Here is a 54,745-nt window from a genome sequence, read left to right as displayed (position 1 = left end):
TTTCTCTCTCTCTCTTTCTCCCTCCCTTCCCTCTCTAAAAAATAAATAAATAAAATCTTAAAAAAAAGAAGAAGAAGAACACCCAGACTCCACCTCCAAATCCTGAAAAGATTTGAGTGGCTGAGGACTCAGAAATCAGTACTGCATCACGGAGAGGAGGGGTTAAGAGTTAAGACATGGTACCGTGAAGGGTCTGGCAGAAATCAGTCCATCTTGGAAAATGGCAACTCTTCTGGACAGAGTTGTACTTGACTCCTATCTTTCTCTCACACCCTATAGCTGATCTTATCGAGAAGTCCTGTTGGCTTTGCCTCTAAAAATATACTCAGAATCTCCTGCCACATCTGGTTCAAGCCACCAGCACCTCCAGGCTGGAACATGATAGTAGCCCACTCCCTGGCTTCCTAGCTTCTCTGCTGCCCTCCACCGTCAGTTCACTCAGCCAGAGGGGCCCTGTTAACACCTCAGTAAGATCAGCTCCCTTCCTTTGCCTAGAACCCTACCCTGGTGTCTGGTCAGACTTTTAGACTATAGTGAAAGTCCTCACATATGACCTACACAGTTGGGCCCCCTTTATACCCTCATCTTTGTAAAAACTGATAGAGGAAACCTTATTAAAAATGGAGTTGGGAAACCCTGAAGGAAGAGCTCTCATGCCCTTATTTGTTGCAGCATGCGTAACAAAAAAGGAAGGTAAGAATTATTTTAAAAAGATCTGTTTCTCAAGTTTTTGTCTGTGATGATAACAATGTTACTTTTCATCTGGTTCAAAGGAGGATATTTTTCACATGGGAATTTATCTCTTGTTTAAAAAAAGAGAGAGAGAAAAAAAGAAAAAGGAAGATCCCTCCCTGCCCTAGCACCAACACTCTGGGCCAACACTTGCAGCCAATGAGAACTCATTGCAACCTCAAACTCTTGTTCTTTTCTCATGGACTTGTGTTCAAAACACCCCTCTCTAATTTCCTCCTAAAACATAATAAAAGCTGACCTTCCCTTTGTCTCTCTGGATGTGCTTCGGGCTTGCCTGTAGCTTGCTATAGTTTGCCTGTCCTGAATTGCAGTTCTTCTGCTATTCCAGAATAAATTCATTTTTTGTTTAGCTTGCCTCAGTTTACCTCTTTATTTAAGTCAACATCTCCTACCCATCTTCTGACTCCCACTGTTCCAGCCTGGGAGCTGGCCTAAAAGGTCCTTTAACATGCAGGTTGGCTTCTCCCTAAGGGCCTTTGCACTTGTTCCCTTGTCCTGAAATGCTCTTCCTGCAGCTGGCTCCCTGACTCACCTCCTTCAGTTTTTTGCTCAAATGTCACCTTCTTGGTGAGCCCCTCTCAGTTCAGATATTTTAAGTTGCCATCTGTCAACCTCTATCTCCCTTCCCTACTTTACTTATCCATAGCACTTATCTTCTCAGATACGATATCTTTTCTTTTATTCTAATTACCTTCTTCTGTCTCCCTCAATATAATAGATTGTAGAGGAGCAATTTTTGTCTTATTCACTACTGTATCTCCAGAACCTGGCACATTGATGGAGTGAATTTCTTGTGTGAATAAAGTGCCTAACGGAGAGGGCAGCTTTCATCCTCCTCTCAGTCTTGGCCTCCAAAGCTTCCCATATGGTGCAATGCCCAGGCCTTATTGGGTCAGGGGCTCCTTAAATATTCCATGTTCATCAACATTATTACTATTTGTGGGACTACCTGTTTGCATGCCTTCTTTCACTCCCTTCAATGACATCTTAAAGTCCAAATCCTCTCCCTGCTTAACCCACCCATAGCTCCCTTGTGACCTCGGGACAAAGTCCAGGCTCCTTACTGTGACCCCAAACATTCTTTGTGAAATGCTCCATTGTCGCTTCTCCAGCCACACTAACATTTTAGTTCATTGGACAGTGTTGTGAGATCTACCTTCAGGCCTTTGCTCTTGCTGTTTCTTCTGCCTGGAATATTCTTTGCCTGACTTCTCCAGTAAGCTGTTTTTTCCTCCAGGAAGTCTTTCCTGGCCTCCCCTTCCTCAGGCTAGGTCAGGTCCCTCCTTTCAGGTCTCCCCAGTCCCCTGGAGTTTCCCCATCCCAGCCCTGACCAGTCTGGGCTGCCCCCATCTGGTAATGGGTCTGTAACCCCATTGAACTGTGAGCTCCTTAAGGGCAGGGCTGAGTTGTCTTGGTCACTGCTGAATCCCCAGCATTGTCAACAGGAAGACCACTGAGCTGGCTCTTTTTAGGAGCTCAGCAGTTCCCAGACTATGGTAGGCTCTGCTTGGGGTCTAGGTCTGAGTTCTATGTCCCCCAGTTTGGGTGGGGAAACAGTAGGTGGTTTTGAGGGGCTAAGCACTACATTTAATTCCTTGATAGTCCCTAGCACTGGGAGGGTACACAGTAAGCCCTTTTGGGAGCCTCAGTTCTTTTCTCAAGGGGGATAGAGTAGGTAAACTCACCAGTGATTGGGTCTGATTCTTTACAAGTCCCAGCACAGGGCAGGTACACAGTAGATCCTAGGGAGGTACTGAGTTAGATTCCTTAGTATGTCCCATCATACAATGAGCACACAGTAAGTCCCTTAAGGGTCTGCGTCTGTTTTGGTCTGGTGAGTCTTAGGATCACACAGGCGGTGGGTGGCGGGCGGGGGAGGTGTGGAGTGTTGCATGGGGGTGCACGCAGGCTCCCCAGAAGGTCTAAGGGTCGTTGGGATGGATGCAGGCAGCACACGAAGGAGGTTTGACCGGATATGTTTATTGGGTTGCTGCGCCCTGTCCGCCCCCGGAGCGGTCTGGATAAGCTAGGCCGGGCACCCGGCCCCCGAAGCAGTAGGTGTACTTGCTCCTACCGCTTTTGCGCACGATATCGCGGCGGTAGTAGTAGCGCAGGCCTCGGCTCAACTTCTCGTAATTCATGCCAGGTTTCCTCTTGCGCTCGCCCCACAGCCGCGCCACCTACGGCGAAGTCAGAGCTTAGCCGAGAAGGTAGGAGGGGGAGGGCTTGGCAATAGGTGGGCGGGGGGCGGGGTTCGAGTATAGTCGGGACACAGGCTAGGTGGCGCGGAGCTAGCTGGGTTCAGGTGAGGACGCGTCTGGGGAGGGACCAAAGACTAGGCAAAATGAATGGATGGACTAGGCTGAACAAGAGGAGACTGGGGCTGGACTTGGCGGGTCTGCGAGGCTGGCCCACCTCTTTGGGGTCACACAACTGAAATTCGAGGCTGTTGCCCGTCCAGCGGATGCAGCTGCTACGCGCCCCGTCTTGAAGCAGCTCCAGGAGGAACTGCCACAGCTGAATTTGACCTGCGGGGTGGAGGCAGGTGAACACTCAGGTTTTCTGGCCCCGGTCCAGGTCGCTTCGATGACTCAGGCGTCCGGGCTCCCTCCCCGGACCAGCGAGTCCAAATCCCTCTATATAAGGACCCAAGGATTGGCCTCCGGGGCTCAGGTTGCCCCACCTTGAAGACCCATTCATCCAGCCTCTCAAGTCTTTCCTTTTCACCTAATCCAGGAGCCTAGGTCCTTGTCCCTTGCTCCCTAGGTGACCAGGGTCACTTCCCCTTCTTCAGTACTCAGGAGTGAGGGCAACCGCGTCTCCACTCTCCAGAGCTAAGGCATCTAAGTTCCGCCCTCTCACGGTCCCGCCCCCTTAGGCGCGTAGGCTCCGCCTCAACAGCCTGCCGTTTAGCTTCCTGCGAAATCTTGCGGACCTCTCACCTCGGTGGTTAGTTTTGGGGTAACGAGCTGAAGTTGCGCGGTCCGACTGCTGGCTCGGTTCGGAGGAAGCGGGGAAATCTGAACTCTGGTACTCCTTCGAAGACTTGGTGCGATCTGTATGCAACCCCGTGTCCCAGGTGGTGGGATAGTACGAGCCCTCAGGCCCGCCCCAGAAGGTGTTGTGGTCGCAGCCAATTGAACAGTCCCAGGTGGTGGAGCTGGCTGCTGCCGGTGCTCGGGACCACGAGTTAGCACCTCCCGCGGGACTGGTGTTCTGGCGTGTGATCCCTAAAGACCCAGCGAAGGTGGCAGGGCCCATGCCGGGAGGGGTGGGGCCCAAGGCCGGCGAGGCTGGGCTCCAGGGGTCCCAGCCGGTGCACCCAAGCTGTGACCAGTCTCCTGACCACGGAAGAGCCTGACAGGAGTGCTCTGTGAGGGAGGAACGGACCCCAGTCAGTGGAGCCCCGGTGTCTCGTTCCCCGGCCTCCTCGGGAGTTCTAGAAGTCGAAGCTCTGTGTCTCCGGTTCCTGAGGGCCCTGGCTCCTGGATCTGGGCTAGGCCACCTGGAGGACACAGGCGCCCCCAGTCCTATTTCCGTTCTCTCTCAAAGATAAGGGAGGCTAGACTTCAACCACAGTGGAGGACTCCAGATTCCTCCTTCCCTGTCTCCGCACACTCACCCGCTTCCTGTGGAGTTTCTGGGTGTGGTGACGTGGAGCCCCAGTCCTGCTGTGGGAATCCTGCGAGGGATAAGGATGAAGCTGAATTTAGGGGAGGGTGTGAGCAATAACTACAGACCCTCCTCAACCACTCACCCAGTAGTTTTTATTTGTCTGGGACCGAGAGTCCTTATTACTCCCCACCCCCACCCCACTCACTCAGACCTAGGACTCGGGACTCCAGCCCCCTCTTCATCCTCAGGAGTTCAAGCCTGAAGCCCTCTCCCCATTAAACCCCGGAAGTCCAGGCATGGTCCCTTCCTCCCACAGATCTAACCTTCCCCAACATCCATGGGTTCCAACCCACAAACACCTTTCCAGCAAGGCTCCTCTGTCAGCATGTCCCCTTGGAGTGCCACTTCAGGGAAATAGAAGCTGAGTTCAGGGTCTTCTGCAGGCAATCAGGAGGTTAGGGTGCGTCAGGGTCAGTGGAAGGCTCCCACCTGGGCACCCCCCCCCCCACATACAAATATACATTGTTTCAGCCCCAGCAGCCTACCCAGCCTTGACAGCCTGTTCCCTGGGGGCCCTTCCTGGGGTGATGCTTCATCCCATTTCCACAAGTCCATGGATGCTCGTTGTGAATGTTCTGGGGTAGGGGCGATGGGATGGTGGGGAAGACAGGGTGAGCTGGTGACACTTAAGGGCCCTGCAGTCTGAGCCCCAGCCCTTGCTTCCCTCAGACCCAGGAGTCCAGGCCACCCGACCTCCAGTCCCCAGTTTATGGCTCACCTCTGGCGGGTTCCTCTGCCCCCAGTTGCGGGTCTCAGCCCCATTTCATACCATGCACCCCCTCCCTTGGGGACCTGGGCAGGGGGGAATTTTCCAAGACGTCAGAGCTGGGGGTTGAAGCTAGGGTCAAGTTGCAGGGGGCTGGGGCGGGGCTTAGCTACACTTCCCCAACCCAGGAATGGTCACGTGCCTCCTGGTAGCTGGGCTTTCTTGCTGGAATGGCTTGAGGAACAGTAGGCTGGGCTGCAGGGGGTGTTTATGGGGTGATGGCACTGGGGCAGGGGACTTGGTAGACAGGTTCTCCATCTGGGGGACTTGATCCTGCGACATGGAAGGGGGTTGGGGGAAGGAGGGCCTGGGTACAGCTGGGCTGCATCAGACTTATCTACTACAGGAAGGGGGGATTTCCGGCCAGACTGTTAGCCTACGTCAGTCACAGTCCACAGGGCGACTGAGGGAGATGGAGTGGGGGGAGGCTGATTGGGATCCCTGACCAGGCAGAGTCTCCCATTCCCAGGGATTTGAGGACATTCTAGAGGAGCATCAATCATGATAACGGTAGTATCAACAAAATAAACAACAGTAATACTAATAGCCAACATTTGTTGAGGGCTCATTGCATGCCCCCGACTGCCATGGGCCTTTTGTTTAATTTCCTTATGAGGTAGTTACTAGTCTTATTTCCATTTTATGACAGAGGAAATTGAAGCAGGCTTCCTCCCACTTTTCTTCATCTCCAGAGTCCATGCCCTTCCATGCTGTAATAGTTTGGGACAAATGGGAAATTTGAGTATAAATGGACTAAGAGATATAGAATTACTGATTTTTAGATGTGATAATGGTGTCATGATATGAAAGATGTCTCTGTAATGAACACTGAAATATTTATGGGTGACGGGCTATGTTTGTAACTTCCTTCAAAAGATTCATCAACCCTCTCCATGTCTCTTTTTTTTTTGAGTGTTTCTCTCTCCCTCTCTGGGTTTTCTGCCCGTTTCCAGTCTTACTGTACTGCTTCACAGTTCTCACCTCTCTTCATCCTTTTGCCTCCCTCCCCGCCCTTTCATCTCTGTCCATCTGAACCCATGACTGATTTTTTTCTCCCTGTCCTCAGGAAGACTTAAGCACCCTTTAAAAGCCTCCTTTCTGTCGCCATTCTCCTTCCCATCTCCTCCCTTGCCACCATGATTAGTGAGAAGCAGGGCAGGAGTAGGGAGGGCTAGTAGTGTGCAGGTGAGGGTCCCCCAGCTGGGTGGTCCAGCCAAGTGGTAGGGATCTGAAGGGCACTTCCTGCTGGGGGAGGAGGCCCTCATCCTCTGAACAGACTGGAAAATGTGACGTCAGAGAGGGGGCTGTAAAGCAGAAAGACGGAAACAGAGGAAAATTGAACACCTCTCTTGGGTTGCTAGCTTCCCTGACAGGCCTTGGCAGTTTCTCCCTTCCTCTCTTGCCCCCTACCAATCCAGGGTTCTCACCACTGTGCCCCTGGGAGACCCTCATCCCCTCCTGCTGGCAACATGCAATCTCCCTCTTCCTCAACCTCTTTCCAGACTTTAGCACACAGTAATTTCAGGGCTCTTTCTAAAGTGCAGATCTGTGACGCTGGTTCCCTGTTTGAACTGTCTCAGCTTCTTGGGGCTGGTTGCTGCCATTAGAGTAAAGTCTAAGCTCTTAGTCTGGTGTTCAAGTTCCTGTGTGGATCTTCTTTCAACAGGCAGAGACAAACTTGGAGCTGGGAGAGGAGACCTAGAGAGAATCGACTCAGATACAGATGCACAGAGACAAACCAGGGGCCACTCAACAGAGGAGATAAAGAAACATTCAGGGAGACCCCCCACAAAGACAGTCTAGGGTTCAGCAGAGTGAAAACAATGGGAAATAGACTCAGAGATCCAAAGGCTGAGAACTGCAGACTTGGAAAGAATGACAGAAGAGAATGAGGCAGTCTCAGAAACAGCCAGTTTCTTCAGAAAGCCCTCCTCAACTCCCAGCTTGCACCCTGGGTCCCCCTACTCTAACCCTGACCTCTCTGAGCTGTCACTGTCTGGCAATGGGCCTCTCTTCTGCCATTGGATCAGGAGCTCTGAGGAAACAGGGCCTGGGACTGTTACAGTCACCAATGTGTCTCCAAGCACTGTGTAGGCCCTAGGTGCACTTGCTGAAAGCCTAGAAGGCTGTGAGCTCCAGAAGGGCAGGGACCAGTAGACCCTCCCACCCCCTACCTTGGTGCTGAGAACACAGGCTAGAGTAAGAAGAGCATGGGTCTGAGCCTCAGCTTCCTCTTCCATGAAAAGGGGTGTACTCAGTGTGCACTTAAGAGGTTTCCAGAAGATGTAATGGGCACTCAGTAGGGACTGAAAAATGACCATTTGCATAAACTCATGGCTACCCTATTCCCAGGTGGGGAGATGCAAGGCCTTGTACCCCAAAGAGTGTTTCCAAGCTCAGCCAGGGATGGAAATGAACAAAAATTTATTGAAACTGGTTTTGAGGAAGATGGTGGGGTGGATAGTTACAGGTTTTCCAAAGAGAACACTGGGGAGGAACCAATGCCTGGCCAGGTGGGAGCAGGTGCCCAACCATAGACCCTATCTCAGGCCCAACTTCTTCTTCTCCTTTTGTTTCTTGCGTACCACATCCAGGTTCCGGTCCTTCCACATGCTCTTGCGCAGCTTGATGGGGCGTGAGCCCACATACTTCCCTATGGGAATGGAGGTTCAAGGTCAGGTTTGGGATTGGGTTTAGGCCAAATATCTGTCACACCCATTGTTCCCAGGGGAGGCCTCACCCACCATTCATCTCACGCATGGCGCGTACATAGTCGCTGGGGTCCTTAAAGCTGACGAAGCCATAGCCCTTGGTCTTGCCCGTGCGCTTGTCGCGGATCACCTTAGCCTTAAGGAAGGATGGGAAGCGGCTGAAGGCGCGTGCCAAGATGTCATCATTCACCTCATTGCCCAGATCTCCACAGAAGATCCGGAAGTCATCTGGGGTGGCGAAAGAGAGGTCAGAGGATGCAGATGCTTGCCCAGTGTCTGTCTTATTTAAAGGGCCTTCTCCGGAGGAGTCTCAACATCCCCCCCTTCCTCCGCCAAGCCCCTCTGCATCCCTAGCAGTCTCTGCCTGTGGCCCCCTTAGTGATAACTGCCAACACCTGTATGGTACTTACCCTGTGCTAGGCTCTCTGCTAAGCACTCATGAGTTTTTAGCATATCTGGCACTCTTAACAGCCCTTTTACACTGAGACGCAGAGAGGTCAAGTCACCTGCCCGAAATTACTCAACCAGTAGTAGTAGAGTTGGGATAGAATTCAGGCATCTGACTCCAACGTTCTTACTTTCAATTAGTTGCACTACCTTCTTCACCCTAGGATCATATCATCCATTCCCAGGATGAAGCCCCTAACTCTGTCCCAGCCCTGGCTTCTTCTCTCAGCCTCTGGCATCCCTTGGTCTCCTGGATACCTCCCCATGGACATACCCTAGGTACCTGACACCACTGGTTCCCATAATGGCACCCCACTACCACAGATTTCATCTTTCCTCAGCAAAGCCCTTTTTCTTTTTAAAGATTGTATTATTTATTTATTTTAGAGAGGAAAGCAGGGAGAAAGAGAGGGAGAGATTGAGAAACACTGATCAGTTGCCTCTTGCACACTCCCAACTGGGGACCTGGCCTACAACCCAGACATGAGCCCTGACTAGGAATCAAACCAGCAACCTTCTGGTTCACAGGCCAGTGCTCAATCCACTGAGCCAGTCCACTCTTAGTTCCCACATGAGTCCCCGAAACTTGAACACACTGCCCAATCTTTCTCCAAGGCTGATCTCAGTTGCCATTTCTGGGCATATCCCCTAGGGTGGGCCTGAGCCTCAACTGAACATGCTCACGTCCAAAGAATCCTTTCCTCATGAAGCACATACTATTATTATCCCCTTGTTAGAGATGGGGAAGATGAGACTATGTCACAAAACTAGGGTCTACCGCCTATACTGGCCTCATCTGGACCTATGCTGCCATGACCCCTGGCCTGGGGTAGTAGACTGTCCCAAGAGAAGAGGCAGAAGTCAAGGACTTGGATGGGAGGTAGGTCCCTTTCCTTGGCTACAACTGGAGTTGCCCATGGTTTCTGTGATGATTAAGGACACTGAGAACAAGATAGACTAGTTCAGGAGAAAATAATCTGAGAAACTCATAGGGTGATACCTTCTACAAGAAAACTAGCCTGGGCACTTCAAATTACTATACCCAAGACAAAGCAGTAGGAGAGAGATGATTCTCATTAAAAGGTCATTTGAGGCATAAAACTGCATGTATCCTGATTTGGGGAAAGAGAGTTATTAGTTTGGGGAGAACTGAGTAAATGTGAATATTAATGGAATATGAGAAACCATAGAATTATTGTTAATTTTCTTAGATGTGTTAATGATATTGGCATGGAAGAGATTTGTCACTTTTCTTAGGAGATAAATATTGAGGTATTTAGGAGTGAAGTGATAATTTATAACTTGCTTTAGATTGAGCAAAACCCCCCAAAACACACATACAAATAGAGAACTAAAGTAAATATGGCAAAATATTGATTGCTGAATCTAGGTGGTAGATATATGGCTGTTCATTGTGCAGTTTAGTGTTTAATATTCCGCCCCCCCCTTTTAAAAAGATTTTATTTCTTTTCAGAGAAAGAGAGGGAGAAAAAGGGGGAGAAAAAGATCAGTGTGTGATTGCCTCTCATGCGGCCCCAACTGGGGGCCTGGACAGCAACCCAGGCATGTGCCCCAGTTGGGAATCGAACGGGTGACCCTTTGGTTCGCAGGCTGGTGCTCAATCCACTGAGCCACACCAGCCAGGGTTATGTTTAATAGTTTTCATAAAAAGTTGGGGGAAAAGCCCTGGCTGGTGTGGCTCAGTGGACTGAATGCCAGCCTGGGAATGAAAAGGTCCCAGAGAGGCAAAAGGCACAGAGAGAATTCCCAGTCAGGGTACATGCCTGGGCTGCAGGACAGGTTCCCCAGTTGGGGGCATGTGAAAGGCAACCAATTGATGCATCTCTTGCACATCGATGTTTTTCTCCCTCCCTTCTCCTCTCTCTAAAAAATAAATTAAAAAAAAAGTTGAGGAAAAAAACAATGTTCTTTTACCTTTAGCAAGCCAGGCCCCTCATGAATAAGAAACAGCGGCTAGAAGGTCCCAGGTGCCGATCACCTCCACCAAATTCTGTTTGGCTGGGTGACAGCCTGCCTCTCTCAGAGCCACAGCCTAGTCCTCCATGAGGTGTGCTAACAGTGCCTTCCCTACAGAGAGGGGGCAGTTGTGTAGTTACCTGGTTCACCTTCCTTTCTTCTGCCCCAAGGAAGAGAATTTGGCCTAACTGGCTGAGCAATGCCTGAGCCTGGACATTGGCCCACATACCTGCATCCCACTCCAGCAGGCTGGGGTCTTCCCAGCTGCTACCAGCTGCCGTGCGAATGCAGCGTTTCAATTTCTCTGGCTTTCCTTTCTTCTTGTCCTCACCCAATGGCTCTGGGACCTGCAGAAGAAAGAGGAGCAGCCCTGACTTGGTGTGGCTCAGTAGGTTGGGCATCAACCCCAAAAGCAAAAGGTTGCTGGTTTGATTCCAGTCAGGGCACATGCCAGGTTACAGGCCAGGTCCTTGGCTGGGGGTGTGCAAGAGGCAACCGACTGATGTTTCTCCCTCACATCAATGTTTCTCTCCTTCTTTTTCTCCTTTCTCTAAAAATAAATAAAATCGTAAGGAAAAAAAGGGGAGCAAAGGCTTGGTGTTAAGAGTCTTTAGACTCCTCAGTCTTCCTCCCACCTTCCTTTGCTCCCCTTGTCACCCTCCTTGACTCCCTGGGCCTCCTGCCTCCAGAGTTAAAGGACTGAACGTACTCCTGAGTCTAGGGTTTATGTGTCTGCCACTCTCTCCCTGATGTCTTCCTAGCTCCTCCAACTTCTCGGGCCCCCGTACCTTCACTGATAGAGGACTACACGTGTTTCTGTGTATAGGAGCTCATGGGATCCTGTCTGCCCTCCCAGTCCTTTCTATCCCCTTACTGTGGTGCTCCTTGCTTACCTCAAGAGCCATGAGGCCAGGGGGTGGCTCAGGCCGTGGGGGCCGGGGTCGTGGTCGCAAGGACAGGAGCTCAGGAATTCGTAGTGGAGGCAGCAGGCCTCGCACAACTTCCAGAGGGAGGGGCAGGGGCTCGGGCTCAGGCAAAGGCATGGCTAGGGCCAGTGGTAGGCTGGGACCAATGACAGCAGGGCCAGTTGGGGCACCTCCAGCTCCCACAGCTACGGCTGCACTAGCGTCCTCCAGCCCAGCTGCCGCTGCCACTACTGCTTCCTCCTTCTCTTTCAGGCCCAACCCCAGGCCTAGGCCCAACTCTCGGGGTGTTGCTGGTTCTTCCTGTGGGCAAGGGGAAGAAATGAAAGGATCAGATCAAGGCTCAGACCTTACTCCCATTCCCATCCTGTACAACAAAACAAGGGCCTGGGGTCAGAAAGCAGGCAAAAGATATCAATCAAGACAGAGAAAGGAGTCTCTAGTCAGAGACAGACACAGGAATAGAGAAACACAGTTAGAGACATACACATGCGCATGCAAAAACACATGGACAAAGACATCAAGACAGAAAAACAGAGAGGGACAAAGGAAAAATGGAGATGAAGAGATAGAAATATATCCACAGCTCATGTTTCTCTATTTTTCTCAAAACAAAAACAAAAAAACCCACAAAAAAAAACCCCAACCAACCAAACAAACCAGAAATAGAAAGATTTGGCCACAGAAATACAAGGAGAGACAGAGACAGAGTGAGAAGGCAAACACACAAAACACTGGGGAAAAGACAACCTTAGACAAAGTCCATCAGTCCAGAATCAAGGATCTCCACATCTACTGCACACTGTTCACACTTACCAGAGGAGGCCTCAGAGCAGCCATGGAGCCCAAGGGAGGCCCCGGGGCCCGAGCCATCGGTGGTAACATCATAGGTGGTCCAGGGGGCCCAGGCAGAGGGGGGCCTACGAGGGCCTGGTGAGGGGGCCTCAGGGCCATAGGGCGAGGACCACCTGCTGCAGAAGAAAGAGCAGAATCTGTCAGGGTGTTAGTAAGGGAGTTAAGAGGGCTTGGGGTTATGTGGCAGGGATGATGATTCTGGCCCCTCACCTGCTCTCTGAAGCACATGGGGGACAAAGGCTGGACGCAGGATTGGGACCCTCTGGGGGCCCACAGCTGTGGGAGAGAGAGATGGGTGTGTGTGTCATGGGGGACCAGGGCACTTAGGACAAGTTGTGTGTGTGTGGGGGGGGGAGGGGGGGCGGGCGTTAATTAAGCATCTAAGAATCCTGGAGAAGAGTGTAGGGAGCCTTCTGGGAGATACAAGGGTCTTTTCATTTGTACATTTAGCAGAAATTTATCACTGAGGATCTCCTCTGTGCCTGTCCAGGGACACGCCAAAAGACCAAGGTTCTTAGGGAGCTCCTCACCCAGAGTAGGAGGGAATAAACCCATTACTAGGGAGTGACAGCCCAAGGTGTTTAGACCCAGGATGGGGGAAAGTCTAGGCATGGTGATTGGAGCTAAAGAGGGAAGCCCAGGGCGTAGTGGCAGCCCAGAGGAGCCCTCTGACCTATCCAGGGAGACTAGAGAAAGCTTCCTGAAGAAAGGGGCCTGGGAGCTGAAACCTAAAGGATAATAAAGACTCAGGCAAAACACAAGTGGAAAAAATAACGGCAATGAGAACATTTATAAACAAAATAATTTTCCCTTTTCAGTTTAGTATAGTTGTAATAGAGGTCAGGGTTGGAGAACATAAGAGAATGGTCAAGACATCAGCAGGCATCCAAACACAGCCTTATTGACTGACCCATGAATGTTCTTCCAAGGGCACCAAGGAGTCACAGAAGGGTTGGAAGCTGGGCAGGGGGACTAGGTCAGATTTGCATTTTGATCAAAACCATAAAGAGGAAGAGATGTTAGAATTTCTCAGATACCAGCCCTGGCTGGTGTGGCTCAGTGGATTGAGCAGCAGCCTGCGAATCAAAAGGTCGCTGGTTCAATTCCCGGTCAGGGCACATGCCCAGGTTGTGGGCCAGGTCCCTTTCGCTCTCTCTAAAAATAAATAAATAAAATCTTTAAAAAAATTTATCAGATATCAGATTAAAAAAATATAACAGGATTTAAGTAATGTTTAGTCTCATAGAGATTATACCAGAACTTTAGGTAACACTTAAGGAAGTACTATCTCAAAAACTATGTGTATAAAGTTTACCTCAACAACAAAAAAGTAAGAATGGTCTGTGGAAAGGACAGATTTTAGTTGACTTTGGTTAATTTGATTTTGGTTTAGTTGATAGGTTTTAGAAGGGTACAGTTGGGCGAGAGTGAGCAAGGGAGAGAATTTCAACATGAGCATTGCTGGCACATCCCAACAATATTTAAGGCTTTGGGAGGATGTGAGGATCTTTCTGCAAGGGGCTAGGTGATGTAGGGTCTTGACTGTCAGGTGAACAGCTTGGTTCTTGTTTGATGGTTCATCTCACCAACAGATAGCATGTAATGCTTACTATGTAGCAGACACCAGGACTTCTGCTCCTCATGGAGCTTATATTTTAGAGGAAGCAAAAGACAGTAAGTAAATTGTACAGCTTGTTATAAGGTATTAAGTGCTAGGAAAAACAGCAGGGTAGGGATTAGGGGTGACAGTAGGAGGCTGGTTTACAATGATCAAGTTAAGCCTTATTAAGGATAAAATGACTTGAAATATATAATCAGGTTTGTGCTTTAGGAAGATGACAACATCAGGGCAGGGATGAAATGGATAGTGTGAGTTAGAGCAAGAGGCTTAACTAGTTGAAATACGAGTGCTTGGTTAAATGTGGGTTTCCTGGCCCCAGAACTACCTGCTCGCCGCAAAAACATGGCTTCTCGAGCCTCTGGACTGTCCAGGTGACTCCGATCACCAGGGCCAAAGCCAACTGTTGGGAGAGGAGAGACAGAGAGGAGAGACCAGGATGGTGGGTGGAGAGCCCTGGTCATCCCTTCTTACCACCCTCCCTAATCCCCTGGCTCCCTCATCTCACCAATCCTTACTTACCTGGGCCCACAAAAGGAGGGCCACCCACCATGGGAGAAACCACTGTAGCTGCAGCAGCTGCTCGGGCCTCCAGAGTCTGCTGGACCTGTTGGGGAGGAAGTTGGGGTAAGGGACCTGACTCAGTGCTCCCAAAGTGCCCTTGATGGCTCACCTTGGGAGGTCAAGGGTTTCATTCTTTGCACTGTGCATTGGGCTGGTTATCTGTCAATCTTTAGGGTTTAGTTAAAATGGCACTTTTCAGGGAGGCTTTTGGGATCACACTAGCTAAAGCTGTTCTTAGTCCATCCTTAGCAGCAACTCTCACTATCCTACTCTTTCATCTGCCCCACACCATGTAGCACTATCTGAAATTATGTCCAGCCTTTCCTCCCCATCTCCCATGCCGCCACCATTGTCTCTTGCCTTGATCATTACAGTAGCCTCTTCCTCAGTCTCCTTGATTCTGCCCTTTCCCCTACAGTCTGTTCTCCAAACACAGCCAGAATGACCCTGTTAACATCTCAGTTGGACCACATCACCTATCTGCTCAAAATCCCTCAGTGGTTTCCCATCTCAGAGTGAAAACCTAGGTCCTTACCATGGCCCACAAAGCTCTACCAGACCTGGTGTCTATCACCTCTTTGTTCTCATGTCCTGCCACCCTTCCCCTTGCTCACTCCACTCCAGCTACACTACTTTCCTTGCTGTTCCTTGAACATCTCGGGTGCTTACCTGCCTCATGGCTCTCGCACTAGCAGTTCTTTCTACTGGAAATGCTCTTTCCCCAGATATCTACATGGTTTCCACCATCATGTCCTTTATTATTTTTGTTTAAATGTCACCTCCTCAAAAAGGCCTTCCCTGACAGTGCTTCTCTGTCCTTCTAACTGTACTTTGACCTGTCTCTCCCAAGTGAAATGTAAACTCCAAAAAGGTAGTAATTGTTGTTCTATGTTTTGTTCTCTGCTATATATGCCTAATTCCTAGAATAGTGCCTGGTGCATAGAAGGCACCCAATAATTATTTGTTGACATAATGAACAAGTTTTATTTAACTGTTTTCTTTTTAGTAGTCTTTCTCTCCACTAGTCATATATGTTTGAGCACTTGAAAGTGACTAAGGAGATTAAGGAACTATTTAACTCAAATATGTAACTTAAATAGAGGCATTTCCATCATTGCATACAGTTCTACTAAACAACATGCTTTAGAACATAAGCTCTCAAAGGGCAGAAATACTGTTTGCCTTAGTAATTACTGTGTCCTCAGTGCCTGGAACAAAAATATTTGCCATGCAAATTAATCAACAAGCCAACATGTAAGTAGTTCTCTATATATAAACACTGAGTTCCAGGCACTCTGCTCTTTGACTTACTTGCCACAGCCCAGACGTACCTGCTGGTATGTGTTGGTTGCGATAATTGGGCGTATCACAGGAGCTGCTGGGACCTGCATCGCTTCTACTGTGGGGACCGTAGGCACTGCAGATATAGCAGCTGGGATTCCGGAGACTGGAGCCCCCAAAACTTCCTGCTCAAACCTGAAGGACAGACACCACAGCTCAGGACCTTGCACCAATCCTGGAATGCTGGCTATCTCGAGACAGAGCCCTCACCCCTGCGAACCTCTTCTTACTCCCGCCCCCACAATCCAGAACGTCCCATTTCCTCATGATAGAGCCATATGGTGGGCCTATTGGGGCCTGGAGGCCCTAGGGTTCGGCAGCTCTGACTTTAGGCTGCTTTTATTCTGCCCTGTCGGGGGCCTTACAGGGCCATCTCCGCCTCCATCTCCTTTAGGCGTTCTTCGCCGCTCTTGCCCGGAATGCTGGCGCCAGGGCCCGGGACCACAGGTCCTCCTGCACCTGGGAGTCCCGGGGCCGGCCCCGCCCCAGCCATAGCTGCCGTCTTCCCTGTGTCCGCTACTACCGCCTGAGCTCCACCGGTTCCGCTGTCTACTCTCTGGGTACGTCAGTGTAGACGCTCGCGGATGACCTATAAGCGAAAGCGACCGGCGCTGGTACGTGACATCATACGCCAAACGGGATCGTCTTTAGAGCGAGGGCCAGTGAGAATCTGGCTCCGCCCAGAGAGCCCACCCAAGGAAAAGTATAGGCCAATCACAGTGCTTGAAAACGAGCCAATGGAAGAATCTGGGTCTGTGGGAGTGCATCCAAGAAGGAGGCGGGGCCCTCAAGGAAAAATGGGGGTGAATGAGGGCGCTCCGAAGTCGAAAGTCAGAGAGTCCGTCCTTAAAGTAGGAACTGGACCTTTGAGAGCTCGGGAAAGTTCGGAGGCCCTCCCGGAAGTGTTAAAACACACTTAAGCCCTGTCGGTGTAGTTTAGTTGGTTAGAGTTGTCCCCATACGCCAAGGTTGCGGTTCCATATCGGGTCATGGCACTTATAAGAAGCAACCAGTGAATGCAAAAAGTGTAACAACGAATCAATGTTTCTTTCTCCTAAATAATAGCAATTATAATGCTTTTAAAACACACTAAGTCTGCATCAGCCTAGGCCTGTGGGCTAGGCTGGAGATAGCTCAGGCGCGTGGGCTCCCAATCTGCTTTAGACATGGTGCCGGACAGTGACTCCCAGAAAGAATAGAGAAATGATGTAAGGAGCTCAGAGGAGGCGCTTCCTGGAGAGTATGATAGTTGGAGGTTTTTGCTAGATGAAATGGGATGAGATATTTTGGGTCGGAGGAATAGTTCATGTAAAGGCCAAGAGACAGTAGCCAAATTTGTCAACTCAGAAGGTCACATGTGCAGGTTTGATCTGTGCCCTTTCTTGTGATACAGCTGACTTGTTTTGGTAGTCTTCAAAATGTTTTATTATGAATATTTTAAACAATATGCAATAGTAGAGAGAATAATACAATGAAAATTTTCTACCTCTCCACAATTACTAATATTCTACACTTCTTGTTTCATTTACATATTTTTTTATTTTTTGCTGAGGTGTATTAAATTCTGGCCATCTGTCAATTCATGCTTCATGATGTTTCTCTAACAGAGAAGGACTATTAAAAACATTTTCAAACCCAAGAAATACAATTTCTAAATATCAGCTAACGCCCAGACTGTTCGATTTTCTTTGCCTCAAATTGTCTCTATATAATTGTATTGTAAACTCTGGATTCAAATAAGACCCACATGTTGCATTTGGGTTAGTCGTTTTTTTGTTTGTTTTTGTCAAACAATTTTATTGGCTATCTTGGTTTCTCGAAGTTTCAGTCTGAGTCAGTACAAATGAATGCTTTGTTTAAATGCTGACTTTTGTTTCTTTCTGTGCTAGAGATTTGCTAAGAGAATAGGAAGTTTTTTAAAGACATCATTACTAATTAGAGTTCATATTTTATTTAGATTTCCTTAGTGTTTACCTAATCTCTCTTTTTTGTTTGAGCATTCTAAGCAGGATACCACCTTACATTTAGTTATATTTCCTTCAGCTTCTCTGCTTGTGACAATTTTTTACACTTTGTTGTTTATGACATCAGTAGTTTTGAGAACTGGTCAGGTATTTTGTAGTATCTTCTCATTTGGAATCTGTCTGATGTTTCTCTCATCATTAGACTGGGTTTATGGTTTGTTTGTTTTTTTGTGTGTTTTTTTTTGCAGGGTTGGGGAGACCACATAAGTAAGGTACAATTCTCATCGTATCATATTAAAGATACATACTATCTACATGACTGACCACTCTTCGTGTTAAATTTGATCTCCTGGCTAAGGTAGTATTTGTCAGCTTTTTCCACTAAACACTTACTTAAAAAAATAAAACTAACTCCTTTTCCATGCTCTTTGGAAGAAAGTCATTATCCACAGGCCACACTTAAGATATGGAATATCTACATAAATTATTTGGAATTCTTCTGCACATGATATTTGCATATTCTCTCCCCTTTAATTATTAAATCATACCAGTTTGGACTCATGGATCTGTTATAGTTTGAGTTGTAATTTAATCCTACTGTATTTTCTTGCTCAAATTGTTCCAGCTTTTAAAATCTTGTCTTTTTAAATCTATACATTTCCTCCCCCCTACCTTTTTCTTCTTTTCTTCCTCTCTTTTTCTCTCCCCTCCCCATTTTTGGGCCTTTTATTTGTTGAAAACACTGGATCAATTGTCCTACAGGATGTGTCACGTTTTGGATTCAACTAATTACATTACATTGTTTCACTTGTTCCTCAATACTCCCTTCCCCTTTTCTTATATATTGTACTGACAGGTAGAAGCTTGGTTAAATTTAGGTTTAATTTGGTGAAAGAACACCTCATAGGTAATGCTGTTGCAATATATCCCATTGTATCCCATCAGCATAAGCCTGGCTGTCCTCCTTTGGTCATACCAGGTTTGATTAGCAGTGTCATTCTGTTTCAGTCATTTTATGAAGTCAATCAATCTTTCCACTAATAGTTTTAGCAGCCCTTGACCACTATTACCTGTATCTATTACTTCATTTATGTATACAATGTAGTGCTTTTTGAATTTCATCATTCTCTTTGTGATTGTTAGTGGTTCTTTCATATAATTGCCTACTCATCAGGAATTTTGTTACTTGTTCATATGCAGGAAAGACAGAGACCATGCTTTGCTTCTTTCCTTATTTTATGAAAAAAAATTCAAAATGAGTTTTTTCTAGCCAACTCATTTAAACATATTTTCTTTATTTATTTTTAGAGAGAGGGGAAGGGAGGGAGAAAGAAGAAGGGAGGGATGTGCAAGAGACATAAATCAGTTGCCTCTTGACTCCCCCAACTGGGGACCTGGTACACAACTGTGGCATGTGCCCTGATTGGGAATTGAACCAGTGACCTTTTGGTTTTCAAGCCAGCACTCAATCCACTGCGACATACCAGCTAGGGCCCTAGAATCTTTCAAAGGTGACCAATGAGGTTTGTGTGTATAAGTATACCAAAAACCAGTGGGGTCCTATCACTCACTGCCAATAGACAAAACTCTAGAGGCAGAGTTTGGTGGGAAGGGAAAGTCATTTTTTATTCAAAGGCTATAGGGGTTTTTGCTTCAAAGCTCATTTCCTTTAAGACACCCAAAGAAAATCACTCTGTCACCCTCTGTCAGCTTAGTTCAAGGCTGTTCCAGGAACCTCTTCTCCCACTCTAAAGTACCATCCTATAAGAAATGCAGGTGGCTTAGCTTGTTTCCAGTTGCTGTCTGGCTTCAGGCATCTTGCAGAGTCCTTGGCTGGGCAGCCTACTCGTGGCTCACTGCCCTCTTCCTCCAGTCACTTCTCTCTGCTTCCCTCTAGTGCATCTGTGTGCCTGGCTGGGCAGGACCCACCCAGTGCAGCTCCAGTTGTCCAGCACTGCCAGTGGCTTCCAGTTCAGGGCAGGGGTGCAGATCTTGTTGCTAGGCCATGTGGCTTCCAAGGCCCATTCGTCCAGGCTTCCTCCATTTCAGCCCTACCAGCCCAGTGCCTGCTGTGCTCCTGGCCAGGCAGGCCCTACAGTGCTCAGGGAGGGGTGCAGAAAACATTACCAGACCATGAGGTCTCTAGGCCTTGTACTCAGGAACTCAGCCCTCAGTTAGCAGGGAAAGAGGGGAGAACAAGGAGAGTGGCTCTCCACTTTATATAGTCTGGTCCCAAATCCTCTGCATGGCAGAAGCACTTAAGAGGGTATTTTTTCTCTGTCATGCTGTACTGCCTGGTTGCCAGGACAAATACTCTTCAGAGCTTCCCAACCTCTGCCCCATGGAGGAGAGGTGCAGCCTTTCCTGCTGCTCCCAGGGTCCCCTGCTCCCTTCTGCCCAGTGATCTGGCCAGACCTCACTCCCATTATGTACATATCAATATAAATGTATATTTTCAAACATATTTTTTGTGCTTCAAGTCATGGCAGTCATCGTTACCACTACTTAATACTTTTGCCTGTGGCAGCCCCTTCAGATTACCTCCTGAGTTCTTTCAGCTCAGTTCCAGTAGTCTTGCAGGAGTTCCTTGCTTTCTTGCACAAGGTACCCCATACTCACTTTGTACATTTCCTCCTCCAAACTTGGAATCAGCTATTTCTCCAAAGACCCCTGGTTCCTTATAGTCAGAAATAGTATTTAGAGACCTCAATCTGGGCACTAGGGATGTTCACTGTTACTGGGTTGTCATTATATCTAGACCTTTTCTGTGGGCTTAGCTAGGGTATTTTTTTTTTCCTTTCAGAAAGAGAAGGACTTCTGGCCAAGATGGAGGCAGAGATAGATACATTTTGCCTCCTTGCACAACCAAAAGAAGGACAACAATTTAAAAACAAAAAATAACCAGAACTGCCAGATAATTGAACTTATGGAAGTCTGACAACCAAGGAGTTAAAGAAGAAATATTCATCAGGATGGTAGGAGGGGCAGAGAAGGAAGCCAGAGTGGAGAAGACTTACGGCAAGGCAGTGGCTGGAGGACCAGGCAAGGTGGGGGCTGGCAGGGTGGGTGGTCACATGTTTGAATGTGAATAAGCCAGGAGGAACAACTGGGGAACAAGACAGACTGAGCAACCCAGGGTTTCAGTGCTGGGAGATGAAGCCCAAAAATCTATGACTGAAAAAACCTGTGGGGGTTGAGGTGGCAGGAGAAACTCCCAGCCTCACAGGAGAGTTTGTTGTAGAGACCTACAAGGTCCTAGAATGTACACAAACCCACCCACCCAAAAATCAGCACCAGAATCAGCCAGTTTGCTTATGGGTAGTGGGGGCGGGGTTGGGGGTGGGGAAGTGACTGAAAGCCCAAGGAGAGATGAGCAAGAAGGATCGTTCCCTCTCAGACCCCTCCCCAACATACAGGGCCATGATGCAGCCATGTGGGGTTGCCCTGCCATGGAGAATACCCAAGGCTCTGCCTCTCATACATAACAGGCACATGAGACAAAAAGAAATATGGCCCAAATGAAAAAACAGATCAAAGCTCCAGAAAAAATACAACTAAGTAATGAAGAGATAGGCAACATATCAGATGTAGAGTTCAAAACACTGGTAATCAGGATGCCCACAGAAATGGTTGAGTATGGTCACAAAATAGAAGAAAAAGTGGAGACTATGAAAAGTGAAATAAAGGAAAATGTACAGGGAACCAACAGTGAAGGGTAGGAAATTAGGAGTCAAATCAATGGTTTGGACCACAAGGAAGAAATAAATATTCAGCCAGAGCAGAATGAAGAATTCAAAAAAAAAATAAGGAGAGGCTTAGGAACCTCTGGGAACACTTTAAATGTTCTAACATCTGAACCATAGGGGTGCCAGAAGGATAAGAGGAAGAACAAGAAATTGAAAAGTTATCTGAAAACATAACAAAGGAGAACTTCCCTAATCTGGCATGGTACATAGACTTCAGGAAGTCAAGGAAGCTCAGAGTCCCAATGAAGTTGGACCCAAGAAGTCACACACCAAGGCACATCATAATTAACTTACCCAAGATTAAAGATAAGGAGAGAATCTTAAAAGCAGCAAGAGAAAAGGAGACACCTACCTACAAAGGTGTTCCCATAAGACTATCAGCTGATTTCTCAAAAGAAATCTTACAGGCAAGAAGGGCTTGGCAAGAAACATTTGAAGTCATGAAAGGCAAGGACCTACATCCAAGATGACTCCATCCAGCAAAGGTTTCATTTAGAATGGGAGGGCAGATAAAGTGCTTCCCAGATAAGGTCAAGTTAAAGGAGTTCATCATCACCAAGCCCTTACTATATGAAATGTTAAAGGGACTTATCTGAGAAAAAGACAATAATAAATATGAACAGTAAAATGACAACAAACTCACAACTATCAACAATTGAACCTAAAACAAAAACAAAAACAAAAATGAACTAAGCAAAAAACTAGAACAGGAACAGATTTACAGAAATACAGACCACTTGGAGGGTTGTCAGCAGGTAGGGGGAGAGGGGATAATAGGGGAAAAGATACAGGGAATAAGAAGCATAAATTATAGGTACAAAATAGACAGGGGGAGGTTAAGAATAGCATGGGAAATGCAGAAGCCAAAGAACTTATAAGTATGACCCATTGACATGAACTAAGGTGGGGGAATGATAGTGGGATGGGGGGTATAGGGTGGAGGGGAATAAAGGGGAGAAAAATGGGACATCTGTAATAACATAAACAGTAAAATATATTTAAAAAAGAACCATGAATGTTCATTGTGATATTTTCAATTCAAATGAAAGATTATGAGGTGTTCACTTCTTTGATTTTATATATATAATTTTATTACATTAAAAATCTTGATCTCCAGTAACATTAGCAAAGCTACATATTTGCTTTAGTCTAATATATAATTTCAAAATAAGATGAAAAATGAAAAAAGATAATGTAGGGTCTCAGAATATTATAACATATACTTTTTCAAAGTAAAAATATCAGTATTAAGACTTCCAGCCAAGATGGAGGCATAGGTAGACACACTGTGCCGCTTCACACAACCAAAATAAGGACAACAACAATTTAGAAACAAAAAACCACCAGAACCAACAGAAAATTGAACTGTAAGGAAGTCCGACAGCCAAGGAGTGAAAGTAGACATATTCATCCAGACCGGTAGGAGGGGCGGCTGAGCGGGAGGGATCCCAGCAAAGTGGCAGCTGGCAACCTGGGTGTGCAAGGCAACAGGCAGCAGCTGGCAGGCCCAGTGAGGCAGTGGATTGTGGAGGGGTGTGGCCCACAAGGGGGCTGGTGGACCGGGAGGTCCCACATTCGCATGCAGATAAACCAGGCGAAACTGGCGAGCAAGACCTCACAACCATGGTCCCAGTGCGGGGAAATACAGATTGAAAACACAGATTGAAAACACCTGTGGGTGTTGAGGTGCCGGGAGAAACTCCCAGCCTCACAGGCGAGTTCACTGGAGAGACCCACAGGGTCCTAGAACATACACAAACCCACCCACACGGGAATCAGCACCAGAAGGGCCCAGTCTGCTTGCGGGAAGCGGTGGAAGTGACTGAAATCCAGCACAGAGTGGAGCAAATGCCATTGTTCCCTTTCAGACCCCTCTCCCACACACAGCATCGCAGCCTAGTGACCCGTGTTACCCCGCCTTGGTGAGTACCACCCCTCACTACTTAACAGGAACATCAAGACAAAAAACAAAAAAATAACCCAAACAAAAGAACATATCAAAGCTCTAGTACAAATACAACTAAGCGATGAAGAGATTGCCAACCTATCAGATGCATAGTTCAAAACACTGGTGATCAGGATGCTCACAGAATTGGTTGAGCATGGTCACAAATTAGATGAAAAAATGAAGGCTACACTAAGTGAAATAAAGGAAAATGTACAGGTAACCAATAGTGATGGGAAGGAAACCGGAGCTCAAATCAATGGAGTAGACCAGAAGGAAGAAAGAAACATCCAATCAGACAAGAATGAAGAAACAAGAATTCAAAAAAATGAGGAGAGGCTTAGGAATCTCCAGGACATCTTTAGATGTTCCAACATCCAAATTATAGGGGCACCAGAAGGAGAAGAGGAAGAGCAACAAGTGGAAACGTTATTTGAATAAATAATAAAGGAGAACTTCCCCATTCTGGTGAAGGAAATAGCCTTCCAGGAAGTCCAGGAAGCTCAGAGAGTCCCAAAGAAGTTGGACCCAAGGAGGAACACACCAAGGCACATCCTAATTACATTACCCAAGACTAAAGATAAAGAGAGAATCTTAAAAGCAGCAAGAGAAAAGGAGACACTTACCTACAGAGGAGTGCCCATCAGACTGTCAGCTGATTTCTCAAAAGAGCCTTTGCAGGCAAGAAGGGGCTGGAAAGAAGTATTCCAAGTCATGAAAGGCAAGGACCTACATCCGAGATTGCTCTATCCAGCAAAGCTTTCATTTAGAATGGAGAGGCAGATAAAGTGCTTCTCAGACAAGGTCAAGTTAAAGGAGTACATCATCACCAAGCCCTTATTTTATGAAATGTTAAAGGGACTTTCTGAGAAAAAGAAGATAAAAAACATGTATAGTAAAATGACAGCAAACTCACAATTATTAACAACCACACCTAAAACAAAAACAAACTAAGCAAACAACTAGAATAGGAACAGAACCACAGAAATGGAGATCACATGGAGGGTTATCAACAGGGGAGTGGGAGTAGGAGAAAGTGGAAAAAGGTACAGAGAATAAGTAAGCATAGATGGTAGGTAGAAAATAGACAGGGGGAGGGTAAGATAGTATGGGAAATGTAGAAGCTAAAGAACTTATAAGTATGACACATGGACATGAACTAAAGTGGGGGATGTGGGTTGGAGGGAGGGTGGAGGGGAGTAAAGGGGGAAAATGGGACAACTGTAATAACCTAATTAAATATATTTTAAAAAATCAGTATTATATGAATAATAAAATCTATTGAATTCAATTTAAAATTTCATTGCAGTTCTTTTTATCTTAGGACCTATGTACCACTGGAAGCATTAACTAAAAGTACTGTTTTAACATCAGCAGAAATAATTCTTACCTGAAACAATTGTGCCACCAACTTTATACAGAATCAGGACATTTATTTCAGTTTGTTTTCAATATTTAGGTATTTCTTTTTTCCTTTCCTCATTTAAAAAATATCAGATGTTTCTAGTCAAAAGTATGAAAGAGGAGCATTTGAGATGTTGATTCTGGATGTTATCAGTTTTGGCTCAAACAGATGTTTATAATTTTTCTTAAAGTATGAAACAATGTACATTTTGAGATGTCTGGCTTCTGTCCCTCTGCTTTCTATCTTATTGTCTCCTGGCATGACTTGTTTGAAAATAAGTTGCAGATATCACCCTTAGTAGTTCAACACATACCCTCTAAGAACATTCTTCCATATAACTGCAATACCATTATTCTACCAAAGATATTTAAACAAGATACAATATTTTTCCAATACACAAATTTCTCCAGTTGTCCCAAAAATGTACTTCAAACCATTTTTTTAAACTTTAATCTTTTTAAAATTTATTTTTTAGAGAGTAAGGGAGAGAGAAACATGAATTTGTTGTTCCACTTATGCATTTATTGGTTGTTTCTTTAAAGGATTTTATTTATTTACTTTTAGAGTGATGGGAAGGGTGAAAGAGAGGGAGTGAAACATCTGATCTGTTGCCTCTCACCCGCCCCAACTAGGGACCTGGCCTGCAACCCAGGCATGTTCCTTGACTGGAAATCAAACCAGGAACCTTTTAGTTTGCAGACCAATGATCAATCTCCTGAGCCACAACAGCTAGGGCTATTGGTTGATTTTTGCAAGTGGATCCCACATTGCATTTGGCTGTCAATCTGAAACAGAACCAACCAATCCCCATTGATCTTCTGAAGAATACAGTCTAGTTGTTTTACACAAGGTCCCACAACTTGTATTTCATCCAGGATAGATTCCTAACAGTGGGATTGCTTAGGCAAAGAGTAAACATATATCTAGTTTTGTAACAGGGGACCCTCAGAAATGGGGAAGGGTGGAGAAGCGCCAAAGACAGCGCTTGCGTGTGTCACTGAGCAAACCAGATGATGCATACACACCCGAGGCAGCAAAAAGAGGCATTTAGTGTAGAGCTGGTGCCAAAAGCTAGGGAGGCGATTGGATGGGAGGGATGTACCCTCTCATATACTTGTGCTATGTGGGAGATTATGGGGGCCTTAAAAAGCATAGCATAGGGAAATGCAATGTGCTTTTGCTCCCCCATTCCCTGACTGGTGGTCCTGTGGCTGGGAGCTGAAGCTCCTGAGCTTGTGGACCTTCCCGGGAGGATTCCTCATGCCCCCATCTGAGTGCTGTAACACCTGCCTGGCCAAAGCGCAGCAGGTTCTGGTAAGAGGGCAGGGGCAAGTCAAAGCTTGGACCAGCGGGCTCTGGAAGCATGGCTGGCCAGCAAGCCCCAGGCCCCTTGCTCAGACGTGAAGCTATGGTGGCTGCTGTCTGTCCACGGTGCAGGCCTGTCAGGGGCAGCCCAGGAGCAGTCAGGGAATAGGCCCACACCCCTCTCCCTGAGAGCTCCAGGACTGACCAGGAGCACTTCTGGTATTAGGCTGGTAAGAAGGTGGTGGGGCTGGTGGGTACTGGGAGGTGATGTGGCTGGGAGGCAAGCCCTTAGCCCTTGTGTGTGGGAAGCCACTGTGGTGTCCACAGCCAGCTGCCCATGTACTCTTCTGGCAGGACTTTGCGGGGTGCCCACCAAAAAACTGCATATTTTTAAATAAAAACATTACTTTTTCCTTTCCACTGAACTCTTGTCTCTGGAGTTATTGCCTATGGGCAACAAGCAGTAGAACCCCACTAGTTGTTCGGTTACAGCTTTGCTGGAAATTTTCTCATAGGTGATGTCCCATGTTGTATGTCCACTGATGTATTATGAGCGCTATTTTCCCATAGTCTTGCCAAGAGTGAGCTGTCAAAATTTTGGGTTTCCTTTTCCCCAGTCTGATTGGAAATGTATCAAAGTGTGATTTCAATTTGCTTTCCTGTTATGATTTTCAGCATATTTTCTGAAAGTAGTCCATTTATATATTTTGCCTATTTCTCCAGGAACTTGGAATTTTTTTCTAATCTGATATCACACACACATGTGCATATACACACACTCCTTTAGGGAATAAGTTGCAAAATTTATTCCTAGTTTGTAATTTTTATTACTTTGCCCATTTTTTTTTTTTTGCCATACAAAATTTTGTTTTTGTCAATTTCCCTTTATTGCATCTGGGTTTTGAATCATATTTCAGAAAATTTGCCCAATCAAAGATAAAGTAAAACATAGTATGTTAGAAGATATACTATGGAGAAAAATTAAGCAGGGAGATGGGGCTGAGATGAAGAAAGGGAGGAGGGGGCACATAGGAAAGAAAATGCATAAAGACTCGGGAAGAATAGCCAGGGACAGAAAGAGCATTGGGAGTGAGGGTACTTTGGAGGTCAAGAAAGGAGATGGAAAGCTAGGTTCAAGATGACAAAAATGTCAAATCTGCCTAATTTATACACTTAACTACAACCCCAATAAACCCTCCATTTGTGTTTCTATTTCTTCTGGAGCCATGTTAGTTGGAAATGAAGTTCATTTCATTGGGAGAAAAAAGTAGCAAGAGACAGGAAAACCTTGAATAAGATGGCAACCAGCCATTTCAGATACTAAAAGGTATTACAGCCCTGACTGGTGTGTCTCAGTTGGTTGCACATCCTGAAAAGCAAAGGTTGCTGGTTTGATTCCTGGTCACAGCACATGCCTGGGTTGTGGACCAGGTTATTGGTTGGGGCATATGTGAAGCAACTGATGAATATTTTTCTCACACATTGATGTTTCTCTCCCTCTCTTTCTCACTCCCTTCCTCTCTCTCTAAAAATAAATAAAAACTTTTAAAATAAAAAGTATTACAAAGCCTGCATAATAAAAAAAAAACATGGGATGGCACACAGAAGACAGACAATAGGCTTGGAGAGAACTCAGATACAATTACTCACAGAAACTTAGTATGTGAAAAGGGGGCATCTCAAGTCACCCAGTTTTACTTTATAAAGTTTAGGTGGGTAAATTTCACTTTATAAATTGAAGAATAATTCACACAGTGAAATGCAGATCTAAAAAGTACAGCCTAAGGAGTTCTGATGAGTCAACACAACTGTGTAACCATACCACTCTCACCCTGTCCAGCCTACCCTGAACAATACAGGGTTGAACTGTAGAGGTCCACTTATATGTGGATTGTTTTCAATAATACATACAGTACTGTATATGCATTTTCTCTTCCTTGATTTAAAAAAATATTTTAGAGAGAGGGGAAAGGAAGGAGAGAGGGAAACATCAATGTGTGGTTCCCTTACCCCCCACTGGGGACCTGGCCTGCAACCCAGGCATATGCCCTGACTGGGAATCAAACCGGCGACCCTTTGTTTCGCAGGCCGGCACTCAATCCACTGAGCCACACCAGCCAGGGCCCTTATGATTTTCTTAATAACATTTTTTCATAGTGTACTTTACTGTAAGAATATAGTATATAATACATGAAACATACAAAATGTTTATTAATTGACTGTTTATGTTACCAGTGAGGCTTCCTTCCAGTCAAGAGCAGTCTATTAGTAAAATTTTGGAGCAGTCAAAAACAAAAGTTGTATGTGGATTTTCAACTGCGCCAGGGGGCTGGAATCCCTAAATACAGCGGTGTGTTTCATTGTTCCTGAAAGTAGGGACTTTTGTCCATTTTGTTCAGTGCTGGATCCTCAGTGTTTACAGCAGGTGCTCAATTACTTTAGGTTGAGGGTGACAGTGATGAGGGGAGTTTCAGGGGGACCTTGGGTTGGGTCCAGAGCACCGCATTGGCTTCGGTGGCATGACCGGACAGGAGTAAGGCAGTTGAGAGGAACAGCAGCACAGCCTGTGAGGGGGTGGCAGGTGTGGATAGAAACAATGGGCGACACACCCAGGCAATGCTGTCTTCCATGGTGGGGGCGTTGAGGTGTGAGGGTGAATGTGCTCTTGACTGCTGTTTGAGTCCCTTCTTCATCTGCACAGCTACTGCAGGGTGCTTTGGGCTTGGACCCAGCGCAGCTGCCACTGGGGCAGGGACAGGCCCTGGCAGAGCTCCCCAGAGAGGGCAACTTGGCCTGGCTGATCCCACCTGGGGAAAAGGATGATGTTAGAGGAAAGGCCTGGGTCTCCAGATCCTCAGTGGCTTCCCCACACCATGCCTGTCTGTCACCAGCCCCTTCCCCTTCCTCCCCCCTAAGCCCTGAGTTTGGCTTGTTCCACCCTGCTTGGCCCTACCCCCCATCACCAGTCCTCCACAGCCCCCTCTCACCAGTCCCCCACAACCCTCTGCAGCTTGGGGATTCGCTCCAGAGCTTGTTTCAGCAGGTTCTCCAGCTGCTTCAGAGCCTGCCACAGATTCTCTTTCTGCTCCTTTTCCTGGGATGCATGGATCTGCAGCAACTCTGCAGGTTAGAAGCCCAGGAGGTAGCATTGAATCCTCTGGTTCTCTGGTGCCTTTTAGCCAATGGGTTACCAAATACATCTCCACTTACCTAGTCTTGACCTCAGCATCTCTCCCAAACCTTTCCTTCCTCCCAGGTCCTCATCGCAGGGATAAGCCCACTGTCTCCTCCCTGCCCAACCTCATCCTGGATGCCTACCTTCCCCCTGACGGTCTGTCAGTGATAGGCCATCAATCCCCATGGCTTATCTCTCAGCTCCCTCCCCCTTCCCTACTCAGCCCCCATTCCCAACCTCCCTCCCAGGTTCCAGGCCTCAGCCTCCCACTCTGCCCCATCCTCTACATGACAGCCAAAGTGATCTTCCTGAGGCCTAACCTGATCCTTTCCTTTTCTTATTTGGAACCCTCCAAGGCTCCCCAGTGACCCTAAGACAGAGTCCAAACTCTTCAGCATTGTACTTGAGGGTTTGTATTATATGGCATTGCTCATTATTCCCCAGCAAAACCTCACCTACCCACCAAGGACCACTTGAGACATCATCTTTTCCCTTAGTAGCCCTTCCCAGCATTCCTCACCCCAAGGCTTTCTCCTCAGACTGCTGCAGCCTTTCACTCTAGCACTGTTTTCCCCTAGGGACTGTGATTAGATAGAGTCCTGTTCCACAGACCCAGAACAGGCCCAGCTTAGAGCAAGTGCAGACTGGCAGTATGATCAGACTCCTTGGGCCTGAATCCTGACTCCAACCCATCCTTGCCTTGTGACACTGGGCATAACACTTGCCCTTCTGTGGTCAGGTGAGTTTATCTGAGCCACAGGCTAGTTGAGTGGGGGCAGATTAGAGCACTCGGGAGATGGGACCTGGGCTTGCTGACAGGTTGAAGTTGGGTGGGTAGGGTTAGGGGTCTGGGAGGAATTAAGGATGACTCCCAGATTTCTGGCTTTGGCACCTGGATGAGGAGGGCAGGATCAGTTGTTGAGGGAAGGAAACCAGGCCTAAGAAAAACAAAACTGCTTTTGGAGCAGAGGGAACTAAGTCCCATTTAGATTCCACAATGCCATGAGGTGGGATGCAGCTGTGCTGGCTCTTGGGCCATTCCTGCACATGGCTCCCTGGCCATCAGAGAAGGGAAAGGCAGAGAGCCTGAAACTCAAAGGCCTGAAAATGGTCTCTTCCTACTTTGCTGACGGCACCCTGATTCATCATTTCACTTCTTTTGTCTATTTGATTCTTTGCTCTTTGGTTCTATCATGGGGACATCCCTGGGGCTGGACTGCTCTTGCCTTTTCCCCCACTGAGCTGCTGGGGGCAGCCCCTGGTAGGTACCCAGTGAGTGCTTGCTGGGGGAATCCAGCAATGAACAACTTTTCTGAGTTTCTGTTTCCTTATTGGTAAACTGAGTCTTACTTCCTTCCCTCATGGTAAGGACTGGAAGAGACTGCACTAGATCACACAAAATGATTGCAATCTCACCAGAGACACAGAGCGCTGACTGCATGTCCTGCACTGTTCAATGCCTTGCTTGGGTCACCTGACTATGTCTTCCCAGCAGCTCTATAAGGTACTATCCTTATGCTTACTCCACAGAGGAGGAAACTGAGGTACAGGGAGATCACACAAGAGGTAATGCTGAGAAGAGAATCTAGGCAGTTTAACTCTATAGCCCAGCTTTTAATTACTCAAGTATACCTTTGGATGGTGACAAATGAATACTTGGTAATTAGTGGGCAGTGTCACCTAGTGGTTAGGAGCAAAGACCCACCAGGAGTCAGACTGCCCGGATTCAAATTCTAGTTCTTCCATCTGGGCAGCTACTGAGGCCTGTGTCCATGTGCCTCCCCTATAAAAGGGAGAATGGCAGCACTAACACCCGGGGGCTGCTGTGCAGAAGAAAATAATGAACATGCTTAAAGCACTCAGTGCTCAGAAGGCTCTGTGTCAGCAGTGGGTGTTCTTTGATTAGTTCTGGAGGCTGACGGTCCTGGGAATGGGCAAGAATGCTAGACACGGAAGCAGTGCAGGCCTACCCTGGGTGGATGGTCCAGGTGGTAGGCTGGTCTTCATGTGGAGCTGATCCCAGCACCGGAGACTCCACTGGTCCTGGAAGAACAGAAGGTCCTGGCGAAGAGAAGCAGCCTTCGGGAGAAGCAGCTCTGGAGCCTGGAGGGAGGGGAAAAGGACAATCACCTTAGCTGGGGGTAGGGATGGGAAGATAGGTCCTAGGGGACAGGCACTCACCTTCCCTGTGGGGAGCCCCAGCATGTGGCTAAGCACCATGAGGCTGGAGCCCTGTGAGAATGCAGGATGAAGCTGGTGGATGGATGGCAGGACTGTAGGCAGGGGCTGCAATCTGGGGGGAAAGTCCAGGTTGGGTGCACTGAGAGGGAGTCTTGGGTTGAAGAGTTTGTGGGGGCTGAGGGGTGGGCTTGGGAAGTCCAGGAACTTGGAGGTGGGTCTGGGAACTAGGATTCCAGAGTGGAGCTGAGGACCTACCTGAGGGTGAGGTCTGGTAGCCTAGGGACATTTGGGCCTGGGATTATTGTCTTGGAGTGGGACAGTTCACCAAGGGAGGGGATATACGGGATGGCCCTAGTCTCACCCTCCAGGGCTGTGCTGGAGCAGCAGAAGGTGGGGCAGGTGCTGGGCCTCCTTTTCCAGACAGTGAAGCAGCTCCTGGCTCTGTGGTGTCACCGCCTTGGATGTGGGGACCACTTTTTGCTGAACCAGAGCCAGCACCTTTAGGGAAAGAAAAGGAGAGGGGCAGCCTGAGGTTACCCATCCCCATCCCTAGGAGACCTGGCCCTACCCAGACCTTACTCCAAATCCCAACTCACCTCCCCTGGGCTCTGGCACAGGTGCATCTTGCTGGCTGAGTTGCCCTTGATGAGCAGGCGGACCTGTTCCTGTGTCTCCCCCTGGACAGCCAGGAGGCCATTAAGACAGGTTGCTTTTCCTTCCCAACTCTCAGCCTGGGGCCCTGACATCCCCTTTCCACAGGTCTGCTTCCTCTTGGGAGATTCACCCTGGGCCTCTGCCCTAACCAGGAAGCCCAGTTCTGGATCCTAAGGCTCCCAGCCTCACTTTGACCCTCCACTAGGCCCTGCCATTTCTCCCGGAGTCCTACTTCTCACCACCAGCTGGCGCCAGTGCAGGATCCGTTGCTGTTTGGCCTGCAGCTCCTGTAGCAGAAGCTGCCGCAGTCCAGCAGCCTCCTCCAGTTCCTGGCTCTGGGCACACAGGGCCTTGAGCTCTGCCCGCAGGCCACAGTCTCGGAGCTCTAGCACCAATGCTTGCCTGGGGGACAAGCAGAAGAGAGCAATGGAGAGGAAGGTGACTAAGACTAACAGTGGAGGAGGGGAGATGACATTTGCAAGGATGCACAAGGAGAGCAAATGCATGGAGAGCACAGAGGCAGAGATGAGAGCCCCAAGGGCAGAATAAATCCAATATTCTGAGACCCCCGGGAGAGAGTTGGCCTAGAGGCCTCTGCCCAGGGAGCCCCTCACCTCTTGCAGGATCCCAGGGTACATTTCTCCACCTCTTCCATCAGGCTCTGGAGGCGCCGGGTCAGGATTTGATGCTCCTTCAGGAGGAGGCCCCGCTGGGTGACCAGCACACTCACAGCTTGCCAGCCCTCCTGGGGCAGGGGTACAAAGTTAGGGTGGCCATTGTCCCTGGAGGTGAGGGGATTGAGAGAGTCTTGAGATGAGAAGGGGATAGAGCCTGGGAAGGGTGCTTGGGGGTCACCTGGATGAGATGAACCACGGATGGCAGGGCCTGGCTGGCATCTGATTGGTCTGGTACCTGGGACCTGTGAGGGTGGGGGTGAAACTGCTGAGGGAGGGGCCCTGTCCCCTTGCTGGACACTTGAGAGCAATCAGTGTCAGCCCAGCTGAGTTTGGTTCCTGGATTTCAGTTCTGACCCTATCAGCAGATTACTGTGCCTGGTCTCGACCCTATCCCAGGTCACTTAGCCACCCGCCCTGCCTGCCTATGGAAGCACTACCACACACCTGGCTATCTCTGTATCTTGGAGCCTTTCCGGACTGCACAGGGACTGAATTTCTGCCTCCCGTTCTGCAGCCAGGTGTTCCAAGGCGGCCAAGACATGGCCTGGAGGGTGGTTTGTCAGCAGAGTCTGGTGCAGGGAGGGTTGAAGTCAGGGCAGGATCGGGGCAGGGGTGTGAACTGGGACCACATGAGGATGGGGCAGGGATGAAGAATCAGGTCCTGGTACCCTGTGGTTTGATCATGGGGCAGTGGGTGTGGCCTTTCCTGAGAGCCCCCACCTACCTCCACTGAGCTAAGCCACTGCTGGTAGGAAGTTCCAAAGTGGTCTTCTTGAGGGGTTCTGTGGGGTTATGGGAGGGGGAAAGAATGTTACAAGACTACCAATTCTTCCTCTAATGATCACCACCACCCTACAAAGTAGGAGCTGTGTCTGTCCCCAGTTTACAGATGAGGAAAGCAAGTTCATCTATGCTTGCTAATTTCCCTCTTGTACCAACTTGCTGGCCATGGGCCCTTTCACACCTGCTGCTTGCTTGGAATGCCCTCTCTACCTTTTACCTTTGCTAAGCTTCCTGACCAGAAAACCCATCCTCCCTGTTTCCTTACTCGGGTAGAGTGTCTCCTCTCAGTACCCAGAGCCTCTCAGGCTTCCCCACCCGCCAATAGCCCTAACTATGTGGGTTGTCACTGTCTGTGGTGAGTTTGTCTCTGCCTCTTCCCAGCCTGGGAGTTGTGTCAGAGCAGGCCCTGGGGCTAACACAGCCCAGAGGCCCAATGTCCGAGGAAGTAACAGACAAGTAACCCTTCCCAAAGCCTAGGTTCTTTGCAGGGTTTCTGAGGACACTCACGGGGTGCTGCCTCCTTTAGTCTGAGGAACCAGAAGGTTTTTCAGGAACTGAGTTCGGAGGGTGCATGCTGTTCGGACATCACTCTGGGAAGAGGATGGGACATTATGGGGAACCTGGGGCCTGGTCCACCTGACCCTAGACCTGACCCTTCCCCTATGGCCCAGGACTCTTACCAGGACCATAGGCTCCAGGCCCAGGGTTGCTGATGTCAAGGGTCCAAAGGTTACATCCATTTTAGCCTTCCTGGAGAGAGGAGTGCATTTGGGGCTGGGGTCCCTAGAGGGAGCTGGGAGAACAGATGTCTGTGTCCCCCTCCTGCTGCCAGCAAAGTTAGTCACAGGGATCACTGAGCCTGAATCTCAGAGGCCACCTCCAAAATTAGGCCACTGTCATTTCCTGGAGGGATCATTCCATTAGCCTCCTTATTGGTCTCCCTGCTCTCACTCTATGCAGTCTGTTTTCTCCACCCAGCAGTTAAAGTGATTCTGTTCAAACCTCAGACAGGCCATGTCACTGTTCTGCTTAAAACTCTCAAAACAATGTGATTTGTCCCCATCACCCTCAGAATAATAACAATGGAAACTCTCCTATTAAGTGATTTAACTTAATTATCATATCTACCATATAAAGTAGGTAATATTGTCCCCAATTTATAGATCTTAGAAACTGAGGCACAAACTTTGCCCAAGGTCACACAGCTCTAAGTGGTCAAGCCAGGGCATGAACTTGGCCTCTGAGGAGATTTCCAGTGGCTCTGTGGTGCTATGTGCACCTCTCCAACCTTACCTCCTTATTCTCTCCCTTTTGTCTGTGATGCTTAGGCTGAACTGTCCTCCTGGCTGTTCTTCCCATATGCCAACCTTAGGGTCTCTGCTTTTGCTGTCTGTCTTCATGGAAATTCCTTCCCCAAGTCATGTCACCTCCTCAGAGAGGCCTTCTCTGACCATCCTACCTAGAGGAGCCTGTCCTTCTCCCCTATTGTATCACCTTTTCTTCAAAGCACTTATCTCTACCTCCAATTGCAGGGTTTGTTTGCTTTCTAGTTTACCATCTGCCTCCTCTGCATCAAGTGTGAACTCCATGAGGGCAGGGTTGTCCCTTGTTTACTGTTCTTTCCCAGTGGTGCTATTCTAGATATATAGGTGCTACCATTCTAGGCACAAATACAGGTAGCTGAGATGACAAAATTTCCCTGGTCTTGTGGGCTTTAAATCCTAAAGAGTGGAGCTCAGAACTCTACAACTCAAGAAGGGTTAGGGCAGAGTACTGAGGTTTCTGAGGAAAACATCTTTCCACCCAGCCTGGTGCAGGCGGCCCCTGGGTACTTGACACCTACTTTTCCATGTCCTGCAGGTGCCTGAGCTGATTCTGTAGCCACTGCATGGGATGTTGGAGTCCATGTTGCTGTCTTCGCATGGCCCCAGCTTGGGCCCGGAGGAGGAGAGCACATCGCTGGGTGTCTCGCATGCTCTGCAGCGCCTGCTCCATGACCATGTCTATGTGAGGAACAGGCATGGCCATGAGTACTTCCCCAACACCTGTTCTGCTGCCCATCTATCCAGCCCTGTGGGTCACCCTGAGCCTCGGTCTCCTGATCCATCAGCTCCAAGCTCTGGTCTAACTCCTGGATCTCTGTCCGTAGGCGGGCAACAGCAGCTTCCAGCTCCAGCTTCCGACAGGCCTGGTGGGATCAGGTACAGGCTCAGGTAAATGGCCTGGCTGCAGCTCAGCCTGGCCTGATCAATCTTTGTGGAGCACCAGTTGTCTTTTCACCTGCCCGGCGGGGTGGCAGATTTTTCCTGGGCAGTTAACTGTGTCTGAATCTCTAGGCCCAGAGGAGCACTAGGATGCTATCCCGGCCCCACTCCTTTCTCCTGGCATTACAGCACCCTCCCAACACATTTCCTGTCTCTGCATTGATGATGACATCACATCTCTGTCCCAGTCCTTATTTCCTCAAAAGCTCCTCATCTAGGAGTCCTGAGGTCTTCTGAAAGCATTCCCCTAGATGTCATGGACCGCTGGCACACACTGAGTTCCATACTGGCCTCAAGCTCTCTCCCAAAGTAGTCCATTCTCCCATCTACCCTCACCAGATTTGGTGCCTCATATCTATGTCCTCCCCTTCCCCCCAGTTCATCCTGTCTCCCCTTGGACTATAATTATGAATACATGGATCAAGGCTGTTTTGTGATTCAGTATCCCCATTATCATCCAACACAAGGCTAAGCCAAAAGCAGAAGATCTATAGTCCTGTTTTTGGATGAAAGAAAATGTTGTAGCTTCTTACCTCTGGACTGTACTGGTGGCCATACCTGAGGAAATGAGACCAGAGTTAGGGGATGACAGAGGCTTCCAGAAGGTGTGAGGCTCTGGGTGGGGAAAGGGCTGGATGGGACTGGGGAAGATAGGAAGGGATAGCTTTGAGGATCAGTTACCAGAGTAGGTTTCCCTGGATCTTCTTGACGTTTCTACATTGGAGAGGTAGGAGGAAGAGGAGTTACTGTGGGACTTGTCTGTGTCCCCTCTCTTGCCATAGCCTCCCTTATGCAGTCAGGCTCACCTTTGGCTGTGCACGTGTCGTAAGACATAGGCCCAGATGTCAGCCCCCTGGCCCAGGCACAGCCTGTGGGGATAGCATGTAAGGGTGTGCCTGGGGCATCACACAGGGTGGAGGATCTTCATTCCCAGGGTGGTGGTGGGGGATAAGGTCTTTACTAGGGAATTCTTATTTCCAGGGAGGAGGGAGGATTCATATTTTTGGGGCCAAGATATTCTTTCCTAGGAGGGTCATGAAGGAGGAGGGATTTTCACTGGGCGCGCGGGTAGTCTTATTCGCTGGTGGGTGCTTCCTTTCTCTGTGGAGGGGATTACTTCCAGTCACTTCCAGAGGTGGGGGCAAGGGGTATACTGCCAGGAAGTGCTCTGTCATTAAAGTTTGTGGGGTATCACTCCTACAGATTTAATCTCCAGTGGGTGGGGTCCTCACTGGCGGGCATGGGTGGGTGGGGGGGGGCGGTGCTGCAGGGAGCCCTTCCTTACCCAGGAGATCCTATTTACAAATGGGAAGAGGGCTTTAATATCTCACGGAGGACCTTCACTGGTGCCAAGGACCTCTGGGCGCCCTCACGGGGTGCGGGTGGAGTGTGAGGGTTACCGTCATAACGTCCTCACTCAGATGCAATATCCTCTTCCAGGGTATACTACTCGGGGGTTGAGGGGAGCGCCCTTGGAGGTTATTCTCACTGGCGCGGAGGAGGAGGAAGGCGCGTCTTCAGTAAAGACGAGGTTGTCTCTCCCGGAGACACTCTCTCTAGGCTGGGGAATCCTCATTCCTGAAGGACCCTCACCTGCGCAGCGTCGACTCCGGCACCCGGGCAGCCTCCGGCGCCTCCATCTCCTCCGCCGCCCAGCAGAGCAGTTCCCGCGCTTCCTGTACCACCTCCATGACAGCGCCTCGGCCGCCACCTCCCACACTCACTTCAAGAGTGGCGCCCACCTCTGACGTCACCAGCGCGCGCACCGACTGTGACTTGATCAGTTGCCAGGCAAACCGGAGCTTCCGGGCTCTGCAGGGACTCGGAGAGGCCTTGCATCTCTCACTTCTCCACGATGAATCCCTTTAAATGAAGATGAAGGGGGCGTGGACAAAGCAGTGGGGCCCACTTGCTTTCTGCTTCCTCCCTCTCACTACCAACTTATCGCTTAAGAGGCGCCCTAATGCCTCGCTTGATTTTCTTGCCAAAAAGGAACTTTCATTCTAGCAGAATGAGAGCCAAGGAAGGAGATGCCAAACTTACAGCTCTTTAATTTCAGAAACAGGGTGTCTTAGGTCTGCGTGAAGGATAGAGGGCAGATAGCATGACCCTAATATGGCCCTGGAATGCTTTCTTTCAGAGTTCTTTGTCCTTACTGTTGACGGGAGAGACCTGGTTCTTGCTGAAGCATGTAAAGAATTACATATCAGTAAATCTAGTAGTATGTAATCAGTTTATTAGTGGCCTGTTCCCATGGAAGAGAGCAGGACTGGGTAGAGTAGGGGGTGAAAGGCAAAGTTTCAGGGCAAAGTAGGGTGAGAAAAGCAAGAGCAGCTGAAGACCAGAGTGGCAAGTCACTGGGCAGCCTGAGGCTGGGTGGCCAGAGGCCCTGTGGCCCAAGAGCCAAGAGCACCCTGAGCCCCCGAGAGAAAGTGAGTCCTTTGTTCGCAGGACTTATATAGTTGGTGGGATAGGAAGGGGAAAAAGTTACATATTGATTAATGGGTACATGTGGTGGCAGCTTTCCTGGGGGGATGTGACTACCCAAACTTAGGTATGTGTGGGGGTCTGTTAGCCCAAATCCTTATCTTGCTCCAGACCCCATTTGTTCATCTTATTGTAAAACAAATACGTGACAGGAGGCAGTCAATTAAATTTGGGGCACTTTCCAAAGGTATTTATGGGCTCTTTCTGTAAGCATCAGGGGACAGATAGTAACTAGAGGTAGGCAATTCACCAAAGTTGTTTTATGGGCTTTTTCTTTGGGTACCGGGGACCCTCTCCCACATTCAGGCCTTGGGATGAAAGCACAGTTTCAAGGCTTTCTTTCCCAGATAGTGGAAATGTCACATAGAATTTGAAGGACTTTCCTTCTTTCTTGCTAATATAGTGTTTCTTGTGATTTTGGAACACCTGGCAATATTATCAGACCAGGCTCAGTACTGCTGAGTTAGCGTGTGATTCCTGTCTCCTTCCTCCGTGCTGCCTCGGTTTACTGTTTAATCTACCTAATTGGTAAAAGGCATTTCCTGGCAACCAGGGTGCTCAATGCTGGCCAGTGACAGTATTACAGTCTCAGAGTTCTTCCTATGCTGTCTCCTGCCTCATTACCATTCCATCACATTTATGAGCCAACCCTGTGTGTGGGACACTGCAGGGGCTGAGACAGTCCCAGTCTTCATGCAACGGAGCTCACAGTTCAATGGGGGAATAGATGCATCACCAGGTGGGGAGGGTAGAAAATAAGCAACGGGGGTGGGTCAATTTGGGATTACAGGGAATATGAGAGGTCTGTGGGATGCCCCAGAAAGCACTAGGTGCTAGAGCTGGAGTTCTGGAGAGCCCATTGGCCTCAAATAGAGTCCTGGAAAATGGTAACATTCAGGGACCTTTCATGCAACATACTTGCCTAGGTCACCACTCTGCTCTTAGTGTCCAATACAGAGCTGTACTCTAAAAAGTTGTTGAAAAAACAAATGGAAGGGAGGGAGAGGTGGTGGAGTGACACTAAATCTGGGAACCCAGGGAGGAGGGTGGAGCAGAATGAGGAGTGGGGAGCAAGGATATTGCTGGTCCACAGTAGGTCCAGCGGAGCAGAGAGAAGATGACTGAGTGGATGTAATTGATTGGCTGTAGGGGAAGGGGATGGCAACCAGCATGAGGTCCAAGGCTCTGGGATGTAGAATAGGTGGAGCAGACTTTAAAATGGGGACATGAAAGAAAGGGAAGTGTTGGGGGAGGTACTGTTAACAATGTGGGGACTTATCCATATGAGGAATGAAGGATACGTCCTCAGTGTCTGGCCCAGGGACAAGGGGACCATGGGATCACCATTGAGATAACAGATTTGGGGGAGAAGCTGAGTCCAGCTTCAAATGCTTCATAAAGGCAGAGAAGTAGAAGAAGGTGTCAGGGACTAATGTTATCCAGGTGGGCTTTCTGGAAGAAAGATTAGCAGCTGCTATTCCATGATGCCTAATTTCACAACAGCTGTTTTTTCTCTCAAACATCTCCACCCTTCTGCCCCTTGTGAAGTATTTTTCTATTTAAATATCATTGGACAGGTGAATAAGAAGTTTCTTAATGGGTGTTGTTTTAAAAATTTTAATAGGCATTTTGAGATAACTGTTGACATTTTGGAGGGGGGGAACTGTTTTTAGGTCCTTACCTACTGCCATATACCAATGTAGGTCAAGATGGATAACTTTGACTTTATCCCTTCCCTCACTCACAGCATTCTAGAGTATAATCGAAAAAAAAGAAATATCAATGGACAGCATGTCTGCCATGGGTCTATGAGCCTTTCAAGGGGCTTTTAAAAATTATTGGCTGTTATACTCTGGTTTCTCTTCAGGTCGTATAAATCTTTCACCTTTAAAAAATCATTGGCTGTAGCCCTGGCTGGTATAGCTCAGTGGATTGAGCGCAGGCTGCTAACCAAAGTGTCGTGGTTCAATTCCCAGTGAGGGTACATGCCTGGGTTGCAGGCCATGACCCCCAGCAACCACACATTGATGTCTCTCTCTCTCTCTCTCTCTCCCTCCCTCCCCTCTCTAAAAATTAAATAAAATCTTAAAAAAAATTATTGGCTGTTAAGAGAATGAAAAGTCACAGGCTGGGATAAAATATTTGCAAAACATATCTGATGATGAACTTGGGTCCAAAATATACAAAGAACTCTTCAAACTCAACCCTAAGATAATAAATAATCCAATTAAAAATGGACAAAAGTTATGAACAGATGTCTCACCAAAGAAGATATACAGATGGCAAAGAAGTATATGAAAAGTTGATCAATATCATGTTATCAGGGAATTGCAGATTAAAACAATGATGGGATATGTCTAGATGTCTATTAGAATGTCTAAAATCCAAAACAACACTACTAAATGCCATTGAGGCTGTGGAACAACAGAACTCTCATTAATTGTTGATGGGAATGCAAAGTAATACAGCCACTTTGGAAGACAATCTGAATAGACAATGTACTGTTTGGTTACAATTATACAATATTCCAGAAAAGGCAAAACTATAGAGATCAGTAAAAAAGATCAGTAGTTGCCAAGGGAATCATGGGGTGGGGGCCAGGGTGAAGAGGTGAAGCAAGGAACATTTTCAGATGAGTGAAACTATTTTGTATAATATTGTAATGGTGGATACATCACATTATGCATTTGTAAAAAGCCATAGAACTGTACAACACAGAGTGAGCCCTAATGTAAGACACGGATTTAATTAGTAGTAATGCTTCACTATTGGTCAATTGTAACAAAGGTGCCATACTCCTGCAACTCTTAAAAAAAGCCACTTACAGGTTATTAGACTAAGATGTAAGAGCAGAGCAGATCTGGTCATGTGACTATCTCCCCAGCAGCTACTCACCATCTTCTCACTATTCCCCTCCAGTCTCTGTGTAGTAGTTTTGTGATATATGTCAGCTTGACTAGACTGAATTAACTATATCACGGAAATATCTCTTCTCCATGTGTCTGATTAGCATGGGCAAACTGATTCTTGGGCAAAATTTGGAGGTCAGAAGTGAAGCAGCTGCCATTTCTTAGATCACACAGCTTGTCTGGGTGGCTGGCTGCTGACTCATCATTTCTGCATAGGGCAGCAGCCAGGCCAGCAATTATTTCACCTTCTCCTGGATCTTCCTTCAACCTCTCCAACTCCTGGGCCAGGTGTGTGTTTAATCCATGATGAAGGAAGCCATCTTCTCCTGTGGATGCTCGTACCATCAAGGGCAGAAACAAGTTATTCCAGCCTGCACTAGCTTTCCCACACTTTACACACACAAAACAACAACTCTGCATCATCAAGTGTACTCACACATATTGAATAAAAGTGCAAAATGCACATAGGAGTGATTCACAGCAACCTGAGTTTAGGGACAGAGGGAGGGAGGAAGGGAACAGAGAAGAGGGGCCAGGGGCTTAATCTGTGTAATATTTTATTGCTAAAAATAAGAGATCTGATGCAGATAGAGGAAAATGTTCATATCTGTTAAATCTGTACATTACACAGGGGTCTGCTAGATTATTTTTCAGTACAGTTTGTAGATTTGAACGCTTTTTAAAAACAGGCTTAATTTACTTTATTTTTCTTGTGTAAAATTATGTGGTGGCCACAGCTGGAGCCTGGGTCCTCTGCACAGAAACTCTGGCATGGAGCTTTACAAGATGGTCAGTGAATTCCTGATAGAAAGACTGGGTAAATACAATCTCTTTCCAGATGTCAAGGGTGAGGTAGCTGTAGGTCTTGGCGGTGGCACTGAAGGTAGCATTGGCAAAGTTGCCCAGGGTGGCAGTGCAGTCCCTGGCTGAGATGTAGTGGTTGTTGACACCAGCCATCAGCAGCAGCTTCTTGTGCACGGGGCTGAGACAATGCCAGTGCCCCTGTGAGCAGGGGTGAGGCACATCAGCACAGAAGCACAGTGGCTGGTCACCTTGCAAGGGACAGTGTGGGGCTTGCCAATCTTGTTCCTCCAATAACCTCACTGCACAGGTACAATCAAGAGCTTGGCTAAGGTGATGGCCCCAATGGATGGCAGTGGCTACTTCCTTGGATCACTTGAACCTGGTCAGCACAGGTCTACTTTTGCACAGGCATAATCTTCAAAACCTCCTTCTTGAAGGGTGCCTCCAGGAAAGTCAATGATTCCTTGATGGGCAGGGAGAAGAGACAAATCTCCTCCAGGGATTTGACCTTCATGTTCTTGACCAGACAGCCCAACCTGATGACAGGGATCCACTCCTGGTCCTTGGCTTTGCTTCTGTGAGCTCCACAGCCTCAGCCCAGCCCTGACCACAGCCATGACCTCGATTCTGGATGCTGCTGCCAAAGCCTCCATGGAAGCTGCCACAGTACCTCATTCCAGGGCCCCCAGAATGCCGGGCCCTCCTGCAGCTCTAGTGTTATCACCATTTGGTGTTTTATTGGAGAAGAAGCAGATTTGAAACCTTTATCTAAATAGATTAAGAAATTTAAAGTTTTTAAAAAGTGGGAAAGAACATTCTAGTTGTTCTATGGAGGGTGGATCACAGGAAAAGACTGAGGCTGGGGCAGGAATAATGATGATGGGGTTAAAGTGTAGCAGGAGGCAGGTGGGAGAGATGCTGAGGCCAAGTGGAGAGAACTTATCCACAGGTTAAAACTTTTCCAGAGAGGAGACCAGTGTTCTCATTGGGACAGTACCTTCCTTCCACTTCTGGGGTTTTATTCCTGTAGATTTGATTCCTTTGCTGCTTCCTCAATCGCCCTTATTTCTTATCTCCAATAGCTATCTCCTCCTCACGTGTGCCATCCCAGGAAAGCCTTCTCTGCCCCACCTCCCCCAACACCAGGTTTGTTGGATTACCTCCTTTGGACCAAGAGCTAAACCTCTTTTTGGGATTATGACTGTCTGAAAACCCAACTCAAAGTAGTCTTTTCCCTCCTGAAAAAGAAAAATCTTGGCTGATATGGTTCACTGGAAGGCAGTTATATGAGCAAAACCTCTGTAGTCAGACTAATAACATTTGAATTCTGATTCCATCACTCACAAGCTGGATAACCATGGGCAAGTCTCTCAACCTTTCCGGCTTCAGTTTCTGCATTTATGAATTGGGGACAATAACAACACCTACTTTTCAATGTTGTTGCAGCATTTAAATCAGATACTTTGAATATTGTTTGAACACAACTGACTGTTCAATGACTCTCATGATGATGATGATGGTGATGTCATTGAGGACCCAGCTTCCTGTTCCTCCACTTAAAAAATTTGGCATACATTATGTTTATTGTATTTTTCCATCACAATTTATCCCCCTTATACCCTCCACCTCCTGTAATCACTACACTGTTGCCCATGTCCATGAGTCCTTTTTCCTTTTTGCTCATCCCTCCACCCACTAACCACCCCTGCCCCAGACTGTCAGCCTGCTCTCTATCTATGAGTCTATCTCTACTTGACTTGTTCCTTCAGTTTGTTCATTAGATTCCACATATGAGTGAAGTCATATGGCATTTGTCTTTCTCTGACTGGCTTATTTCATTTAGCATAATGTCATCTAGGTCCATCCATGCTGTTGCAAAGGCTAAAATTTTCTTCTTTTTATGGCCAAGTAGTATTCCATGGTGTAAGTATACCATACTTGTTTTATCCACTTATCTACTGATGGACAGTTGGGCTTTTTCCAGATCTTGGTGATTGTAAATCACACTGCAATGTACATAGGGTGCTTATATTCTTTTGAATTAGTGTTTTGGTTTCTTTGGATAAATTCCCCGAAGTGGAATTACTGGGTCATAAGGCAGTTCCATTTTTAACTTTTTAAAAGATTTTATTTTTAGATTGGAAGGGAGGGAGAAAGAGAGGGAGAGAAACATCAGTGTGTGAGAGATACATCGATTGGTTGCCTTTTGCATGCCCTTAGCTGGGTATGTGGCCTGTAATCCAGATATGTGGACTGACTGGGAATTGAACCCATGATTCTTTGGGTTGAAGTTTAGTACTCAGTCCACTGAGCCACACCAGCCAGGGCTCAGGCCAGGGCTTTTAAGAAGCAGGTGTGAGTTCTTCACTCTTCTTCTGTCTAGACTCTGAGCCCTTAGGAGATGGTATAATCACTAAGTGGAAGGAGCCAGGACCCTTGACTTTATATGTGGATCATCAGATGTATCCCATTGGTAGGTTCTGTGAGGGAGAAATAAGCTAGTTTTCGAGCTACTTATTTGGTGGAGTTTATTTGTTACAGCAGCTAACAAGGCCCTAAACAATATACCCTGTAGATCTCATTCTTCCCTCCCATTGTATCTCAAACTGTCTGGGATTGTGGAGTAGGACTAATTTTTTGATACCTCCTTCAAGGAGTCATCGGCTGATCCTTTGTTCTATACCCAATTAGACAAGTCTCTTGATGATATACTTGAGTGTCATGGCAAATTGCTGTAAGCACTCACTGGCAATTTCTTCACTTATCTTGTTAAAAACCATTAACAGTGGCGGTCCGGTACTGGCATTTCTTTAGCTTATGGCCTCTCCCCCCACCCCCTCCCCCACCCCACTCATAATGTTTTCCATCCTCTGTAATTATGTTGCTTATTTAAAGTTCTATTTGTTTACAGTTTTCTTCCCCACTGGAATGTGGCTCCATCAGAAAGAGGTCTTATTTATTTTTCTCTGTTGTGTTTCTAGCTCCTAGTACAGTGCTTGTTATATTGTAGATGCCTAGAAAGTAATGAGTGAACTTGATGGCTGGGGGGAGGAGGGAGAGAAGGCAATTTATACTTATTATAGAAAATCTGTACAATCAGAATATGAACCAAATTGTAACCAAAAAGCTCACTGACAGCTGCTTAACTTCCTGGTTTTCTGGTAGACAATAAGCACTTCAGATTAGGTCTGGCCTTTACAATCTACCTTCTTAAGTTTCTTCCATTAGAAATTAGACTGCTGTGGATTGTTACTGTCTGGTGATCTGTCTTCCACTCTGGTTTACAAGTTCTATGGGGGTAAGGCTCTGTCTCCAGAGTCAGGCAGCACGGTCAAGGCCCTTGGTTAATGTAAACAGATGGGGGGCATGAACTCATGAATGTTGGCAGGAGGGGAGGCTGTCCTGGGGACACAGTGCCCTTACCCTGTCTCCCGTGGCCCTTATCCCTTGGCAGGGTCCTGGGATTGGCCTTGAGCCCTGGTCCAAGGGACTGCCTGAGCTACCACTTCCTTACCTATCAACCACCTCAAATTGCAGGCTCAGACTAGCAACATTTGGCATTCCAGGCACTCCAGGCTCAGCAGGAGTCCCATTTGGCCCAAGCGTATACTCAGAGCCAAGGGCAGTAGCACAGTTGTATATATTTGTTGGTGTGTTCATGAACTGAAGAGGATGTTACCGAGAAAATAAGTCCATCATGTAGAAGATCAAGAGGATCAGTGTGATGAGGCTTCCCATAACAATCCCCAAAACTGCAATGTAGAAGACTTGGTGGGAGGTCTCAGCTGCTAAGGCTCGTTCATTCCATTTGTTGCTGTGCCTTGTCTGATTTGAGGGGAGAGGTAAAACAGGAATAGATGGGCTTAAAAGGGTTATTGTATGGGGTAAACCATGGAACTAAATGGACATAGGGTAGGGACCTGAACCCACAGAAGAGAAACAAGGAAGAGTTTGAATTGGGGTTATAGCCAGGATGAAGAAGAAGGGGAGAGGGAGGATTAGCATGTTTCAGATTCCCACCTGGATAGAGAAGATCAAGGCTACAATGCCTATGGGAAAACACAAGAAGAAGGCCAAAATCGACAGGCACATGTAATCTTTGGGGGGCTTGTCAGGCAAAATTTCAAATGCCTGGGGGGTGGCGCAGAAAGTGGGTTATGGCTTAGTATGGCTTCTGGATTCTACCACTCCCTCTGACTTCCACTAACATGTCTCCTTGACTCCTGTGAATTCTTCATTTAAAACTCTCACTGACTGTTGAACTCCCACCATATCCTTTCTAACCTCTGCCTGTCCCCTTTAATATCTTTCTGTCCCCTAGAACTCTCAGCCCCCACCTGCCCTCATGCCCTAATTCCCTCTGTTCCTTGTCTCCTATAATCTCTTCTAACTGCCTTACAAACTCATGCAGCACGTCTTTCTTGGCCTCATCCTGTCAACCCAAATCCCTTTCTGGCTCTGATCACTCTCACTTATCCTTCCTGAAACCACAACTAATTCACTTTCACATGTCATTCCTATAATTGCCTCGTTGTCACCCAGGCAAGTGTGTCTTTGCCTCTATAAAATGCCCTGCTAAGAAGACCCTCACTCAACACTTTGTCTCACTTATCACCTGTAAAACCTTCATTGTTCCTTATAAAAATTCTCGTCCTACGAAACTTGTAATGTCACCAATAACTCTCTGCTCATCCCAGTTACCCCCCACTTTGTCCCTATAAACTGCTCCCCCAGCCCCACATAAACTCTCACTTGGCTCCTCTAGACTTTCTTTGAGCACCTATGAACTCTAAGTCCCTCTCACGCCACTCAGCCTTTTCTCTGTCACTTTATAACGTCCTGCTCTTCCTCCCTCTAAGGTCTTCTCTTTACCTCTCCACCTAGCTTCCTGACCTTTGAGCTCCTTCTGTGTCCACCTATTACAGTCTCTTAAAAGCTGTGCTCCCTCTAAACACTAATATAGTTAAAACACCCTTTTAGCCCATTTATGAAGCCCTCCTTGCTCCCTTATTCCCCCTCTAACTCCTCACCTGTCCCCCCATAAATTCCCTCCCTGCCCCTCTCAAACACCCGCATTAGGGCATCTGGCGCTCACTACAGACAGCCTCTCCCTTATTGCGGAGAATTGATTGCCTTGGAGATCATGTAGGCCCCTCCTCTTATTTTAGCTTTCTATTTCTATTGGCTGATTGGAGGTTGTCTGTGATTAGTGAGAGGCTAATACTGGCCTGCCTGTTGATTGGTCTGATAAAGTGCCAGTCCTTCCTAGTCTCTTGAGTGATTGGTCAATCCAGGGAGTTGTTTTTACTACAATTTAGACTCTAAATTTTACTTATTTTAAAAAAGATTTTATTTATTTATTTATTTTTAGAGAGGGGAAGAGGAGGAGGGAGAAAGAGAGGGAGAGAAACATCAATGTGTGGTTGCCTCTCTAATGCCCCCTACTGGGAACCTGGCCTGCAACCCAGGCATGTGCCCTGACTGGAAACGGAATGGTTTGCAGGCCAGCGCTCAATCCACTGAGCCACACCAGCCAGGGCTAGACTAAATTTTAGAGGGTCATTTATATGTTTTGGATACAGCCCTTTTGCCAGTTGTGTGATTTGCAAATATTTTTTTCATGGTGGGTAGTTTATCTTTTCATTTTCTAACAGTATTATTTGTAGAGTAAAAGTTTTTAATATTTATAGAATCTAAATTATTATTTTTATTCTTTTAAGGATGTGCTTTTGGTGTCATGTTTAAGAATTCTGCTTAACTCCAGGTCAGAAAGATTTTCTCCTATGTTTTGTTCTAATTTTTGATAGTGTATATATTTCAGATCTGTGATTCACATTGAGTTCATATTGGTATAAGATGTGAAGGTTTAGTGGAGATTAATTTTTTCGCTGAATTCCACCGAATGTCTTTCCATCGAATTTAACACTATTACAAAAAAAAAACCAACAACACAACAAAACAAAAACCAACAACTGTGTTCTTGCTCAAATAGTCTTTGGACTTCTTTTAAAAATAAATTGGCCATATTTATGTGTGTTTCTTTCTGCAGTCCTTATTCTTCTGTTCTGTTGGTGTAGGTGTGTATTTGTTTGCCAATAGCACACTGTCTTATTAATGTAATTTTACAGTGCTTCTTAAAATTGGGTAGTGTGAGTACTCCAACTTTATTTTTCTTTTTCAGAGTTGTTTTGACTATGCTTGTCTAAATCAACAAATCTTTTTGTATTAAAAATTTATTTTTCAATTACAGTTTACATTAAATATCTTTCGTATTATTTTTAGGTGTATAGCATAGTGGTTAGACAATCATATACTTTACAAAGTGGTCCTCTCAATATTTCCAGTACCTACTGGGTACCATATATAGTTATTACAATGTTATTACTGTATTCTCTATCTTTTTTTTAGATTTTATTTATTTATTTTTAGAGAGGGAAGGGAGGGAGAAAAAGAGAGAGAGAGAGAGAAAGAAACATCAGTGTGAGGTTGCACAGTGGGGGCTGTGGCCTGCAACCCAGGCATATACCCTGACTGGGAATTGAACCTGCAATGCTTTGGTTCACAGCTCGTGCTCAATCCACTGAGCTACGCCAGCCAGGGCTTATATTCTCTTTCTTGTACTTTACCTCCCTGTGACTGTTTTGTGACTACCAGTTTGTACTTCTTAATCCTTTCACCTTTTGCACCCATCTCCCAATCCTCCCTCCTCTGTAGCAACCATCAGTCTGTTAAAAGAGGCAATTTTTTGAAATAGAAAATACCTGAAAAAAAGGCAAATATAAATATGGAGAAGTTAAGAAAAACAAGGCATAAAAGCAAGGCAAATTATGAATAAAATAACACCATTCAAGTTTGCTTGGGAATAATATTACTGATAATTATCCATTTTAAGACCAAAATAATGTAGACCAACAAATGTTGTTGCTCTTTTAATAGGAGTTGCATTAGAATTGCATATCAATTTTAGGGAGATGTTGAGCCTTACGATTCATGATGATTGGAAGGTTCTCCATTTTTAAAGGTGTTCTTTTATTTCTATCATCAGCAGTTATAATTTAAATATAAGAGCGCATACATACACAAAATATTTTAGTTTTATGCCAACATACTTGATTTTTTGGATGCTATTGAAATGGTATTAAAATTTTTTGGTTTCTGATTGTTCATTGCTAATATATGAAAATGCAGTCATTTTTTGTGTATGTGTTGGCATTGCAACCTGAGATTTTGCTGACTCAATTTATTAATTCTAGAAGTGTTTTTTTTGTATATTTCTTGTGATTTTTCTACATGGACAAGCATGTCATATGCAATTAAGGTTAATTTTATTTCTTCCTTTATAATTTATGTGTCCTTTTCTCTTTTTCTGACATCTTGCGCTGGTTAGGACTTCAGTCTGATGTGGAATTGGAGTGGTGAGAGTGGACATCCTTGTCTTGTTTTGAATTTTAGGGAGAACACCTTCCCTTTTTTGGGGGGGTAGGAAACTCAGTTCATGATGGTGTATTCTATTATATACTTCTGTTTTTGATTTTCTAATATTTCATGAAGAAATTTTCTATCTATATTCATGAGAGATATTGGTTTATAGTGTTTTGTACAGAGTCTCTAACTGGTTTTAGTATTAAGATAATGATGTCTTGAGATGAATTAGGAAATATTCCCCCCTCTTCTATTTTCTGGAAAAGATTGTGTGGAAATGGTGGTATTTGTTTGGTATAATTTACCAATAAAATCATCTGGGTCTGGAGAATTCTTTTCCAGAAAGTGTTTAGTTACAAAATCAATTTCTTTAGTAGATATAAAATTAATCAGATAACCTTTTTACTCTTGATCAGTTTTTGGATTTTGTTTTTAAAAAATCATTCAATTTTCATCTAAGTTGTAAATTATACATGTAAAGAGTTGTTTGTAATGGTCTCTTGCTTTTCCTTTAATGTCTCAGGGGTCTGTAGTGATATTCTCTAAGTTAAAAAAATATATTTACTTAATTTTAGAGAGAAAGGAAGGCAGGGAGAGAAAAAAATCAATGTGTGGGAGATACATTGATCAGTTGCCTCTGGCTCGCCCCCAAATGAGTACCTGGCCAACAACCCAGACATGTGCCCTGGCTGGTAATTGAACTGGTGACCTTTTGGTTTACAGGCTGATGCTCAATCCACTGAGCCACACCAACCAGGGCTCTCTTTCATTTTTGACATTGGTCATATGTGTTTTCCCTCTTGTTTTGTCAGTGTTATGAGAGGTTTATCAGTTTTACTGGTCTTTGTAAAATAACTTTTGGTTTTGCTAATTCTTAAAATTGTTTTCCTTTTTAAATTTCATAGCTTTCCAATTATATCTCTTATTTTTTCTCTTTGATTTGAGTTTGTTTTGCTCTTTTCTGGTTTCTTAAATTGGAAACTTAGATGGCTAATTGGAGACATTTTTAAAAAATTAAATTTATGATGACTCCCAGCCAAGATGGAGGTGTAGGTAGACACACTGTGCCTCCTTGCACAACGAAAATTAAAAACAACAAAAATTTAGAAACAAAAAAACCAACCAGATCTGATAGAAAATTGAACTGTATGAAAGTCCCACAACTATTCATCCAGACCGGTAAGACAGGGGGAGTCGGCAGCCAGCGAAGAGGGGTCTTAGCATGAAAAACTGGTGGCTGGTGGTCCCAGGTGCACAGGTGGTGGCTGGCAGACCCTGGGAGTGGGGTGGCAACAGGCAGACCCAGTTAGGCGCACAAGGCCGCTGGATGACCGTGGACACACATTTGTGCACAGATAAACCAGGCAAAAATGGGGAGCAAGACAGACCGTGGAACCCAGGGCTCCAGCCCCAGGAAATAAAGCCTAAAAGCACCAACTGAAAACACTTGTGGGGGTTGAGGTGCCGGAGAGACTCCCAGTCTCACAGGAGAGTTCATTGGAGAGAATGGCAGGGTCCTAGAATATACACAAGTCCACCCACCCAGGAACCAGCACCAGAAGGGCCCCATTTGCTTGTGGGAAGCAGCAGAAGGGACTGAAATACGAGAGCGGAGCAAGTGCCGTTGTTCCCTCTTTGACCCCACCCCTACATACAGTGTCAGAACCCAGTGACTGGGTGGCCCTGCCCTGGTGAACACCTAAGGCTCTGCCCCTCACTGTGTACCAGGCGTGACCAGACCAAAAAAAAAAAAAAAAAGTTCAAATGAAAGAACATATCAAAGCTCCAGAGCCAATAAATCTAGGTGACCAAGAGATAGCCAACCTATCAGATGCACAGTTCAAAGCACTGGTGATCAGGATGCTCACAGAATTGGTTGATTTTTGTCACAAATTAGATGGAAAAATGAAGGCTATGCTAAGTGAAATGAAGGAAAATGCACAGGGAACCAATAGTGATGGGAAGAAAACTGGGACTCAAATCAATGGAGTGGACCAGAAGGAAGAAAGAAACATCCAATCAGACAAGAATGAAGAAACAAGAACTAAAAAAAATGAGGAGAGGCTTAGGAATCTCCAGGACATCTTTAAACGTTCCAGCATCTGAATTACAGGGATGTCAGAAGGGGAAGAGGAAGAGCAACAAGTGGAAAAGTTATTTGAATAAATAATAAAGGAGAACTCCCCCTATCTGGCAAAGGAAATAGACTTCCAGAAAGTCCAGGAAGCTCAGAGAGTCCCAAAGAAGTTGGACCCAAGGAGGAACACACCAGGGCACATCATAATCATATTACCCAAGATTAAGGATAAGGACAGAATCTTAAATGCAGCAAGAGAAAAGGAGAGAGTTACCTACAAAGAAGTTCCCATGAGACTATCAGCTGATTTCTCAGTAGAAACCTTACTGGCAAGAAGGGCCTGGAAAGAAATATTCGAAGTCATGAAAGGGAAGGACCTACATCTGAGATTGCTCTATCCAGCAAAACTCTCATTTAGAATGGAAGGGCAGATAAAGTGCTTCTCAGATAAGGTCAAGTTGAAGGAGTTCATCATCACCAAGCCCTTATTATATGAAATGTTAAAGGGACTTATCTGAGAAAAATAAGATAAAGAACATGTATAGTAAAATGACAGCAAACTCACCATTATTAACAACCACACCTAAAACAAAACCAAAAACAAACTAAGCTTCTAAACAACTAGAACAGGAGCAGGACCACAGAAATGGAGATCACATGGAGGGTTATCAACAGGGGAGTGGGAGTAGGAGAGAGGGGGAAAAAGGTACAGAGAATAAGTAGCATAGATGGTAGGTAGAAAATAGACAGGGGGAGGGCAAGAATAGTATGGGAAATGTAGAAGCTAAAGAACTTATGACACATGGACATGAACTAAAGGGGGGAATGTGGGTGGGAGAGGGTGTGCAGGGTGGAGGGGAATGAAGGGGCAAATGGAACAGCTGTAATAGCATAATCAATAAGATATATTAAAAATTAAATTTATGAGGGTGGCATTGGTTAATAACTATATGAGTTGCAAGTGTACAATTCAATAATACATTATCTGTATATTGCATTTTGTGCTCATCGCCCAAAGTATACTTTCCTTTCATCACAATATATTTGACCCCCTTTACCTCTGCTATCTGTCTTACCATCTGGTAACCATCACACTGTTATCTATGTCTATGAGTTTGTTTTATTTGTTGTTGTTTCTTTATGTTTTATATCATACATAAGTGAAGTCATATGGTTCTTGTCATTTTACTTAGACTACTCAGATTTTACCATCTGACTTATTTTACTTAGCACAATACTCTCAAGATCCATCCTTGTTGACACAAATGGCAGTATTTCCTCCTTTCTTATGACAAACTAGTATTGGATCAAAGGACAGGCACTTAGGCTGTTTTCTTATCTTGGCTACTGTGAATAATGCTGTAATGATCATAGGGGTACATATAACTTTACAAATATATGTTTTTGAATTTTTAGGTAGATACCCAAAAGAGGGATTGCTAGATCATAAAGTAGCTCTATTCTTAATTTTTTGAGGAATCTCCATACTGTTTTCCATAGTGAAATGGAAACAGTGAAATGGAAACTTTCACAAGTTTACATTCCCACAAGCAGTGTATGAGGGTTCCTTTTTCTCCACATCCTCTAAAACACTTATTTATTGGCTTGTTGATAATAGCCATTCTAATAGGTGTGAGTTGCTATCTCATTGTGGTTTTGATTTGCATTTCCCTAATAGCTAGTGAAGTTGAGCATCTTTTCATATATCTGTTGTCCATTTGTATGTTTTTTGGGGAGAAGTGTTTGTTCAGGTCCTCTACCCATTTCTTACTTGGATTGTTTGTTTTTTGTTGTTGAATTGTATGAGTTCTTTACAAGTTATGAATATTAGCCTTTTATTGGAGGTGTGTGTGAGTGTGTGTTTTTGTTTTTGTTTTTGCTGTGCCAAAGCTTTTCAGTTTAGATAGTGCCATTCATTTACTTTTATGTTTACTTCCTTTGACTTTGGGGCCAAATTTATAAAATCCTTTCTAAGACCAAGGTCCATAAGTTTAGTACCTATGTTTTCTTTTATGTATTTTGCCTCAAATCTTATATTTAAGTCTTTATTTTGAGTTTATTTTTGTGTAAGTTTCAAATAGCAGTTTGGTTTTATTCTTTTGCATGTGGCCTTCCAATTTTCCCAACACCATTTTTGAAGAGGTTTCTTTTCTTCACTGTGTTTCTGACTTTTTTTGTTGAAAATTAGTTGCCTGTACATGTGAGCTCTCAATTAGTCCTCTTGCTCTGTGTGCTGTTTATCTTCCAATATTACACTGTTTTGATTATTGTACCTTTGTAGTATAATTTAAATCTGGGAGTGTAATATCTCCAGCTTTTTCAGGGTTGCTCTGGCTATTTGGAGTCTTTTGTGATTCCATACAAATTTGATGATTTTTTTTTGGAAAAATTACATTGATATTTTGATGGGGATTGCATTTAATTGTATATTGCTTTAGGCAATAAGGCGCTTTTAACTATATTGATTTTTCCGGTCCATGAACATGGAATATCTTTCCATTTCTTTGTGTGTACTTCAATTTCTTTCAACAATGTCTTAGAGTTTTCACTGTATGGGTCCTTCACATCCTTTAAATTTATACATAGGTGTTTTATCCTTTTTGTTGCAATTGCAAATGCAATTGTTTCTTTATTTCTTTTTTTCAGATGTTCCATTATTAGTGTATAGGAATACAACAGGTTTTTGTACATTGATTTTGTATCCTACAACTTTACTCTGTTTATTTTTTTCTAGTTGCTTTAAGTGTGTAATCTTTGGGTTTTCTATATGTGGAATTGTGTCACCTGAAAAAAGTGAGTTTTACTTTCTTATTCCCAATTTCTATGCCTTTAAAATGCCTTATTACATTTATTGGGGTGACACTGGTTAATACTATTACATAGGTATCAAGTATACAATTTTATAATACATCATTTGTATATTGCATTGTGGGTTCACCACTCAAAAATCAAATTTCCTTACATCATTATATATTTGATTTCCTTTACCCTTTACTACCTTTTCCCCATTCCCTTTTCCCTCTAATAAACACCATACTGTTGGGTCTTTGAGTTTTTCTTTGTCTTATTCATTTGTTCATTTGTTGCCTCACCTTTATATCACACATATGAGTGAAATCATATAGTTCTTGATTTTTTCTAACTATTTTGCTTAGCATGATATTCTCAAGAACCATCCATGTTGTTGCAAATGGCAGTATTTCATCTTTTCTTATGGTTAAGCAATATTGCATAGTATTTATGTACCACATCTTTATTATTCAATCACCCATCAAAGACACTTTTATTTTTCCCATGTCTTGGTCATCATGAATAAT

At 46.0% G+C, this 54,745-nt stretch overlaps 3 protein-coding genes and 1 pseudogene across 8 annotated transcripts; all 4 read right to left on the bottom strand.

The window, feature by feature from the left end:
- Positions 1-2,603: 2,603 nt before the first annotated feature.
- On the bottom strand, positions 2,604-4,983 carry ETV2 (ETS variant transcription factor 2). Its single transcript, XM_045846936.1, has 4 exons — positions 4,914-4,983; positions 4,728-4,805; positions 3,169-3,281; positions 2,604-2,933 (listed from the first exon to the last, which is right to left on the bottom strand). Exons 1-4 carry the CDS (start codon positions 4,981-4,983, stop codon positions 2,733-2,735), a joined length of 462 nt encoding a protein of 153 aa, XP_045702892.1. The 3' UTR covers positions 2,604-2,732.
- Positions 4,984-7,601: 2,618 nt separating this feature from the next.
- On the bottom strand, positions 7,602-16,213 carry RBM42 (RNA binding motif protein 42). Of its 4 annotated transcripts, none has more exons than XM_045846965.1 (10): positions 15,996-16,213; positions 15,621-15,765; positions 14,248-14,332; positions 14,054-14,128; positions 12,318-12,383; positions 12,069-12,244; positions 11,223-11,555; positions 10,559-10,676; positions 7,939-8,133; positions 7,602-7,847 (listed from the first exon to the last, which is right to left on the bottom strand). In XM_045846965.1, exons 1-10 carry the CDS (start codon positions 16,121-16,123, stop codon positions 7,735-7,737), a joined length of 1,434 nt encoding a protein of 477 aa, XP_045702921.1. In that variant the 5' UTR covers positions 16,124-16,213; the 3' UTR covers positions 7,602-7,734. The 4 variants fall into 4 exon arrangements, with proteins under 4 accessions (XP_045702921.1, XP_045702922.1, XP_045702923.1 ...); XM_045846966.1 differs by having other exon boundaries at positions 12,069-12,223; XM_045846967.1 differs by lacking the exon at positions 12,318-12,383 and having other exon boundaries at positions 12,069-12,223.
- Positions 16,214-28,182: 11,969 nt separating this feature from the next.
- HAUS5 (HAUS augmin like complex subunit 5) lies at positions 28,183-37,459 on the bottom strand. 3 transcript variants are annotated; one of them, XM_045846748.1, is made up of 19 exons: positions 37,323-37,459; positions 36,536-36,598; positions 36,411-36,443; positions 36,263-36,287; positions 35,548-35,653; positions 35,309-35,468; positions 34,146-34,215; positions 33,973-34,055; positions 33,407-33,464; positions 33,127-33,251; positions 32,861-32,924; positions 32,620-32,750; positions 32,245-32,407; positions 31,948-32,028; positions 31,713-31,849; positions 31,352-31,463; positions 31,141-31,273; positions 28,983-29,115; positions 28,183-28,802 (listed from the first exon to the last, which is right to left on the bottom strand). In XM_045846748.1, the coding sequence occupies exons 1-19, from the start codon at positions 37,418-37,420 to the stop codon at positions 28,697-28,699; spliced, it is 1,881 nt and encodes a 626-aa protein (XP_045702704.1). In that variant the 5' UTR covers positions 37,421-37,459; the 3' UTR covers positions 28,183-28,696. The 3 variants fall into 3 exon arrangements, with proteins under 3 accessions (XP_045702704.1, XP_045702705.1, XP_045702706.1); XM_045846749.1 differs by having other exon boundaries at positions 32,620-32,747; XM_045846750.1 differs by lacking the exon at positions 31,948-32,028.
- Positions 37,460-41,845: 4,386 nt separating this feature from the next.
- On the bottom strand, positions 41,846-42,574 carry LOC123823874 (annotated as a pseudogene).
- Positions 42,575-54,745: the final 12,171 nt, after the last annotated feature.

The sequence above is a fragment of the Phyllostomus hastatus genome, unplaced genomic scaffold (assembly GCF_019186645.2).
Source record: "Phyllostomus hastatus isolate PE091 unplaced genomic scaffold, TTU_PhHast_1.1 phas_contig_5, whole genome shotgun sequence".
Lineage (NCBI taxonomy): Eukaryota > Metazoa > Chordata > Mammalia > Chiroptera > Phyllostomidae > Phyllostomus > Phyllostomus hastatus.
This window is presented reverse-complemented; position numbering and strand designations above follow the sequence as displayed.

Excerpts from the sequence above, each read along its gene's own strand:
- HAUS5 (XM_045846748.1), bottom strand. The coding sequence starts at position 37,420 with ATGGAGGTGGTACAGGAAGCGCGGGAACTGCTCTGCTGGGCGGCGGAG. Across the intron at positions 36,599-37,322 it reads CCGGAGTCGACGCTGCGCAG|GCTGTGCCTGGGCCAGGGGG; the intron begins GTGAGGGTCCTT and ends CTATCCCCACAG. Across the intron at positions 32,751-32,860 it reads CCGTGGTTCATCTCATCCAG|GAGGGCTGGCAAGCTGTGAG; the intron begins GTGACCCCCAAG and ends CCCCTGCCCCAG.
- RBM42 (XM_045846965.1), bottom strand. The coding sequence starts at position 16,123 with ATGGCTGGGGCGGGGCCGGCCCCGGGACTCCCAGGTGCAGGAGGACCT. Across the intron at positions 15,766-15,995 it reads ATGGAGGCGGAGATGGCCCT|GTTTGAGCAGGAAGTTTTGG; the intron begins GTAAGGCCCCCG and ends TCTGTCCTTCAG. Across the intron at positions 8,134-10,558 it reads CCTGCTGGAGTGGGATGCAG|ATGACTTCCGGATCTTCTGT; the intron begins GTATGTGGGCCA and ends TCGCCACCCCAG.
- ETV2 (XM_045846936.1), bottom strand. The coding sequence starts at position 4,983 with ATGGACTTGTGGAAATGGGATGAAGCATCACCCCAGGAAGGGCCCCCA. Across the intron at positions 3,282-4,727 it reads AGAGGAGCCTTGCTGGAAAG|GTCAAATTCAGCTGTGGCAG; the intron begins GTGTTTGTGGGT and ends TCCACCCCGCAG. Across the intron at positions 2,934-3,168 it reads AGTTGTGTGACCCCAAAGAG|GTGGCGCGGCTGTGGGGCGA; the intron begins GTGGGCCAGCCT and ends ACTTCGCCGTAG.